This window comes from Prunus avium, chromosome 8 (genome assembly GCF_965620075.1).
Source record: "Prunus avium chromosome 8, drPruAviu1.hap1.1, whole genome shotgun sequence".
Classification (NCBI taxonomy): domain Eukaryota; kingdom Viridiplantae; phylum Streptophyta; class Magnoliopsida; order Rosales; family Rosaceae; genus Prunus; species Prunus avium.
Window position 1 is genome coordinate 27,629,006 of NC_142291.1, and position 72,089 is coordinate 27,701,094.

General features: G+C 37.2%; 2 protein-coding genes, 1 long non-coding RNA gene and 2 pseudogenes across 5 annotated transcripts in view; 1 reads left to right on the plus strand and 4 right to left on the minus strand.

Moving 5' to 3' along the window:
* Window positions 1–14,735: 14,735 nt before the first annotated feature.
* On the minus strand, window positions 14,736–16,469 carry LOC110773163 (S-adenosyl-methionine 4-1-methyl-2-pyrrolidinyl-3-oxobutanic acid methyltransferase-like; annotated as a pseudogene). The gene is made up of 4 exons (XR_015826446.1): window positions 16,305–16,469; window positions 15,708–16,112; window positions 15,302–15,562; window positions 14,736–15,214 (listed from the first exon to the last, which is right to left on the minus strand). The product of XR_015826446.1 is annotated as an S-adenosyl-methionine 4-1-methyl-2-pyrrolidinyl-3-oxobutanic acid methyltransferase-like (transcript).
* A 3,057-nt stretch (window positions 16,470–19,526) lies between these two features.
* On the minus strand, window positions 19,527–21,268 carry LOC110746402 (S-adenosyl-methionine 4-1-methyl-2-pyrrolidinyl-3-oxobutanic acid methyltransferase-like). The gene is made up of 4 exons (XM_088245202.1): window positions 21,161–21,268; window positions 20,501–20,905; window positions 20,096–20,341; window positions 19,527–20,006 (listed from the first exon to the last, which is right to left on the minus strand). Exons 1-4 carry the CDS (start codon window positions 21,233–21,235, stop codon window positions 19,647–19,649), a joined length of 1,086 nt encoding a protein of 361 aa, XP_088101328.1. The 5' UTR covers window positions 21,236–21,268; the 3' UTR covers window positions 19,527–19,646.
* Window positions 21,269–23,000: 1,732 nt separating this feature from the next.
* LOC110746403 (putative methyltransferase TCM_000168) lies at window positions 23,001–24,479 on the minus strand (annotated as a pseudogene). The gene is made up of 3 exons (XR_015826510.1): window positions 24,026–24,479; window positions 23,452–23,712; window positions 23,001–23,364 (listed from the first exon to the last, which is right to left on the minus strand). The product of XR_015826510.1 is annotated as a putative methyltransferase TCM_000168 (transcript).
* A 44,824-nt stretch (window positions 24,480–69,303) lies between these two features.
* On the minus strand, window positions 69,304–71,033 carry LOC148292448 (S-adenosyl-methionine 4-1-methyl-2-pyrrolidinyl-3-oxobutanic acid methyltransferase-like). The gene is made up of 4 exons (XM_088245171.1): window positions 70,872–71,033; window positions 70,277–70,681; window positions 69,870–70,130; window positions 69,304–69,782 (listed from the first exon to the last, which is right to left on the minus strand). Exons 1-4 carry the CDS (start codon window positions 70,944–70,946, stop codon window positions 69,423–69,425), a joined length of 1,101 nt encoding a protein of 366 aa, XP_088101297.1. The 5' UTR covers window positions 70,947–71,033; the 3' UTR covers window positions 69,304–69,422.
* An 836-nt stretch (window positions 71,034–71,869) lies between these two features.
* Window positions 71,870–72,089, plus strand: part of LOC110763931 (uncharacterized) — a 1,483-nt gene continuing 1,263 nt past the window's right edge. Inside the window, exon 1 of the long non-coding RNA XR_015826509.1 lies at window positions 71,870–72,089. This exon is cut by the window's right edge and continues 120 nt beyond it. This is a non-coding gene — a long non-coding RNA (uncharacterized LOC110763931).

Consider the following 72,089-nt stretch of genomic DNA (forward strand, 5'->3'; position numbering starts at 1 on the left):
AGTCTGTTACCTAGCAAACACAGAGCCATGCTCAGGATGGATTTTATCAGCGCGCAAAATGAGTTAGCAATTTGTTTTGGCCTTAACTTCCTCCTCCGACCTTGGATTGGCCCAAATGATATATGGCTGGAAAGAAGACATTCTTAACTTCAAGTTTGAGTGCTTAAAGTCTTAATTTGCTTAAGGGAAGCCCAATTCGTAAGCCCTTGAAGTTGCTGGTCATGCTGACCTCAGGATGAGCTATTATTTCTGGTTGGAAGCTTGGTCATGGTGACATGAAGATGAGCTAGGGCTGCTGGTGGGATTTATTAGTGAAGTGCATCAACCATTTCAGATTTTATAATGGAAGTGTTGTATGCATTAGTAAAGTGCATCAACCATTTCAGATTTTATAAAACAAGTGTTGTATGCATTAGCCATACTTAATTCAGATTTTCAGCTTCCTTAGGCCTATATATAGTGAGGTTTCCCAAGCTTGTAAACACACCCGAAGGGGGGGAGCTCTCAAACACTTCTCTAGAGCTCCCTTCCCTTCTCTCCCTCAAATTCTCTTAGTTTCTCTTTCTAGTTTTCAATTGTTATAATGAGATCTTTGTGCTTAAATTCTCCTTAAGTTTTTCCAAGTTCTACTTAATTTTCATTGTTATGTAAATTCTTTTCTTTAGTTTCAAGTTTGATTAGTTTCCAAGTTTCAATTATGGTTTTTGTTCTTATTCATTATGCTTATAAGTTAATATGCTAGTTTGAATGATTGATCACCATTTAGGCTTGCATGTTAGTTATCTTGGTTTGAATTAAGAGTAGACACCATGCTTTAATTCGAATTGAACTATGAATAGGAAGAGTATGTATGGACATTCGACAACAGGGATTAGATACATACTTGGTTGTTTAAAATGTTCTTCTATGCTTAATGGGTTCCTAATGCTTAATTTTAGGTTAGACAACAAATGATCAAATTAGGGAATTAGGAACACAAGGTTATGACCACACACCATGGCTTAATCATACTTTAGCTAGAATCAATCCATTAATCTAATTGAACTTGGGAACTTATCTGCTTGAGTTAGTTATTTCTTTCTTCCTTGTTTTATTTATTTCCTTTCTTTTTCATTTCTGTTTTGTATAGGAAAAATGAATTGGATCATTCAATCACCAATCCTCGTGGGATCGACCTCGCACTTACATATGCTATACTACCAAACGGCTCGTGCACTTGCGAGTATCACAAGTTGAGGATGCAACTGAATCCATTTTGGTGCAGCTGTATCTACACAACAGATACCAACTTGGGAGACCAACTTGGGATACCAACTCTCTAATAGAGGTGGAGCCCACCAATGCAATGGGTCCCACGCTCTATTAGAGAGTTGGTATCCCAAGTTGGTCTCCCAAGTTGGTCTCCCTAGCATTTTCCTTTTGATAATATGATGAGGGTGTAAAAATATATTCTTCATTTCTTTTGGGTGGATGACATTGAAATTTGGACCTGAGAAGACTTATAGTACTGCTGTATATATTAATTAAGTTGTAAATCCTAATGGGAGTTTCTGGTGGGTGGATGTAGTGTCTCAATTTCTAAATGGAAAAAACAATGCCTAAATTGAGAAAACAAATATCAAATCTGATTGCTACGTTATTATTCAGCTGCTCTAGGCATTAATTAATATATTGCTTATTAAACATGTATTGTAGAGTGAATTCAAACAAGTGATGAGCGCCATATTAACCCGTTTCAGAGTGCTTCTTTAAGGGCCAAAAATGTTTCTGACAGTGTTTGGTAGAAAAGTCTAGGCAACCCATGTCTGCTTGTTTAGCTCGAACACATAGGAGTGAGACTTGGCACTTGTCAATCTAGACATCCCATGTCTGCTTGTTTTTCCTTTGCTTCCTTATCGCATTTTCAGACAAACTTTGGTTCACGTGGCCATGAAAAAGCTTGAGGCTGAGGATTCGAAGTAGAAAAACAACCGAACCTTGATTTTGACCTGTAATCTCAAATAGCTAAATGACAGTTGCCTTTTTTTGGGGGGTTCAGAAATGGCAGTGCATATAGGGGTTGAAGTTTGGTCAGTGTGCCCAAATTATATTCCGGGAATTCAATAAGTTAATTAGCACACCTTCGACTTGCATTGTGATTTAATCTACAGTTTCATGGGACATAATGAAAGTTTGCTGCAAAACCATGGCTGTGGCTCTGCTTTTCTATTTTTTTTTCTTTTTTTTTCATTTTTTTTTGTTGGTCAAAAGTGGCTCTTCTTCTGACCATAAAAACTTAGTTGAAATCAACTTCTTATGCTGCATTTAAATTACTCTAATGGGTGTGATTCTAATCAACAAAAAATATTTAATTAACAATTTCGAACATGAACTTCTTTTTCAAGGGTCTTAAATTTGAGTTTGGATAGCTAGTTAGGGTTTTGGGTTTTCTACGAATCGAATACTGAAACTAAAGTGAAAATTTTCTGAAGAACTTTCACTTACATTTTCCTTTAACGCATTTTAAATCAAAGTATGATTGACACAATGTGATAATGTGAAGGTGAAAAATGTTCCACATTGGAAAGTTAAGAAATCTAGCAATGGCTTATAAGGAGTTTGGCTACTCCCTCTATTGCCAATTGGTTTTGGGGTGGAACCTCAAGTTCTATCTGACCAAATGTAAACAAATTTATTCTTCACAATAAACTGTAGTCCAAGACCTGAAAGGTACAAAGATAAACAAAGCAAATGGAACACACATCTTGTTGCCCCATTTCTTGCATATTCATCTCAACGCTTCTTTGTCAACGAGATAACCAAGTTAATGAACTGGCAGTTCTCCCTTTCCATGTGATCAAGAACATATGCTTCAACCCCACGAAACAAATCATCCATCGCTTCTTCTCCGAATTGGCTCGCCAGAATCGGCTCTGCCGTAGCCCTTATGTCAGTGGCAAATTTTGCAGCCCTTGTGTCTGCCGCGCAAATCTCACGGCCTAGAGTTCTGGGCCGAGGGGATATGCGTTGACACGCGGTTTCCTGCTTTTGGGTGCGGTGCGGTTGTGCGCGGGCGTGCCAGCACGGTCTACCGTGCGTCGAGATGTTGATGAGTGTATGATGGATAAGTGGTGCGCTTGTTTGAACTCGTCTTCTAATCAAACGATTGTAGCCGAGAGAGGAACTAGTCTCGGCTGTTAGGTTCACGGCCTGAACTACAAGGCCGTTGAGTGATGGTGTTGGTGGTGGGTTTTGGGCGGTGCTTCGGTGCGTTGCTCAGGGAGCGACGGTCGTATGATATATGAGGTGAGTGAACGAACAACAGGGATGGTGCTCCGGCGCCTTGAAAATCAAGGGTCGTATGATATATTGATGAATGAATTTTCCTTATAGTTCTAACACTACTCCTAGGAAAGCAAGTAAAGATATTGAAAGTGCATTACATGAAAAAATAATCGAGGCTTGTATTTATAGGAAGAGTTCTTGGAGGAGTAATCGAGGCTTAAAATCTGCATGGTGGAGCCTGATTAGAGCAAGTGGGTAGTCCAATCAACATTTGGGATCGTGAAGCATGGTGTTGTGACCCCATAAATCCCGGTGAATCTCGGCCGCCGCTCTTGATCGTGGGTTCTGAGCTCTGGCCGTGGAGACGCATTTATGGCCTTGATAGCTGGTGACCAATTCTCTCAAGCTGCAAGGATTCTTGTGAGAATGTCTACGTCTAATCACTCTGTCTTCTGTCGCCAAAACCTGACTTCAGTCACTTCCCACATTCCCTCATGTATTAAATGCTTATTCGTGGTCAGCGGGTTTGTTGCAATAAACAGAGGCATTACTTCATTAAATGAAGCCTGGGACCCCGTTGTCACGTGATGATTCGCCTTTAATGCCTTTGGCCGTGATTTTGCTCGGCCTCGGCCTCGGCCTGCACTCGAGGCCGAGATGATCATGCCTTAGCATTTTTCTTTTGTTTTCAGGAAGGCAAAGCACCCTGTTGAAACGCTGCGTTTCAGTTTTACGAGTAAGTGTCAGGGCCGAGAAAAGGGGCTCCTTCGGCCAGCTCATGGCCGTGATTTATTAGGCACAAGCACCTTGTCTTCTTATCAAGGCCACTATTAGCTTACTTTAATCCACTGTGGGCTTGTCTTTGATATACATATGTTCCCCTTGTTCAATCCTTCTCTTGCTCTTTTGGAACCTACACAAGTTAATTTTTCTTAATCATATAATAAATAAGTATGATCTGATTAAATAATCAGACACAACTTTAAAATTTGCACATGTCCATTTCTTAATGTCGTAGAAGACTGGTTGATAAAGCTAAATAAATAAAGTTATAGACGACTGGTTGATTAGTCAATACGTGGCCGGTGAATTGCGCCTTGATTAAAACATACTAGTAGTTTGACATATACTTTTTTTTTCTTCAAACGATGGATAGATTTTATTTTAAAGGATTAACGTTTACATCTTTTGCTAAAATATTGAAGAACTATTCTAGTTGCAGTTCACGTTCTCAAAATCTATTCTAAGGCTTTGGCTTTTTCATGGTAAACAACTTTATCATAATGTCTTCTAGCACATATCATAACATGAAAGCATGTGTGGCTGTAAGGCATAACACGTAAATAAACTATATTTTTATACCATGATTGAATTAATTAGAAAATCCAACAAACAAATTCAGTGACCAATGATTCGACTTAAAAAACTAATTGGAAAAATAAGGTGTGTATTACATATATCATAAGCTAAAAAAATATGATATAATTATCCAGGTGCACAAACAACCTAAGTTTGACGGATTAAGATTGCTCTGACTAAAGCATCTTTGGCATCATTAGTTCTCGTGTACGTTATGTACTAATTCATCAATGGATAACATAAGAGACAAGGGGCGGTCTATAAATATTTAAATATTTAAAATGCCTTGGAATGAAATAGTGTTACAACAAAAAAAGTCCTTTATTTCATTCTTAAGAAAAAGAGACATTACAAGGCCCGGGAACGAATTCACCGCCATATGACTGACCGGCAATTACTAGCAATTCCAACTCTGAAGATTATTAATATAACGATATGCAAATTATCAAAATCGGCCTTGAAAAGGAGGCATGAAAAATAGTTATATATATTTTATAAAAAAACACTTGGAGAGGATAATCTTTTCACGGTTCCTTGAGCGTCGGTGCATAAACCATGCAATATTGCAGGAATGGGGGCTTATACCCAAATTATCTAGGAAGGTCACCATCATATATTAGCACCCTTCTCTCACATATTAGGGTTTAGGGTATCACTGTCAATTGGCTTAGTTTGATTAATAATTGGTGAATGATTATAGCTTAAAACTTCTCGCCCAAATAAATTTAGAGTGGTGCTATTACAACCCCGTTTTCCTATTTTAAGAAGCCGTTGATGCATCTAGGCAAAGAGCAAAGTCTTACTCTACACTCCTTATGCAAGCCTATGTAGGGTAGGGTTTTAATGTGTGCAAAAGTCTTACTCAACACTCCTTATGCAAGCCTATGTATGTAGGGTAGGGTTTTTGTGCTTGTAATGTGTGTATAAGAGAGGAGAACGAAGCCTTATATGTATAGGTGACAGTATTAGGGTCCATATGACCCTTTTGACCCAATATGGTTTCCACTTACATTTTAGGCTTTTGTTTGCTTATTTTTTCCACCTTGGTTCAACCGAATAAAGTCAAGTCTGAACGCGCCAAGGTGGATCTTGAGGAGAGCTTAACAAAATGTGAATCACCTTCAACAATTATATTAGAAAAACTAAAACGTTTAGCAGTAAGTAAACCAAATTTTAATCCAACGGCTTCAACTTCTAAAACAGAACAAAAAGAGATCATCGCACTGCATCAACTACTGTTTTCCCTAATATAAGCTTGAGTGCTTCTTCACCATGTTCATCAATTCGTATCTACCAAAACAACAAAAGGGGGCTTGAGAAACACTCAAAAAAAATCTTATTTTCCCAATAAGCAAACAGAAAACAACAAAATTAAAGGCATGAGTACCTGGAGGGGGTTCCTTCTCCATCTCCGAGCAAATTTCGATTTGATTTGTGACTTTTTGTTTCTCTCTATTTCCAACCAATAATTTGCATACGAGAATATGAAAATATTTTGCACTTTTAAAAGTCTCGTATTTGTTTTCTCATACTAGCAATATTACGGTAAGGGGAATAAAACTACATCAAGTGTAAGGATAAACACGCTTAATCACTTAAGCTACAAATCTTTTATTTATAAATAATATTTTTTTTTAAACCTTGTTGGCTTTTTTTTTTAATTTTACGTATAGGTGTTTTGTTGATGTATGAAGGAAGTTGAGGTTCCACCACAAAACCAATTGGCAATGGAGGGAGTAGCCCAACTCCTTATAAGCCATTGCTAGGTTTCTCAACTTTCCAATGTGGGACTCTTTACCTCACATTCTCACACGGCCCCGCACGTGTGGGGAATTTTCAAGCCTAACACGTGGACAACACATATTGGGTGACGTGAAGCACGTGTGGCCGTTGGGCTTTCACACGTGGGCTAACCCGCTCTGATACCATGAAGGAAGTTGAGGTTTCACCCCAAAACCAATTGGCAATGGAGGGAGTAGCCCAACCCCTTATAAGCCCTTGCTATGTTTCTCAACTTTCCAATGTGGGACTCTTTACCTTCACATTCTCACAATGTATAGTGTGGATGCAGATTTCGTCAAAAAAACAGTAGTAATTAGCTTGTGTATCCACTCTTTGTAATTAGCTTTCCCACTTAGTCTCTATCCTATATTGCTTGGGTTGGAAAATTGGAGATACCTATAGTTAATACACGGTTCCCTATTTAGTCACTTTAGTAGCATGACAATCTTATAATAATTATAGAAGTCAGCTAAGTTTGTTCCTTTGGTTTATTCAGTTTGTGTTTATGGCGTTTCTTTTGTGGTGAGATAGTAATCTGTTTGCAATTGATTAGAATCAATGAATTATATTTTGATAAGATTTGTGTTTGTGGACGTTGATGTTAATTTTCACTACTACAAAAAGGGCAAAAGATGACCAGAAAAAGACGACGGTAGAACAAAAAACCGTCATGGATAAGTGACTTAAACAACTAAGAAATGGAGATACTGTTGAGAATTTTTTTATAACGACGCACACAAATAAAAAAGCGTCGTCTTATTAAAAAGCTTTTCTTCAGAGTTAAAATTTGACCAAAAAACAACGACAGCAGGTATGACAAGCGTCGTCTTTTAAAAATCAAGTGTCCTTTTTTTGGTAAAGACATGGTTGTTTTGAAAGAACTGTCGTCTATTATATGTAAAGATGACGGTTTTTTTATAAAAAAGGTCGTCTATTATTAAGTAAAGACGACGGTTTTTTTATAAAAAGGGTCGTCTATTATGAAGTAAAGACGACCCTTTTTATATGAAAATGGTCGTCTATTAAGAAGTAAAGACGACCCTTTTAATATAAAAAGGGTCGTCTATTATATGCAAAGACGACGGTTTTTTTATAAAAAGGGTCGTCTATTATGAAGTAAAGACGACCCTTTTTATATGAAAAGGGTCGTCTATTATATGTAAAAACGACAATTTTTAAAAAAAGAGGGTCGTCTATTATGAAGTAAAGACGACGGTTTTTTTATGAAAAGGGTCGTCTATTATATATAAAGACGACCCTTTTTATATGAAAAAGGTCGTCTATTATGAAGTAAAGACGACCCTTTTTATATGAAAAGGGTCGTCTATTATGAATTAAAGACGACCCTTTTCATATAAAAAGGGTCGTCTATTATATGTAAAGATGACGGTTTATATGTAAAAACGACGGTTTTTTTATAAAAAGGGTCGTCTATTATGAAGTAAAGACGACCCTTTTTATATGAAAATGGTCGTCTATTAAGAAGTAAAGACGACCCTTTTAATATAAAAAGGGTCGTCTATTATATGCAAAGACGACGGTTTTTTTTATAAAAAGGGTCGTCTATTATGAAGTAAAGACGACCCTTTTTATATGAAAAGGGTCGTCTATTATATGTAAAGACAACGATTTTTTAAAAAAGAGGGTCGTCTATTATGAAGTAAAGACGACGGTTTTTTTATAAAAAGGGTCGTCTATTATATATAAAGACAACCCTTTTTATATGAAAAAGGTCGTCTATTATGAAGTAAAGACGACCCTTTTTATATGAAAAAGGTCGTCTATTATGAATTAAAGACGACCCTTTTCATATAAAAAGGGTCGTCTATTATATGTAAAGATGACGGTTTATATGTAAAAACGACGGTTTTTTTATAAAAATGGTCGTCTATTATGAAGTAAAGACGACCATTTTTATATGAAAAGGGTCGTCTATTATATGTAAAGACGACGGTGTTTTAAAAAACAGGGTCGTCTATTATGAAGTAAAGACGACGGTTTTTTTATAAAAAGGGTCGTCTATTATATATAAAGACGACCCTTTTTATATGAAAAGGGTCGTCTATTATATATAAAGACGACCCTTTTTATATGAAAATGGTCGTCTATTATGAAGTAAAGACAACCCTTTTTATATGAAAATGGTCGTCTATTATGAAGTAAAGACGACCCTTTTTATATGAAAAGGGTCGTCTATTATGAATTAAAGACGACCCTTTTCATATAAAAATGGTCGTCTATTATATGTAAAGATGACGGTTTTTTTTTTAAAAAAGGGTTGTCTATTATGAAGTAAAGATGACGGTTTTTTTTTAAAAAGGGTCGTCTATTATGAAGTAAAGATGACGGTTTTTTTTTAAAAAAGGTCGTCTATTATATGTAAAGATGACGGTTTGTTTTTAAAAAAGGTCGTCTATTGTGAAGTAAACATGACGTTTTTTTAAAAACAAGATTTAACGGTTATTTCAACTCTGATTTTGATGATTTTTTACAGCTACACTCCTTGACACTATATGAATACAATGATTGCATTCGATCGTCAATTTAAAATATTTACACTAGTGGATACCACAAAATCTTATGTTATATTTAATGAAAGTATAAATAAACTCTTAATTGTTAGTGAATATATTGTTTTGATGGCATATACATTCTACGAAACTAGTTTCAACGATCCAACCGTCAAACTTGTTTGTTTACACATCGAGATCATATACGCCAAAAATCGGAAAAAAAAAAAATAATCAGAGATCAAGTAACGGGACAAAATATTTCGACGGTTATAAACGAAAAATCAAGATTTAATGGTTATTTCAACTCTAATTTTGATGATTTTTTACAGCTACACTCCTTGACCCTATATGAATACAATGAACCAATTCGATCGTCAATTTAAAATATTTACACTAGTGGATACCACAAAATCTTATGTTATATTTAATGAAAGTATAAATAAACTCTTAATTGTTAGTGAATATATTGTTTTGATGGCATACGCATTCTACGAAACTAGTTTCAACGATCCAACCGTCAAAGTTGTTTGTTTACACATCGTGATTATATACGCCAAAAATCGGAAAAATAAATAAATCAGAGATTAAGTAACGGGACAAAATATTTCGACGGTTATAAACGAAAAATCAAGATTTAATGGTTATTTCAACTCTGATTTTGATGATTTTTAACAGCTACACTCCTTGACCCTATATGAATACAATGACTGCATTCGATCGTCAATTTAAAATATTTACACTAGTGGATACCACAAAATCTTATGTTATATTTAATGAAAGTATAAATAAACTCTTAATTGTTAGTGAATATATTGTTTTGATGGCATATACATTCTACGAAACTAGTTTCAACGATCCAACCGTCAAACTTGTTTGTTTACACATCGAGATCATATACGCCAAAAATCGGAAAAAAAAAAAAAATTCAGAGATCAAGTAACGGGACAAAATATTTCGACGGTTATAAACGAAAAATCAAGATTTAATGGTTATTTCAACTCTAATTTTGATGATTTTTTACAGCTACACTCCTTGACCCTATATGAATACAATGAACCAATTGGATCGTCAATTTAAAATATTTACACTAGTGGATACCACAAAATCTTATGTTATATTTAATGAAAGTATAAATAACCTCTTAATTGTTAGTGAATATATTGTTTTGATGGAATACGCATTCTACAGAACTAGTTTCAACGATCCAACCGTCAAATTTGTTTGTTTACACTTCGAGATCATATACACCAAAAATCGGAAAAAATAAACATTCAGAGATTAAGTAATAGGACAAAACTTTTCGACGGTTATAAACGAAAAATCACGATTTAGTGGTTATTTCAACTCTGATTTTGATGATTTTTTACAGCTACACTCCTTGACCCTATATGAATACAATGAACCAATTCGATCGTCAATTTAAAATATTTACACTAGTGGATACCACAAAATCTTATGTTATATTTAATAAAAGTATAAATAAACTCTTAATTGTTAGTGAATATATTGTTTTGATGGCATACGCATTCTACGAAACTAATTTCAACAATCCAACCGTCAAAGTTGTTTGTTTACACATCGAGATCATATACGCCAAAAATCGGAAAAAAAAAAAAAATCAGAGATCAAGTAACGGGACAAAATATTTCGACCGTTATAAACGAAAAATCAAGATTTAACGGTCATTTTAACTCCGATTTTGATGATTTTTTACAGCTACACTCCTTGACCCTATATGAATACAATGACTCAATTTGATCTTCAATTTAAAATATTTACACTAGTGGATACCACAAAATCTTATGTTGTATTTAATGAAATTATAAATAAAAAAGAGTCGTCTATTGTGAAGTAAAGATGACAATTTTTTTTAAAAAAGGGTCGTCTATTATGAAGTAAAGACGACTGTTTTTTTATAAAAAGGGTCGTCTATTATATGTAAAGACGACGGTTTTTTTATAAAAAGGGTCGTCTATTATAAAGTAAAGACGACCCTTTTTATATGAAAATGGTCATCTATTATGAAGTAAAGACGACCCTTTTCATATAAAAAGGGTCGTCTATTATATGTAAAGACGACGGTTTTTTTTTATAAAAGGGTCGTCTATTATGAAGTAAAGACGACCATTTTTATATGAAAAGGGTCGTCTATTATGAATAGACGAATCTTTTCATATAAAAAGGGTCGTCTATTATATGTTAAGATGACGTTGTTTTTTAAAAAGCGTCGTCTTTTAAAACACGCTAAAAAATGGCCGCTTAAGTGAATTCGCGCTCGACAAATTTTCAAATTTTCACCCGTCTTTGAAAACCTTATCTGTCATTAACAAGCGTCGTCTTTTAAAACACGCTAAAAAAAGGCTACTTAAGTGAATTCACGCTCGACAAATTTTCAGATTTTCCCCCGTCTCTGAAAACCTTATCTCTCCCTCCTTGAAACCCTCCTGGACTCTCTAAAACACCCTCATGAAACTCTCTACAAAATCATCAAAAAATCGATATCAATGAAGGAGTTGAGAGATTGAGGTCTTCGCAGATCCATAAGATGTAGAGGGAGGTTCTGCATTTGAGAATCAAAGCTGGTTGAAAGGTTTGATTTGAAAGATCTCGACCTTCACTTTCTTCAAAGAAGATCTCGCTCTTAGGCACTCAACTCGCTCGTCAAACTCAATGACTCGATCTAGAAAGACTTATGGAAATCGGTCTATATATATATATATATATATATATATATATATATATATATATATATATATATATATATATATATGTTTGTTCATGTATTGTGCTAATTTCGTGGGATTTAAGTGAGTTTCTCATTTGGGTTTTTTATAAATATGCACAGCCGTCCCACAAGGCCTTTGTAATCAAGAAGAAGCTGACGAAGAAGATGAGGCAAAACATACCCATCCCTCACTAGATCCGTTTGTTTTTGGACCGACAACATCATCAAGTCCAAAATACTTTTTCTTTTTGTTGTTTACTTTAATTATTTTGGAATTTCATTGTTAATTTTCTGAATCTCTGATTTTTCATTTGTTATGGTGCCACCACAAGAACAGGTTATGGTGCCACCACAAGAACAGGTACTTTGCCAATTATGCCAATTGTGTTCTGCTGTCATTCTAGAGCTGCATAGATCTTTTTGCTATGGTTAGGTTACTGCTAAACAAGTTTATGTTTAAGAGTATTGGGGTCTCTTTCGTGCAGGTCTTTCCGTTTCCGACACCAACAACTTGGAAAATGTGCAAGAAGGCAGAGCTAAGTCAACCCAAGAACAAATTGATGAAGTTAAAATCAAATTAGTAGAATTTGTGAGCTCCGTTATTTCTAATTATAGGTAGGAAGTATGTATGTAATAGAATAAAGATTGGTTGACTATGTAATAACTATTGACTCTTCAAAAAACTAAAGATAATAAAACGATGGTTTTATTGGAAAAACCGTCATCTGTATATATTATCAATGACCTCTTTTAACACCATAACGTCTTTTTATATACAATCAACGACGGTTTTACTAAAAAATCGTTGTCTTAGAGTTAATAGACGACAATATTTCAAGAAATCGTCGTCTTCACATTTAATAGATGATGGCTTTTTAACAAAACCAACGTCTTTGGATATAATAAAACATAGTTCTTTACTTAATAATAGATGACCCTTTTTATAAAAAAACTGTCGTCTTTACATATAATAGACGACCCTTTTTATATGAAAAGGGTCGTCTTTACTTCATAATAGACGACCATTTTCATATAAAAAGGGTCGTCTTTACTTCATAATAGACGACCCTTTTTATAAAAAAACCGTCGTCTTTACATATAATAGACGACCCTTTTTATATGAAAAGGGTCGTCTTTACTTCATAATAGACGACCATTTTCATATAAAAAGGGTCGTCTTTACTTCATAATAGACGACATTTTTTTATAAAAAAAACCGTCGTCTTTACATATAATAGACGACCCTTTTTATATGAAATTGGTCGTCTTTACACATAATAGACGACCATTTTCATATAAAAAGGGTCGTCTTTACTTCATAATAGACGACCCTTTTTATAAAAAAAAACGTCGTCTTTACTTAATAATAGACGACGGTTTTGAGTAAAAGCGTCGTCTTTACAAATAATAGACGACGGGGATTTACCGTCGTGGTTTTATGCGTCAAAAGATGTCGCTCGATTTCACGACGGTTGAAAAACCGAATACACGACGGTGGATTACCGTCGTCTATTTCAATTTTTGTAGTAGTGTTTGTAAGTCTTGTAGAAGGACCCGTTGCTGCTGATATTGTTACAGGGGAGGGGAATACAACAACTTGGAAAATGTGCAAGAAGGCAGAGTTAAGTCAACCCAAGAACAAATTGATGAAGTTCATATCAAATTAGTAGAATTTGTGAACTCCTTTATTTCTAATTATTGGTAGAAAGTATCTATGTAATAAAATAAAGTTTGGTTGACTATGTAATAACTATTGAATCTTCAAGTTTTATGAAAGAAATAATTTTTGATTGTATATATTCGTTAATAAAGCATTATAATTGGTTTTCTAGTTAAAAACGTTGTATAGAACTATAGGAAACAAAAAACTACAATGTAACAGCTTGGGTACTTATTAGACGACAAATTTAAAGATGATAAAACGATGGTTTTATTGAAAATACCATCGTCTGTATATATAATCAATGACCATTTTTAACACAATACCGTTGTCTTTATATACAATCAACGACGGTTTTTAAAAAAAAATACCGACGTCTTTATATACAATCAACGATGGTTTTTAACCAAATACTGACGTCTTTACCCATAAATGAAGATGGTTTCTAAAAAATGCCATCGTCTTTACCCATAAAAGACGACGGTACAGTTTTTAAAAATACCGTCGTCTTTACCCATAAATGACGGCGGTTTTTATAAACCATCGTCTTTACCCCATAAATAACGACTTTTTAAACAAAAACTATTGTCTTTACATCAAAACAACGACGGTTTTACTAAAAACCCTCGTCTTTACAGATAAACAACAACGGTATGTATATTATATTAGGGTTTAGGGTATAACTGTCAACTAGCTGAGCTTGATTAATAACTGGGGAATGATTTTGTTCGAACCCCATGACATCTCCCATCACCAACCCTCTATTTTATATGTATATTAAAGAGAAGTAGTTGCATCTCGGCAAGAGCAAAAGTTTTAGTGTACACTCCTTATGCAAGCCTATATGGGAGAGGGGACCTAAGCTGATAACGAAACAATAATATTTATCCTTAGAAAAGAAAAAAAAACAAACCCTTATTGTGGATGCAGATGGAGCCGTATCAATCACACCTTCCATAATGGAAAAACGTTAAGCCGTATCAACCAAGTGAATGGATCATAAACGCGAAAATATATTATGGGGTATGAGAAACAAAAATCCAATTACATGAAAATATCAATGACCAACAAGCTTAAATCATAAAAGTTCACATTCAATTTCGCATACAATAACTAGATTGGAGTTTTGGGTTCAAGTATCAATTGTGTGGTGGATTTTTTTTATTTTTCTTTAAAAAAATATCTTTTTAAACTTGAACTGGAGTTTCTAAAATCTTCTTTGTGTGATTCTAATCAACAAAAAAACATCTAATTAACAATCTTGAACATGAACTTCTTTTTTTCAAGGGTCTTAAATTTGAGTTTGGATAGCTAGTTAGGGTTTTTGGTTTTCTACGAATCAAAAACTGAAACTAAATCGATAATTTTCCGAAGAAATTTCACTTCCATTTCCTTTAATGTGTATTAAATCGAAGTATGAATGGCATAAAGATGACCAAATGTAAACAACTTTATTCTTAACAATAAACTGAAGTCCAAGAGACCTCAAAGGTACAAACGTTACATAAACAAAGCATATGGAACATAAGACCCATTTCTTGAATATTCATCTCAATACTTCTTTGTCAACGAGATAACCAGGTTAATGAACTGGCAGTTCTCCCTTTTCATGTGATCGTGAACATCTGCTTCAAACCTGTGAAACAAATCATCCATCGCTTCTTCTCCGAATTGGCTCACCAGAATTGGCTCTGCCACAGCCCTTATGTCAGTGGCAAATATTGCAGCCCTTGTCTTCTTATCAAGGCCACTGTTAGCTTGCTTTATATAAGAGTCCCAATCATTTTTGAAAACTTAAAGGTTTTGCAAAGTAAATGATCCTTCAGCCTGGATCACCTCTTCTATCTCCTTCGTTGTAGGTGTATAGAATGGCATATTGAATGCGTCCAATTTTTCCTCACCAATCAAACCCTGATAATTCATCAAAATATACATTTCTAAATAGCTAAAAAGGAAATATATTGCAGCCCTACTTGCTAGAATCTAATATTGAATTACCTCTAAAACCATGTCATTGAGTTTCAGTCCTACAAATTCCCAAATGCAGAGGGGATCTTGACTCTTTATGCTGCCAGTGGTTGTGAGTACCATACTGCCTCCTGGGACAAGCTCTTCTGCACGTGACCTCAAAAAGACTGTGAAGTCCCTTTTGAATTGCTCCAAGTATTGCTTAAACACAACTGGTGGGCTTGTCTTTGCTATATATATGTTCCCCTTGTTAAGTCCCTCTTCTTCTTCAGTCACCAAGCCTTTTGGAACCTACGTACCCACACACACACACACGTTGTTGCATTATAAATTATCAGACACGATTTAAGCAGTAAACAGTATAATAAGGACACAAGGATTGATTAAAAAAGGAAAAAAGACTGGAGGGAAAGAAAAAAAGAAAAAAAATTTAAACCTCAGAGATCCAGTGGAGAGCATAAGAAGAGTGAACAAAGTGCAGAGAATTGTTGGGGAAGAGCCTGCCATAGAAAGAGCCAGGCATTCCTGCAATGAAACATAGCCCAAGCTTCTTTTCAGGTTCTTCATCAAGTTTCTTATAGAAGCCTGGCAATGACCTGAACACCGTGTTGAAATCGTTTCGGGGAAGATCATTCAAGAAGGCTTGGAGTGATGGAGGTGGGAGGTTGAGTTTTTGGAAAGTGTTGCGGATGTTGTCTATAATATCTGATACCACCAAAAGGGTGTTGGGTCCTGAAGAGCATCCCAAGTCCGCTATTTTCAAACACTCTGGGAAGAGAGTGCAACACAGCTCCTCTATGCTTGCATCAACTATAGGCTTCACCGTTGAAATTACTGCTCTCTGAAAGAAAGAAAAAAGTTTAAGAAAGCATGAATTTTGCGTATTTCTGGTTCGCAAAATAGTTTGAGAAAGAGCCGTGCTCTGTAAGTGGTGAATATACAAATTATTTACTTTTCCTCTTATAAGTACTTCATATAAAATCAACTAGAGAGAGAGAGAGAGAGAGAGAGAGAGAGAGAGAGAGAGAGTAACTTGAAGTAGGGAATTGTTTGCATAGCTTGTCTTCCCAACTCCTCCATTCATGTGTAGGACTTGCTCTACCTCCATTTTTATGTTCTCAAATAATTCTCCTCTCTCTCTCTCTCTCTCTCTCTCTCTCTCTCTCTCTCTCTCTCTCTCGGTATCTATTCTGCTGGAAGACTCCCTCATATTTATAGCAAGACGCTTACCCAACACAACTAACTTATTACTTTTTTACTTCGAAAGTATCAAAAATTCCAATTCACAACTACTAACTTGCACCAATAAATTTTAACGTTTTGAGGTGAAGGTGGAGAGGTGGGGGGATGAGTTGAAGCGGGTCGGGTTTCGGCAAGATGCTTACCCAACACAACATAACACAGCTTACGTGGGATATGATTTGATTGACCAAGTGTACAAACAACCTAAGTACGTCATAACACAGCTTATTACGTAGGGCCCCATAAGTCACAAGCGTCATAACACATCTTTGGCACCATTAGGTGTACACTACAATTTTGAGAGAGAGGGCCACCTATTGGAGCTTAATGACGTGGTCAATCCATGACAAATGAATCATCCAGCTGAGCCGAAGGGGCCAATAACGTGAGATTTAATGGTCTTGTTCAAAAGGAATTTCCTTTCCATGGGGATGCCAGGTATAGAAACGTGTCAAGTATTGAGAAGGAGAAAAACTTTCTTGGTATCCCCATCCAACGATCTCTTGACAGCTGTCACCCATTAAAATTGAAAAAGAAAAAAAATTGACACATGTCCATTTGGTTTTCTGATTTTGAAGGTGATGTGATATAATAGAATGAAACTTTGCTGTTTTGTGGAATGGGAATACTTGATTGGGACAGTTTTTCTTTTTCTTCTTTCCCTTCTCAATATTTGGAAATTGGAATGACAGTTTTTGTTCCATGCCAGCTAAAGGCTTTCCTTATACAAGAACGCTTGCAGCAGATCTGTCATTCTTTGATACAATGACAGCTTAACTATAACTATGCATATCACTGTCAAGTGTGTCATTTTGATAATATGATGAGGGTGTATGGATGACATTGAAATTTGGACCTGAGAAGACTAATAGTACTACTGTATATATTAATTAAGTTGTATATCCTAATGGGAGTTTCTGCTGGGTAGATGTACAGTGTCACAATTTCTAAATGGAAAAAACAATGCCTAAATTGAGAAAACAAATATCAAATCTGATTGCTATGTTATTATTCAGCTGCTCTAGGCATCAAAATAGAATAAGCCCAACAATAATAAACTCAAGAAAATCTTTTATTTGAATAAAGGTGGTTTATTAATTAATATATTGCTTATTAAACATGTATTTGTGGAGTGAAGTCAAACAAGTGATGAGTGGCGTACTAACCCGTTTAGGAGAGCTTCTGGAAGGGCTAAAAACGCTTATGACAGTGTTTGGTAGAAAAGTCTAGAAGTACTTCTGGGTTATAGAATGCTTTTCAAGGCAGCACTTTGATTATTTTTGAAAATTTTAACTTCTTTATTTTGACTTGTAATTGAAAGAATTGCAACGTATGGGGTAAAGCCTCAATTATCATGAGGGCATATTGTATTGATTTATACAGTATTACAGATAGAGTCCTATATCAAGTATGATAAGAATATAATGTAATCAGATAAGCAAGAGGAATCCCACATGGGATAAACGTAAATACAAGATAGATAGTCCTAAGGACAATAGTCATCTAATACACCCCCGCAAGCTAACAGGGGAGGAACGCACTAGAAGCTTGGAGGTCAGCAGCTGGAAACGTGGAATAGACAACCCCTTCGTAAGAATGTCGGCAATTTGGTCATGATGGTAGCAAGATAACGAACATCAAGCTCCTGCCGCACAACTTTTTCACAAACATAATGATAATCGACTTCAACATGACGAGTATGCGCATGAAAGACAGGATTGGAGGCCAAGGAGATGGCGCTAATGCTGTCAATCTAGACATCCCATGTCTGCTTCCTTATCGCATTTTCAGACAAACTTTGGTTCACGTGGCCATGAAAAAGCTTGAGGCTGAGGATTCAAAGTACAAAAACAACCGAACCTTGATTTTGACTTGTAATCTCAAGTAGCTAAATGACAGTTGCCTTTTTTTGGGGGGTTCAGAAATGGCAGTGCATATTGGGGTTGAAGTTTGGTCAGTGTGCCCAAATTATATTCCAGGACATAAGTTAATTAGCACACCTTCGACTTGCATTGTGATTTAATCTACAGTTTCATGGGACAAAATGAAAGTTTGCTGCAAAACCACGGGTGTGGCTCTGCTTTTTTATTTTTTTATGTTTTTCGTGGTCAAAAGTGGCTCTGCTTCTGACCATAAAAACTTAGTTGAAATCAACTTCCTATGCTGAAATGAACTTAGTTGGAATTGTGGCGTTGAACTTGATTTGTTAACTACTGCAAGTAGAGAAAAACTTAGTTGAAATGAAATTGTTATACTGCATTTAAATTACTCTAATGGGTGTGATCCTAATCAACAAAAAAAATTTAATTAACAATCTCGAACATGAACTTCTTTTTCAAGGGTCTTAAATTTGAGTTTGGATACTTAATTAGGGTTTTGGGTTTTCTACGAATCAAATACTAAAACTAAAATAAAAATTTTTCGAAGAACTTTCACTTCCATTTTCCTTGCCTTCAGAGATAAAAATAATAATAAATCGAGAAAAACTTGGTTTAATGTGGCTCTGCAATTTTTTTTTTGTTGGTCAAAAGTGGCTCTGCTTCTGATCATAAAAAATTAGTTGAAATGAACTTGGTTGGAATTGTGGCATTGGACTTGATTTGTTAACTACTGCAAGTGGAGAAAAACTTAGTTGAAATGAACTTCTTATGCTGCATTTTAAATTACTCTAATGTGTGTGATTCCAATCAACAAAAAAATTTAATTAACAATCTCGAACATGAACTTTTTTTTAGGGTTCTTAAATTTGAGTTTGGATAGCTAGTTAGGGTTTTGGGTCTTCTACGAACCGAATACTGAAACTAAAAAAGAAAATTTTCCGAAGAACTTGACATCCGTTTTCCTTTAACACGTTTTAAATCGAAGTATGAATGGCACAATGTGAGAATGTGAAGGTGAATAATGTTTCACATTGGAAAGTTAAGAAATCTAGCAAGGGTTTATAAGGAGTTTGACTACTCCCCCCATTGCCAATTGGTTTTGGAGTGGAACATCAACTTCTATCACACAAAGATGACCAAATGTAAACAAATTTATTCTTAACAATAAACTGAAGTCCAAGACCTGAAAGGTACAAAGATAAACAAAGCAAATGGAACACACATCTTGTTGCCCCATTTCTTGCATATTCATCTCAACGCTTTTTTGTTAACGAGATAACCAGGTTAATGAACTGGTAGTTCTCCCTTTCCATGTGATCAAGAACATCTGCTTCAAACCTACGAAACAAATCGTCCATGGGTGCTTCTCCGAATTGGCTCGCCAAAATCGGCTCTCCCACAGCCCTTATGTCAGTGGCAAATATTGCAGCCCTTGTCTTCTTATCAAGGCCACTGTTAGCTTGGTTTATATAAGAGTCCCAATCATTTTTGAAAACTTCAAGGTTTTGCAAAATCAAAGATCCTTCAGCCTCGATCACCTCTTCGATCTCCTTGGTTGTAGGTGCATAGTATGGCATATTGAATGTGTCCAATTTTTCCTCTTCAATCAAACCCTGAAAATTCATCAAAGTACATTTCAAATTAGCAATAATTATTATGTCCCAAATCTATTAGAAATAAATATGATCTAATATTTAATTACCTCTAAAACCATGTCATTGAGTTTCATTCCTACAAATTCCCAAATGCAGAGGGGATCGTCACTCTTTATGCTGCCCATGGTTGTGAGGACCATACTGCCCCCAGGGACGAGCTCTTCGGCACGTGACCTCAAAAAGACTGTGAAGTCCCTTTTGAATTGCTCCAAGTACTGCTTAAACACAGCTGGAGGGCTTGTCTTTGCTATATATATGTTCCCCTTGTTAAGTCCCTCTTCTTCTTCGGTCACCTACGTTGTTGCATTATAAACTATCAGACACGATTTAATAAATATTATTCTCTTAGATCCAGGGATTGATTAAGAGTAAACAGTATAATAAGGACACAAGTTGATTAAAAAAGGAAAAAAGACAGGAGGGAAAGAAAAAAAGAAGAAAAAAATTTAAACCTCAGAGATCCAGTGGAGAGCATAAGAAGAGTGAACAAAGTGCAGAGAATTGTTGGGGAAGAGCCTGCCATAGAAAGAACCAGGCATTCCTGCAATAAAACATGACCCAAACTTCTTCTCATGTTCTTCATCAAGTTTCTTATAGAAGCCTGGCAATGACCTGAACACCGTGTTGAAATCGTTTCCAGGAAGATCATTCAAGAAGGCTTGGAGTGATGGAGGTGGGCGGTTGAGTTTGTGGTAAGTTGTGCGGATGCTGTCTATGATATCTGACACCACCAAAAGTGTGTTGGGTCCTGAAGAGCATCCCAAGTCCGCTACTTTCAAACACTCTGGGAAGAGAGTGCAACACAGCTCCTCTATGCTTGCACCAACTATGGGCTTCACCATTGAAATCATTGCTCTCTGAAGAAAAAAATAAACGAGATTGAAGGAAGCATGAATATTGCATAATTCCTCCTCTCTACCAGAATTTTTTTTTGGTACATAATTTTGGTTATAACTTCTAACTATCAAAATAATTTTAGAAAGAACCATGTTCTTTAAGTGGTGGATATTATGTCCATATATATATATATATTATATAATATATATATATATATATATACACACAGAGAGAGAGAGAGAGAGAGAGAGAGAGAGAGAGAGAGGGTGACTAACTTGAAGTAGGGAATTATTTGCATAGCTTGTCTTCCCAACTCCTCCATTCATGTGTAGGACTTGCTCTACCTTCATTTTTGTGTTCTCCCTCTTGGTACCAATTCTGCTAGAAGACTCCCGCATATTTATAGCAAAATGCCTACCGAACACAACTAACTTGTCACATTTTTACCCCAGACTTTTATAAAAATTCCTACATTTTAGAAGATATTCCTACGTAACACATCTTTGGCATCATTTGACAAAAAGAAAAAAAAACAGTGTGTGCGCTAATTAATAGTAGATCGCATACAATTAAGATTCCTTGTTTAATTGTATCTCGATTTATTATTAATTTTATCTCTGAAGGCAAGGAAAATGGAAGTGAAAGTTCTTCGGAAATTTTTTATTTTAGTTTTAGTATTTGATTCGTAGAAAACCCAAAACCCTAATTAAGTATCCAAACTCAAATTTAAGACCCTTGAAAAAGAAGTTCATGTTCGAGATTGTTAATTAATTTTTTTTTGTTGATTAGGATCACACCCATTAGAGTAATTTAAATGCAGTATAACAAGTTCATTTCAACTAAGTTTTTCTCTACTTGCAGTAGTTAACAAATCAAGTTCAATGCCACAATTCCAACTAAGTTTTTATGGTCAGAAGCAGAGCCACTTTTGACCCCCAAAAAAGAAAAAGAAAAGCAGAGCCACAGCCGTGGTTTTGCAGCAAACTTTCATTATGTCCCATGAAACTGTAGAGTAAATCACAATGCAAGTCGAAGGTGTGCTAATTAACTTATTTCCTGGAATATAATTTGGGCACACTGACCAAACTTCAACCCCCATATGCACTGCCATTTCTGAACCCCCCAAAAAAAGGCAACTGTCATTTAGCTATTTGAGATTACAAGTCAAAATCAAGGTTCGGTTGTTTTTGTACTTTGAATCCTCAGCCTCAAGCTTTTTCATGGCCACGTGAACCAAAGTTTGTCTGAAAATGCGATAAGGAAGCAGACATGGGATGTCTAGATTGACAATTGATAATTCATTGTTGTTTGTGATTCTGATGGTTAGTCTGTTCACAATGTTACAAAGGTACTTGACTAGTTAATTATATTCGCCACATTCTGTGTTCAAGGAATACTTGGTGCAAATCAAAAGGGACTTCGTGGTCTTTTTGAGGCAACATGCACAAGAGCTGGTGCCTTGGGGTAGAATGGTCCTCACAACCATCGCCAGCATAAAGAGCCATGATCCCCTCTACATTATGGAATTGGTTGGATTGAAACTCTCGATGACATGGTTTTAGAGGTAATGTGTAATATGGATGATTAGATACTAGCTAGATGGATAATAGTAAGTAGCTAGTAACATTAAACCGCATGTATGGCTGTTATTTTGGATGATATGTCGGAAATATGTTTACTACAATTAGTGGCTTTTAAGTGCTAACCAGTTAATCTTAATACGGCGCTAATCACTTATCTGGATTCACTCCAGAATACTTTCCATTATCCGAATAGTTCATTTTCTTAAGTTATCACAGGAAGATCATCGCTCGAAAAAAAAAATCCACTCAAATAAAAAAGTATTCAATATCTAATTGAGACTACAAAAGAAAGACACAATATTTTGCGTAAACCATAGAATGGTAACAACAATAACCAAATGGCTACATGGTTTCAATTTGGGTGGATTTTTATAAGGATGATCTTTGAGCATGAATTCAAACATGAACAATTCGAATTATGAGATTAAATTGTATAGTGGGACAAAACAAGTGGTTAGAGACATTAACTTACTATACTATACTATAATAATCACTTCAGATAAATGCAAAAAAGTGCTTTGTACCACTTTTTTAACAACATTAATGTAGAATATAATAAATTTTTCAACGAGATAACCAGGTTAATGAACTGGCAGTTCTCCCTTTCCATGTGATCAAGAACATCTGCTTCAAACCTACGAAACAAATTATCCATCACTTCTTCTCCGAATTGGCTCTCCAACAGCCCTTATGTCAGTGGCAAATTTTGCAGCCCTCGTCTTCTTATCAAGGCCACTGTTAGCTTGCTTTATATAAGAGTCCCAATCATTTTTGAAAACTTGAAGGCTTTGCAAAGTAAATGATCCTTCAGCCTGGATCACCTCTTCTATCTCCTTCGTTGTAGGTGTATAGAATGGCATATTGAATGCGTCCAATTTTTCCTCACCAATCAAACCCTGATAATTCATCAAAATATACATTTCTAAATAGCTAAAAAGGAAATATATTGCAGCCCTACTTGCTAGAATCTAATATTTAATTACCTCTAAAACCATGTCATCGAGTTTCAGTCCTACAAATTCCCAAATGCAGAGGGGATCATGACTCTTTATGCTGCCAGTGGTTGTGAGTACCATACTGCCCCCTGGGACAAGCTCTTCTGCTCGTGACCTCAAAAAGACTGTGAAGTCCCTTTTGAATTGCTCCAAGTATTGCTTAAACACAACTGGAGGGCTTGTCTTTGCTATATATATGTTCCCCTTGTTAAGTCCCTCTCCTTCTTTGGTCACCAAGCCTTTTGGAACCTACGTACACACGTTTATGCTCATGACTTATCAGATTAAATTATCAGACATGATTTTAGAATTATTATTAGTTTACCAATTGAATAAAGTAATAAAAAATAAAAAAAATTCATAGAAGACTGGTTGATAAAGCTAAAAAATTAGACAAACTTGCAAGATATATAATTTTTTTTTTTTAAATCCCTAGTTGATTGAGAAAGTCTTCTCATGGAAACATTTTTATGTTTGACTAAAAATGAGTTATATATAACTGGGTGTATGAAGAGTTTATGCCTAATAACGACTCAATGATTGATTAAAAAAAGAAATCAACCTCAGAGATCCAGTGAAGAGCATAAGAAGAGTGAACAAAGTGCAGAGAATTGTTGGGGAAGAGCCTGCCATAGAAAGAACCAGGCATTCGTTCCTGCAATAAAACATGACCCGAACTTCTCATATTCTTCTTCAAGTTTCTTATAGAAGCCTGGCAATGACCTGAACAACGTGTTGAAATCGTTTCCAGGAAGATCATTCAAGAAGGCTTGGAGTGATGGAGGTGACCGGTTGAGTTTTTGGTAAGTTGTGTGGATGCTGTCTATGATTTCTGATACCACCAAAAGGGTGTTGGGTCCTGAAGAGCATCCCAAGTCCGCTACTTTCAAACACTCTGGGAAGAGAGTGCAACACAACTCCTCTATGCTTGCACCAACTATGGGCTTCACCATTGAAATCACTGCTCTCTGAAGAAAAAAATAAACGAGGTTGAAGGAAGCATGAATATTGCATAATTCCTCCTCTCTACCAGATTTTTTTTTGGGTGCATAATTTTGGTTATAACTTATAACTATCAAAATAATTTTAGAAAGAACCGTACGTTCTTTAAGTGGTGGATATTTTATATATATTGTTTGTAGCATATCTGACCCTCCACTCATACAGCGACGTGTGGATTGGTAAAACTCCCCAATTGCCCAAGGCAGCGAACAATCGGTATCACCTACCGATTCTATCGAACAAACCTCAAAAACTCCGTCCAAAATATTCAAAGACTCGTGTCAACCTCACAGGGCCCTCCCACGAGTCCCACATCGAAATTAAGTACTAAGAGCATACCAAATGCCCTCTATAAATAGGCCCCTTCACTACAATACAGGGGCAAGACTTTTTTGGCTTGACTTTTATGCTAAATACATTGTCAGTAACAAAAGCTCTTAGAAACAAACTTACTTTGGCATTGGAGGGTCTTAGGCTGGTTCCACATCGGTTCCATAAACCTCACGAGCCTCGGCCTCCCTCTATTCAGGATCAGCATCTAAGGACGGGAAGAATCTGCGTCACGCGCTCAATCGATCTCTACATCGTCCACATCACTTGTAAGTTGCACTCATCTCTATCTGTTCAGTTTTAGTGCCAACAGATTGGAGCCGTCTGTGGGAAATTGGTCACCGATCGACCCATATCTCAAAACTCTGAGACTAAAAAATGAATCCATCTTCGTCCCTCCCTGCCGATGGCCCCATCCTCGGCATCACTGGTGAGCCAAGCGCTGCTCCCCTGCCTCACGCACAGCGGACGGAGACGCCTGTTTGGCCAAATACTTTGGAAACTCGTGTGGAAACTCTACAACGGGAAATGGCTAGAATGCAGGAGCACAACAATATCCTCTCCTCCAAACTTGATGACACCCAGAGACAACTGCATGATCAGTAAACGCACTCAACCCAGCTGCAGGACGGCCTGGAACGGACCATCCAGCTTCGGTAGGAGAAATCGTTTAAAAGTGTGCGGAAGCCCAGCGCTCAGGATAAAGGGAAACAGCATGCCGCTGGCAAGCCATCTGCCTCCCGAAGGCTATTCGTACCCTCCCTAAGGGAGTGTCACCAAGAGTACCAAGTTCACTCCGACTGTCGCGATAGGATCAACGATCGACGCAAAGAGCGACAGCCTTCGCCCATCCCAATCCAAGCCAAACCGATCGACGTCTGGGGGCACTCGGACCAAAATTCCCCCATACGCCGAAGGTACGACACGATTGGCCTGGAAGAGACGGACGAATCAGACTATGTCCCAACTTCACCAGGAACCACAATCTCCCACCGATCAGCAGGACCTTCGAAAGAGCACCACAGCCACCGATCAAATAAAGAGAACGATCGGCATGGGGGAGGCTACGAGAGAAACTCCAGCCGAACGGCAGATCAAGAAATACAGGGATACAAGGCCGACCGACGGGTAGATAACCAGGCGGTAGAACCCTTCGGTGACAATCTCCCCTGCACCGATCCCACCATCCGTCTTCTCCTCCAAAATATGAACCGCATTGAGGAAGAACAAAACCAAGCTCGGACACCAACGTGGGGAAAGGTACAACCGGGACCATTCACCAATCGCATCTGAACGTACAGACACGAAAAAGAGGTCCAAGCACTCCTAATATCGTTCTACTCAGGAGTGGAAGATCCTGTAACTCACATCCACACTTTTCAATCAGCCTTGGGTTGCAAGGGGCTCACTGAAGAAAGCCAATGCTTATTGTTCCCCTCCACCTTGGCCGGAGCTGCCTTAAATTAGTTTTACCGATTAGAACCAGGTACGGTGGATTCTTTCGATCAATTGAAACAAACCTTCCTCAACCATTTTATGATTCAGACCGATCGCTTGTACTCTATCGATGACCTTTATACCGTTCGGCAACAAGACGAAGAGCCCTTGAGAGAACATGCGGCTAGGTTCAGCCACGAATATTCCCGATGTCCTGAAACCGACGACCGGGCGGCCTTCGGCCCTTTCAAAAGTGGTCTCTGATCATCTCAATTTCGCTATCTAGTCCACAGCAGCAACTGGACCACCTACGCCGAGCTGATGAAACAGGCAGCTATCCATGCCAAGGCCGAACATTTCAACTCCAGAGGACCAGCTTCGACACCACCAAGCAAAACAACACCAGCCGATCGACCTTCGACACAAAACTATGACCGATTCCCAATGCATTGGACGACCAATGAGGCCCCCTACCGAAAGGCACCACCTGCCCCGCTCCTTACGAAGCAAGAAACAAGCGGAAGGACAACTTCCAGGATCGGCAGGACGGTAACAAAAGGGGCAAGGCCTCTGGTAGGCGAAGCAACTTCGGAGATTCCAAGAAAAACCGGCCGGAAGAAGCCGTCCTCATGACAGAGAATCAGATGATACCGAAGCCAAACAACCGCAAGCTCCCTCGGCAGAACGAGAAGGACACAGGAGTCTTCTGCCGATACCACCAGTACAACGGCCACGATATAGAATTGTGCATCGCGCTTCATAAAATTGTCGAACGCCTAATCAACGAAGGAAAGCTGGATTAGTACCTAAGCACAAAAAGGGCATCGGACCAACCATCGAATCGGCATATCAACATGATCAGCGGAGGGGCGCCCATAGCCGAAGCCAGCAAGCGTTCCTTAAAAAACTATGTACGTGCCATTCGGCACCCCCAGATCATCAGCGTAGCGGGAGGACGCAACGACAAGTTCCGGCGAATCGGTTGGGAACCTATCACTTTTTCTGAAGAAGAAGAAAGAGGCATCATCTTCCTCCACTCCGATCCCATGATCATACGAGCGGACATCTCCGACTTCGATGTGGGGCGAATCCTCATAGACACAGGCAGTTCGGTCAACGTGCTATTTGCCGATGCTTTCAATTCCCTCGGCTTCGATCCTCAGCACCTAAACAAAGATATCACCCCCCTCCTAAGCTTCTTTGGTGACGTGATTGAACCAATCGGCAGTGTTCAACTCCCGTTCGCCATCGGCACTATCCCCAGACGAACGGTCATCTACACTCACTTTCTGATCGTCGATTGCCCAACGGCATACAACGCCATCATCGGCAGAATGACGCTCACAAAACTGAAAGCCATGCTGTCACCACACATGCTCTTCCTCAAGTTCCCCACACACGTTGGCGTCTGCTAGGTGCTGGGGGATCAGTTGAGCGCACAGACATGTTACGTTTCGGCAACAAGGGAATCGGTAAGAGCTACGCTTCGCAAAGCATATTCAGTTTCTACCAAAATGGCCGTACCGAAAGACAAGGGGGCGGACAAACCAGATGATCCCAGGGATGAGGCTGTCACCCCACCGGCACGACCTATTGAGGATTTAGAATCGGTGACCCTCTTCGAGGCGCAGCCCAACCGACATGTCCGAATTGGTACCACCTTGAGTTCGGCGCTACGAGACGATTTCATTGCCTTTTTGCGCGCCAACACAGAAGTCTTCGCCTGGTCATACAACGACATGCCCGGCATCGCCCAAAATATCATCAGTCACAAGCTCTGCATTTGTCCCACCTTCAAGCCCATCCGACAGAAACGGCGAGCCTACGATGCCGAACGGTACGAGGCAATGCGGCTCGAAGTGGATAAACTGAAGACAATCGGCTTCATCCAGGAGGTAACTTACTCAATTTGGTTGGCAAACTCGGTCTTGATCAAAAAATCTAACGGCGCCTGGAGAAAGTGTCAGGGCTATACCGATTTAAACAAGGCTTGCCCAAAAGACAGTTTTCCTTTGCCAAGGATCGATCAGCTGGTAGACGCCACGGCAGGCCATGAACTTCTCAGCTTTATGGATGCATACTCAGGCTACAACCAGATATTCAAGAGCCCTGCCGACCGCGAACATACGGTATTCATCACCGACAAGGGACTTTACTGCTACAATGTAATGCCGTTCGGCTTGAAAAACGCCGGAGCCACATACCAAAGGTTGGTCAACAAAATTTCTCTGAGCTCATCGGCACCTCAACGGAGGTTTATGTGGACGACATGCTGGTCAAAAGAAAAATGGCCGATTGTCACCTCCACAACCTCTCACTCATGTTCAATGTCTTGAAGAAATACAACATGTGCCTCATCCCAAAAAATGCGCCTTCGGCTTTTCCTCCGGCAAATTTCTTGGCTTCATGATCAGCCAATGAGGCATTGAGGCCAACCCTGAGAAAATCAAGGCATTGCTTGACATGCAGATACCAAGGACACAGAAAAATATCCAGAGCCTCATTGGGTGTGTCGCCGCTCTGGCCCGATTCATATCAAAAGCCACCGATCGATGTGCCCCATTCTTTAAAGCCCTCAAAGGAAGCAAACGGAAGATTGTCTGGACTGCTGAATGCGATCGAGCCTTCCAAGACCTTAAAGCCTACATGAGCAGAGCGCCCCTATTATCCACGCCTCTTCCCGGTGAAAAACTTATTCTCTACCTCTCAGTTTCGACAACGGCACTCAGTTCCGTGCTCATCCGCAAGCCGAATGGCATAGAACTCCCAATTTTCTATACCAGCCATGCCCTGCAGAACGTCGAGTTTCGGTACCCCGAGCTGGAAAAACTCGCCTACGCTGTCGTCCTCTCAGCACGCAAGCTTCGGCCATATTTTCAAGCTCACACTATTGCCGTTCTCACCAATCAGCCTCTACGCCAAATACTACAGCGGCCAGAGACATCAAGAAGGCTAGTAAAATGGGCCATTGAGCTCAATAAATTCGACTCACCCTCAGCCTGCCGAGAAGGGACAAGCCGTGGCTGATTTCATCTCTGAGATGACCACGTCCCAAGAAGCAGATCCGGGCGATCTCACCCCCGAACCGGCTTCAGCAGCACCCGTCGCCCATCCGACTGAAGGAACATTTAATCCATCAATTCCCCTATGGACTCTCTATGTGGACGGTTCGTCCAACCGACAAGGTAGCGGGGCCAGCTTAGTACTAAAAGCCCCTGACCAAACGACCATCGAATATGTCATCCGTTTCCAATTCTAGGCTTCCAACAACGAAGCCGAATACGAAGCCCTTTTAGCAGGCCTTCGGCTCGCTAAAGAGATGGGAGTTAAACAACTCAAGATATGCAGCGACTCACAACTTGTCGTTAATCAAGTACTTACTGAATTCGAAGCCAAGGATACTTCGATGGCTGCTTACTTGACACACACCCGCCGATTGCTCCACCACTTTACCGCGTATCAAGTTCAGCAGATCCCCAGATCCGAGAACAGCCACGCCGATGCCCTGTCACGCCTTGCATCGGCAATCGACGATAACGTAGGCCGCCACGTGCCGATCGAAGTCCTCGCTCAGCGTAGCACCATTGACACCGAGGTACATGCCGTTGTTCGGTTCCTTTTTTCACATGATTTTTCATGTTATTCACCCACTATTTTGAGTTAGTTCTTGACATTTTATAGCTTTTTACTTCCTTTTTGTGTTTTCTTAGATTTTGCCTTGGTTGGGATGAAAATGAGCTAAAAGTGCATTATTAGTTATAAATTCTGTTTTTGTTCATTTTCGTAGGTCAACTTCTTGGCCTGGGATCAACATGCTCTGTTGCTCGGATGAGGTCATGATCTTCATGAGACTTGTTCCAATGGATGTTAACTACAACATATCCAAATTTGAGCTTCATTGGACAAGTATTGCCTATCCAACCAATCCATCATGTTACCACAGTTCTGGAAATCCGGATTTGGCCAGCTTTTACCTCCCTTGTGTCATCTTAACTTCTTGTTACCATAACTCTTGGTAACAAGGAATTACATTTGTAAAATAGATATTTTCTGAGCTTTTGGCATCTTTGTGAAGTCAAAGCTTCATCATGGCAAGGGGACAATGGGCTAAGGCTTTATCAAAGGTGGTAGTTTTATATTAAAAGGTAAAAGCTGGAAAGGAGGAGAGAGGGAGGAGAAGTCAAAATTGCAATCTGATATTGGGAGCCTTTTGATCGTGGGAAATCAGGCTATTCCACATTCTACACAACTTGAGAGCAGCTTTTGGGGAGCTAAGAGCAAGGAAGGAGAAGGAGGTGCAGCCAAGGAAGAAAGGAGAAGACTTCCACCATTGAAGACTTCAAGCTTTCATCATTTCCAAATCTGTAAACTCCTTCTAGTTATATTTCGAGTTTGTATTTGGAATAAGTATGAGCAACTAAACTCCATAGCTAGGGCTTAGGTTGAAGCCCTAAACATGATTACCTTATTGTTTTGATGCTTGAGTGTATGAATTTCTAGATGTTGTTGATGAACCCCATTCACTAATTGAATTTTATGATATGTGTTTGCTTCCTTTGCTTAATCACCTTAGGTTGTATGCATGTAGCTAAAGTTGAGAAGTTGTGTAAGATAACCAAGAACACAATTTCTAATTAGCAACAAATGATTGAACTTGTTTAAGTGAGCATCATGTGAATTGGTTTCTTGACAACAATTGATGAATTCCAATTCACCAAATTAATCTATCCTTGATGTGTGTTTTCCTTGATTGATTACCTTTGAAAGCATGCTTCTTGAGGTTGTTGGGATTATGTGTATCTTCATGTTTTCCTAAGCAATAGATGGATGGAGTAAGAACCATCCATGTGAATTGGTTTCTTGAATACCTAATGTAAACACCATGCTATTAGGGTTCTTGTGATGTTCACATTCTCTTTGAACTTAATGGGTTTTCCTTGCAATCGAATCGAAGTACGAACCATACCTAGGTTCGGTTATGAGGAGGGCACAAGTATTGTAGCACGAACCATGCACTTTACGTATATTAGAGAGAATCAATGCGTCTTGAGCCACGACTGTTGCGTAGATACAGCTGCACCAAAATGGATTCAGTTGCATCCTCAACTTGTGATACTCGCAAGTGCACGAGCCGTTCGGTAGTATAGCGTATGTAAGTGCGAGGTCGATCCCACGAGGATTGGTGATTGAATGATTCAATTCATTTTCCCTACACAAAACAAAAATGAAAAAGAAAGGAAATAAATACAACAAGAAAAAAGGAAATAACTCAAGCAAATAAGTTCCCAAGTTCAATTAGATTAATGGATTGATTCTAGCTAAAGTATGATTAAGCCATGGTGTGTGGTCATAACCTTGTGTTCCTAATTCCCTAATTTGATCATTTGTTGTCTAACCTAAAATTAAGCATTAGGAACCCATTAAGCATAGAAGAACAATTTAAACAACCAAGCATGTATCTAATCCCTGTTGTCGAATGTCCATACATACTCTTCCTATTCATAGTTCAATTCGAATTAAAGCATGGTGTATACTCTTAATTCAAACCAAGATAGCTAACATGCAAGCCTAAATGGTGATCAATCATTCAAACTAGCATATTAACTTATAAGCATAATGAATAAGAACAAAAACCATAATTGAAACTTGGAAACTAATTCAACTTGAAAACTTAAGAAAAGAATTTACATTACAAAGAAAAATAAATTACAACTAAGAAGCAAAAGGAAAGCTAGAATTGAGAACTAGAAAGCAAAATTAAGAGAATTTGAGGGAGAGAAGGGAAGGGAGCTCTAGAGAAGTGTTTGAGAGCTCCCCCCCTTGGGGTGTTGAGAACTTTGAGAGGGAGAAGAAAGTATTGAGAACTTGGAGGATTTTGGAAGAACATGTGTTTGAGAGCTTTGAGAGGGAGAAGAAAGTATTGAGAACTTGGAGGATTTTGGAAGAACATGTGTTTGAGAGCTTTGAGGATTTTGGAAAGGTTGAGACATGTGTTTGAGAGATTTGGAGACTTTTGGAAGAGAGGAGAGATGTGTTTGAGAAAGAGAAGGGAGGAGTGTTTGGGAACATTGAGAATTTGATGAAGGAATGGGAGAAGTGTTTGGAGAGTGTTTGAGAATATGTAGGCTTTTTGGAGAAGAAAGGAAAGTGGTGTTTGGGAACTTTGTGGATTTTGGAAACTTGGAAAATTTGAGAACGTAGAGACGGGAGGAGAAAGTGTTTGAGAAGTTTGGAGAATGTTTATGAACTTGGAGAATTTGAGAACTTAGGGAAGGGAGAGAAGGGTGTTTGAGAAGTTTAGAGAATTTGATGAAGGAATGGGAGAAGTGTTTGAGAACATGGGGAATTTGGAAGAGAATGGGAATTGTGTTTGGGAACTTTGTGGATTTTGGAAGAGAGAGTGTTTGGAAAATTGGAGAACTTTGAGAACTTTGGAAGGGAAGACACATGTGTTTGAGGAATTGGAGAATGCTTGGAAGAGAATAGAGAAGTGTTTGGGAAGTGTTTGAAGATTTAGTAAAAGGAACATATTACAACAATTGAGAACTACAAAGGGAAATTAAGAGAATTTGAGGGAGATAAGGGAAGGGAGCTCTAGAGAAGTGCTTGAGAGCTCCCCCCCTTGGGGTGTTGTTACAAGCTTAGAGAACTTCCCTATTTATAGGCCTAGGGGAAGTGAAAATCAGAATTCAATAAGACTAATGCATACAACACTTGAATTATAAAATCTGAAATGGTTGATGCACTTGTATTAGAAAATCTGAAATGGGTGATGCACTTGTATTAGAAAATCTTGAATTGGTTGATGCACTTCACCACTAAATCCCACCAGCAGCCCTAGCTCATCTTCATGTCACCATGACCAAGCTTCCAACCAGAAATGATAGCTCATACCTAGCTCACCATGACCAAGCATCCAACCAGCACATGCTGAGGTCAGCATGACCAGCAACTTCAAGGGCTTACAACTTGGGCTTCTCTTAATCAAATTAGGACTTTAAGCACTCTAAATTGAAGTTCAGAATGTCTTCTTTCCAGCCATATGTTATTTGGGCCAATCCAAGGTCGGAGGAAGAAGTTAAGGCCGAAACAAATTGCTAACTCATTTTCCGCGCTGATAAGATCCATCCTGAGCATGGTTCTGTGTTTGCTAGGTAACGGACTCCAGATTTATCCAATGGGGCTGAATTTTGGATATGTTATAGTAAACACCAATTGGAACAACTTTCATGAAGAATGTGGCCTCATTCGAGCTATGTAGGTTGTTGAAACAATGCTTGCAATATGACCTACGGAACTGGACTGGCAGGGGGCTGTAGCCAAAATGAGTTTGTCTTTAAGCTCTTCATCCATTCATCCAAATTAGGCCTTAACATGCTTGAATTGCATGAATTATGCTCTCTAAAGCCATCATTATTACCTAAAGCTCAATGAACTGAAAGATAAACACAAAAAGGATTAAAAGCACAAGTTTAACTCAAAAACATAACCAAATCATAAGTTAAAAGGGTACAAAATGATATGTAATTTATGCACCGATCAAATACCCCCAAACCTAGATTTTGCTAGTCCTCGAGCAAAACAAAAGGAAAACAAAGATAAAAACAAACAAGAAGTTAATTAAACCACTTTCGTAGGTAACTCGATTGCATTTAGCATATGCAACAAGCCTTTAAACCTCTAGGCATCCCTAATAGGAGGAGTTGTGTCTCCTGAGGGTTTAACAGATACGATACCCACAAACGTTTTTCTAACTCTACAAAACAAAATGGTTAGAAAACTTATTAGATTTGTTAGTCCTTAAGCAAAATAAAAATAAAAATAATTATACAAACAAAAATAAAACCAAAAACCAAAAAAATAAATAAAATAAATAAATAAATAAAAACAAAAGAAAAGTAAGACTCAAAACAATCTTCCCGAACATTTTCTGAAGAGAAATGACTCATGCACATGACTCAAAAGTTTTTAACAATAAAAACTCAATTTTAGACATTATTCACAAAGCGGCAAAGTTCAAAACATAATATGCTCAAAGTGTAGTAGTGTGATAGCCAAATGCAACAAATTCCCCAATCTTAGTTTTCACACAATTTCAAAAATCATACAAAGCACAAGTTCAACTTCAAATCTCACCAAAGTTGTCCTCTCACAAATGAATCACTCAGAAGAGGGCTATAATGCAACACTCAGTTATAAACATGAGATTAGAGTTAAACCATAAAGACTTAACTCAAAATAGAAAGATGAAGAACTTGCATTAATATGATCTCAAGAAGGATGCCAAACACTTAAAAGCAGAAAATGAATGCAATTCAACCACATGACATTTAAGATCAATTTAGGTCTTTAGTAAAGGTTGTAATTGGGCCAAGGGAGTAAGGTGAGTAAGAAATGAAAGGTATGGATAATACAAAGTCCAAGGAACTCGCAATGTAAGAGCATAAAATAATTGTTTACAAGACTTCGAATCATCACGATTAGATTTTTTCTTTTACATGATCAAAACTCCTTATACCTTCATTTACATTGATTGATACTCCTTTCCTTTAATTGAACAAACACCAATTTATTTTGAAGGCCCAAAAATGAAATTTCAATCAACCACCACTTAAATTTTCTCTTTTCTTTCACCAATTGTGTGATTTTTTTTTCTTCGAAATGTAACACCCATTCCCAAACTTAGTATGAAAAACACATCCCAATTAAAGCTCATGAGTTCCTTAGAAAGGTAAATATTTGTTTTTCGGGCTAAGGCGAGGAAATAAAATTGGTAAATGAAAGAAAAGGTTTACATGTAGGCTCAAAATGGTTAACAATGGAAAATCATGCTTAAGCATGCATAAGGTTAGCTTGAAAGGCACAAACGATCCAAAGAGGGCCTTAATATCACTTCTTAAATGTCATGAAATCAAATTGCATAAGAATGAATGACTTTTAAGTGTTCAACCAAATCAATGAATAATGAGATCAAACAACAACTTTGATGACAAGAAAATAAGAGTATGTATATAACACTCATGAATTGAAGTACAAGGCTCAAAAGCTCACTTTATATGGTTGGTTATATAAGTCTAATTTATGCTTCATACAATTCTTTAGATCATGCAAATCCTTTAATTGGAAAATTATGAAACAAATGGCAAGTTTAAAGAAGGTTTCAAGCATATCATGTTAGAACAATGCTAAATTAATTTTTTTTTTTTAATTTTTTAATTTTTTAATAAAGAAAAAAAAACACTAAAATAAAATGAAATCCAATTTTCATTTAAGTCATGCAAACATTTATCACAATCTCATCAAATGTGTTCGGAAAGTGAATAAAATCAAAATAAAAATAAAAGCAAGACTCAAACAAAATAAAATAAAAATAAAAACAAGCAAAAAAAATTAAATTAAATTAAGGAAAAAAAATCAAATTTACATGCTAAACTCCAATACCCCCAAACCTAGAAATGAACATTGTCCTCAATGTTTAAAAATTAGGAACAAGCAATGTCATAGCAAGAAATGAAAGGTACTAAAGTAAATATAAATCACAAAACACACAAGAATTAAAATACACAAATAAAATAATTACAAAAATAAAAATTACAAAACAAACAAACAAACAAACAAAAAATGAAACAGTAAACCCTAATCACACAATTCTGAAACCCAAAAAAAATTTGAAGCCCAAAGCCCACAATTTCGAAACACAAACCACGGTGAATTTAACCCACTTTGAAACCCAAACTAAAGTGAAACCCGACCCACAATTTGTTTTCATTTATGGCTTTTTATTATTATTTAGTTTTGTAAAAACAAACTATCGAACCGTGATTAGCAACACAAAGAGCGGGATTTTAACATGGGTCATGATGTCTCGGTTCAGTGTAAGGGACCAACAGACAGGGCGAGACACGTGTCGACGCATAGAGGCGCCGCAGACTCCACAAGCAGAAATTACGGGGCCATACAAAGTCATGATGACTTTACTGAACGCGTCCGTTCAGAAAGGTCACGTCGAGATAAATGTGTTGGGTACGGTTGGAAAGCGAGAAGGTTGTGGGACTCGATGAATGCTGGAGATTCAGAAATGCTTAGACGCTGCAATGGCTAGGGTTTGTCAAAGACTATATCTATAAGAAGGAAAAAGAAGGGGATAAAAACAAAACCACAAACTCAGAAACACAAAAGAGAAAAGAAGAAAAAAGTGAGAAATCAAATGGCCTCTTCCTACCCATTTTCGTTGGATCTCAACCTAGCTCCACCGACTCAAACACGGGGCCAAGCAGCAGCACCAGTATGGATGCCCTACTTTGGCTCCTTACGGGGGCCTGTGTCTGTCAATGACTCAATACTCCTAGACAACGATGTTGCTATTGGAGTTGGCAGAAATTTAGTGACTCCCAAAGATATACATGTGTTCGGGACAAGGGATGACAACCGAGTCACGAGTGATGCCCTGGCACTGAGCGTGCAGAGTACAGCATGTGTCGCAAGTTTGGGTCATCGCCTACTTGCGAAGTCCCATGAGGTAGAGGTGCTTAAAGCTCAGTTGGCGGCGGAGCGAAGTTTGGTTGAAGACTGTCAGAGTGCTATAAAAAGCTTGAAAAGGGAGAGGTCAAGGATTGTGGAGGTGAATCGACACCAGCTAGAAGTATTGCGAGACGAGAATAAAAATCTATCAAAGATGGTAGAGTTGTACTCTCGCGACATGAGAAAGCAACTGGAGGACCTAGACCGACCGGGTAAACGCAAGCAAGCGGATCGCGAGAGTAGTTACGCTCAAGCTAAGATTGCGATCTTTGGGAGCTCAAGTGATGAGCCCCAAGAGGCTGTGCGTGAAGCCCCGGAAGAGGACAGCCAGAGGGCCAAACTCAAAGCTCCTATGGTCGAGACACCGAGCGCCAAGAAGAAATGATTTCAGTTTTTATTTATTATTTAATTTTAAAGTGTATGTGTGTTTTTTTTTTCTTTAATTGGGAAATAAAAACGTTAGCTATCTCAAAGAAACGATTGACCCTAAATGTAAAGAACGACAATCAAACAAAAACACGAAGACCCAAACAAGATTTTTTTTTTTTTTTTTTTAATTTTTTTTTTTTAGTTAAGTAAATACACAAATAACTGATTCTTCTTTTAAGAGAAAAACTTAAGGATGACCAGTTAAGGGCCTCAGAAAACACAGCCAGGGGTTCCGGGAAGGTTGGAGGGGTCACAATGGTCCCGCTTAAAACCCTAACTTCTTAGACACCGAAGGTGTCGCCTTAAAGAACTCCTAGACACTGTATAGACTGCGGTTGCTCACTGGAGTTACCAAAAATTTAGCTCCTTCAAAGAATATCCTATGAGTTTTAAATTATACTACCTAATTAAATAAAAAACAAAATAAATAAATAAATAAATAAACTGAAATAAACACGCAATTCAAACAATAATTTAAAAGAAGAGTTGGGATTCTTGCACCAGGTGTCCAAGACGCATCTTTAATTTTGTCTCTTCTTCCAACTACATTATTAAGAAACCAGTCAAACAAGAAGAAAATAATTGAAAATAAAATAAAATAAAATAAAATAAAATAAAAACTGAAAAAGCAAAAACACAAACATCAGAAAACAGGGAGGCAAAAGTAAGTGAAAGTGTAGACATGCTCCCTTTTAAAAAAAAAAAAACGTGCTCGCAATTTGCGCCAGAAATGAAGGGATTCGAGAGAAAAGAGCACAGGATAGCACCCTCGAGATCTGAAGTGCTTTCGGCTCCCTCATCTGCATAAGTCTATTTAAACTCATCTCGGTGAAGTAGAAGAGTACCCCGCATTTTTTCCTGCAAATTCAGAGAAAAACATCAAAAAATCCAAAAACAAAACAATGGCATCCTCATGCACTCACCTTGATGATCTCAACCTTGAATTGTCCCTTGCGCCACCGAATGCGCAGATAAGGGCTCCTCAAAACCATGTCTTCCCAAACTCCACATATCATCATGGTACGGCCTCAAACTTTGCTGAGGTAATACCGAACTTTTCTGAGGCAGTGCCGAACAGAGCAGCACTGCTGGAAGGCATGATTGGCAGCAAGCTCACATCGACAGATCATCTGCATGTGGCAAAGAGGTCTGACAAGGCAGCAGTGGAGGAGTCCCACAATTTAACTGTGCTCCACGCGGTCTCGGCTACCAATTTGGGCATGCGTTTACTGGCGAGAACACGGGAGTGTGCCGCGATGAGCGAGGAAATAGTTTCCTTGAAGGCTATGGTGGCGGACTTGCAGAAGCGGCTCTACTGTGCCAATCAGCACGTGGAATCACTGCAAAGAAAAAATGAGGACCATGTGGAGCTGCTGCAGATTCTGCAAGTAAGAGATAATAGAGGCATGCCATGAAGATGAAGATGAAGACGAAGAAGAAGAAGAAGAAGAAGAAGTTGTTTTTATTTTTAATTTATTTGAATGTTCTTCTTTTTTTTTTTTTTTTTTTTTTGTTTTGTTTTGTTTTGTTTTTAAATTTTTTTACTTTTTTTTTTGTTTGTAATGCAGTGTTTGAGTGAAATAAAAATAATATGTTTTTAACACTCAGAAATAAACTAACTAACCACACCACGTAAATAAATACATAAACTAACTTAACAAAACAAAAAAAAAAGAAAACAAAGAAGTTCCAAATTGATTTTTTTTTTAAATTTATTATTATTTACAACTAACTGACCACACAAAGAAAAATAAATAAATAAATAAAAAGAAGTTCCAAATTGCAATTTACAAGGATAAAAAAAAAAACTCAAATTTCAATTTTTTTAATTTTTTTTTTTTTTTGTTTTTGTTTTTTTATAAAACACACAAATATACAAGCAACTCATGGATGACCAGTTAAGGGCCTCAGAAAACACAGCCAGGGGATCCGGGAAGGTTGGAGGGGTCACAAAGGTCCCACTTAAAACCCAAACTTCTTAGACACCGAAGGTGTCGCCTAAAGAACTCCTAGACACTGTATTGACGGAGACGCTCACTGGAGTTACCACGAGTCAGCTAATATAAAAAATCTTTTTTAATTTTTTTTTAATAAAAGAAATAGAAAATTAAAATTACTGAAGTAATAACAAAACAACTAAAGAGAAAGGATTGGAATACTCCCCCTTGAAGCGATTAGGTCGAGCATGATGCATTTGGAGGTCGCGACTTCTCCCACTGCTCCACACTCCCCATTCTTATGATTGAGGTTGCCATCTCTCTCCATTTTTATTAAGCTATCATAAATTGCTAAAACGAACACAAAAAACTTGAAACAGAATTAAAGGATTACGAAATATAAAAAAAAAACTAAAAATGAAAAGGAAAAATCAACACATGTCCAATTCCATGCTTCAAAGCAACAAGCACCAATGGGTTGTGTAAGCTGGGACTTAAACCCAGTTCTCTTGCTTGTTGGGCAATTGTCCTTTTCTGTTGGACTACAAACACAACTTGTCCATTAATGTCATTAACTTTAAAACTTGAAATTGTCCAGTTAAGAAAAAAAAAATAAAGTAGGAAAGCCAAATAGAATCAAACAATGTTACCGATCCCCGGCAACGGCGCCAAAAACTTGTTGCGTAGATACAGCTGCACCAAAATGGATTCAGTTGCATCCTCAACTTGTGATACTCGCAAGTGCACGAGCCGTTCGGTAGTATAGCGTATGTAAGTGCGAGGTCGATCCCACGAGGATTGGTGATTGAATGATTCAATTCATTTTCCCTACACAAAACAAAAATGAAAAAGAAAGGAAATAAATACAACAAGAAAAAAGGAAATAACTCAAGCAAATAAGTTCCCAAGTTCAATTAGATTAATGGATTGATTCTAGCTAAAGTATGATTAAGCCATGGTGTGTGGTCATAACCTTGTGTTCCTAATTCCCTAATTTGATCATTTGTTGTCTAACCTAAAATTAAGCATTAGGAACCCATTAAGCATAGAAGAACAATTTAAACAACCAAGCATGTATCTAATCCCTGTTGTCGAATGTCCATACATACTCTTCCTATTCATAGTTCAATTCGAATTAAAGCATGGTGTATACTCTTAATTCAAACCAAGATAGCTAACATGCAAGCCTAAATGGTGATCAATCATTCAAACTAGCATATTAACTTATAAGCATAATGAATAAGAACAAAAACCATAATTGAAACTTGGAAACTAATTCAACTTGAAAACTTAAGAAAAGAATTTACATTACAAAGAAAAATAAATTACAACTAAGAAGCAAAAGGAAAGCTAGAATTGAGAACTAGAAAGCAAAATTAAGAGAATTTGAGGGAGAGAAGGGAAGGGAGCTCTAGAGAAGTGTTTGAGAGCTCCCCCCCTTGGGGTGTTGAGAACTTTGAGAGGGAGAAGAAAGTATTGAGAACTTGGAGGATTTTGGAAGAACATGTGTTTGAGAGCTTTGAGAGGGAGAAGAAAGTATTGAGAACTTGGAGGATTTTGGAAGAACATGTGTTTGAGAGCTTTGAGGATTTTGGAAAGGTTGAGACATGTGTTTGAGAGATTTGGAGACTTTTGGAAGAGAGGAGAGATGTGTTTGAGAAAGAGAAGGGAGGAGTGTTTGGGAACATTGAGAATTTGATGAAGGAATGGGAGAAGTGTTTGGAGAGTGTTTGAGAATATGTAGGCTTTTTGGAGAAGAAAGGAAAGTGGTGTTTGGGAACTTTGTGGATTTTGGAAACTTGGAAAATTTGAGAACGTAGAGACGGGAGGAGAAAGTGTTTGAGAAGTTTGGAGAATGTTTATGAACTTGGAGAATTTGAGAACTTAGGGAAGGGAGAGAAGGGTGTTTGAGAAGTTTAGAGAATTTGATGAAGGAATGGGAGAAGTGTTTGAGAACATGGGGAATTTGGAAGAGAATGGGAATTGTGTTTGGGAACTTTGTGGATTTTGGAAGAGAGAGTGTTTGGAAAATTGGAGAACTTTGAGAACTTTGGAAGGGAAGACACATGTGTTTGAGGAATTGGAGAATGCTTGGAAGAGAATAGAGAAGTGTTTGGGAAGTGTTTGAAGATTTAGTAAAAGGAACATATTACAACAATTGAGAACTACAAAGGGAAATTAAGAGAATTTGAGGGAGATAAGGGAAGGGAGCTCTAGAGAAGTGCTTGAGAGCTCCCCCCCTTGGGGTGTTGTTACAAGCTTAGAGAACTTCCCTATTTATAGGCCTAGGGGAAGTGAAAATCAGAATTCAATAAGACTAATGCATACAACACTTGAATTATAAAATCTGAAATGGTTGATGCACTTGTATTAGAAAATCTGAAATGGGTGATGCACTTGTATTAGAAAATCTTGAATTGGTTGATGCACTTCACCACTAAATCCCACCAGCAGCCCTAGCTCATCTTCATGTCACCATGACCAAGCTTCCAACCAGAAATGATAGCTCATACCTAGCTCACCATGACCAAGCATCCAACCAGCACATGCTGAGGTCAGCATGACCAGCAACTTCAAGGGCTTACAACTTGGGCTTCTCTTAATCAAATTAGGACTTTAAGCACTCTAAATTGAAGTTCAGAATGTCTTCTTTCCAGCCATATGTTATTTGGGCCAATCCAAGGTCGGAGGAAGAAGTTAAGGCCGAAACAAATTGCTAACTCATTTTCCGCGCTGATAAGATCCATCCTGAGCATGGTTCTGTGTTTGCTAGGTAACGGACTCCAGATTTATCCAATGGGGCTGAATTTTGGATATGTTATAGTAAACACCAATTGGAACAACTTTCATGAAGAATGTGGCCTCATTCGAGCTATGTAGGTTGTTGAAACAATGCTTGCAATATGACCTACGGAACTGGACTGGCAGGGGGCTGTAGCCAAAATGAGTTTGTCTTTAAGCTCTTCATCCATTCATCCAAATTAGGCCTTAACATGCTTGAATTGCATGAATTATGCTCTCTAAAGCCATCATTATTACCTAAAGCTCAATGAACTGAAAGATAAACACAAAAAGGATTAAAAGCACAAGTTTAACTCAAAAACATAACCAAATCATAAGTTAAAAGGGTACAAAATGATATGTAATTTATGCACCGATCAACGACCCATGGTCTTGATTGCGAACATCTTCATCAATACATTTAGAGTTCATCACTTGAGTATCCATGAACATGGGTAGAATTGTTTAGGGTGGATTCCGAAACCCTAGTGTTTGTTACATTTTAATTTCACATTTTGATAATTCATCTCTGCCATTCACATTTAAATTCAAAGTCCATTTACTTTCATGCAATAGAAATAGGTCACTTGAACCAAATCAAAAAACCCCCCCAATGTGTGTGTGAGTTGCGTGTTTGACACGTTTTGTGTCTTTGTCACTGAATTTTGTTTGTTTCCGTAATTGTTTTGGACTTTTGGTCCGCGTTGTGTTCTTGCATTTTCTGTGCTGATTCCAACCGTATAAAGAACGTGAATTTTGGATAAACGGTTGGAAAGTTATAGGTCAAAAACTGGACAGAGGTCGAAACTGAAAAACAGAGAAACGAATCTGTCCAAATGGTGATAAACGGGTGATAGAAAGTGCTGTTTGTGTTTTTCTTTGTTTTCTTGTGTTGTTTCATTTCTTTTATCTTCCTTACTTCATTTTTAGTTTCCAATTTGTATTGTGTTTGTGTGTTGTGTAAAATTAGTGTTCTTTACGTACTCAAATTAGAACTTATAGGAAACCGACAAGTTCTTCGTGGGATCGACCCCGTACTTACATAATCTATACTTCATTAGATTCGTGCACTTGCGGGTATTTTTAATTGGTTGTTTGCACATTAATTTGTGTCCTTTTAGGAATGCAACAGCCGTTCGGCAGGATCCAAGTTGGATGGATCCAATCCACGCATACCTCGCAAGCGGCACGTTACCGGATGACAAGGCCGAGGCCAAAACTCTCCGCCGCCGATCGGCACGATACCTCCTTTTGAATCAGATTTTCTATCGGCGTGGTCACTCATTACCGTTGCTTCGGTGCATGACCCCATAGCAAGGCAACTACGTCTTGCGAGAGATTCCCGAGGGAGCCTGTGGTGACCATTCTAGCGCTCGATCCTTAGCCTTCAAGACCATTCGGCAAGGGTATTATTAGCCAACTCTCCATGCCGATGCCACTATACTCGTCCAAAAGTGTGACAATGGCCTGCGTTTTGGCTCCATCCCAAAACTGCATGCCGAACCGCTCACTCTGATTGTCAGCCCCTCGCCCTTCGCTCAATGGGGTTTGGATCTCATTAGCCCCATGCCCCAAGGAAAGGGACAGCTTAAATTTGCCATTGTCGCCGTTGATTACTTTACGAAATGGACCGAGGCCGAAGCATTAGCAACCATTACCGCAGCCAAGGTCGAACATTTCGTATGGAAGAACATAATTTGCCGTTTCAGCCTCCCGAACGCAATCATCACCGACAGCGGTAAACAATTCGATTCCTCTTAGTTCCGGCACCTATGCCACCGATTCAACATCAACTTGTTCTTCGCATCTCCAGCACACCCGCAATCAAACGGCCAGGTAGAAGCCATCAACAAGATCATCAAAACGACACTGAAGAAGAAGCTTAGGGCCGCTAAAGGAACATGGCCCGATCTACTCCTAGAGGCATTATGGGCCATCAACACTTCCTACCAACGGTCGACTGGCGAAACACCATTTTCTCTTGCTTTCGGTACTGAAGCCGTTGTCCCAGTCGAAATCAATGCACCCACGTGCCAAATGGCATCTTACACGCCCGAGCAAAACGACACGCTACTTACCCTGAACCTTGATCTCATCGAGGAACACCGCTCACAAGCTCAGCTTCGGAACGCCGCCTACAAACAAAGGACTTCCCGATACTACGATTCACGCATCAAACGCTGATCGTTCAAACCAGGGGACTGGGTTTTACGCAAGGTTTCTCTCGCTACCAAGGACTCCAAAGAAGGCACCCTTGGCCCTTCATAGGAAGGTCCTTATGAAGTCGTCACCATCTGTCGACCGGGTACTTACCGATTACGCGATACCGATGGCCAGACCCTCGATCACCCTTGGAATATAAAACATCTCAAATATTACTACAAGTGAATGCACCCTTGGTCATCACCTTTGTACAAGTGATTGCACCTTCGGTCATCAACTTTGTAATTGGCACTCAATTTTCCGTTCCTATTCTATACATATGGCATTGCCATAAACAGCAAACACAGTATCCTGATTTACTAACATACGGCATGCAAACATAACGAACGTTAAAAATTAAACCGAATCAAAATAAACTTTGATAAAAATGCCACAAAGGGCTGTGTCTTAGCAAAATTGCCATTCGGCATGTTCCAAATATTTATACATATCAAAAATATAAAAATAAAGATAAACAAGGCTAAGAAGCGGAGGGCTCGGCATTAGCATCTGTAGGCTCGGCATCGGCAGCCGCAGGCTCAGCACTGGTCGAAGCTTCCACGTTAGGCACGCTGGCTGCGGTCGGTGCAGGATGGCTCTCCTCCTCCTCGCTGCTAGAGTCGGTGTCCTCGGCTTCTTCAGCTTCAGCATCCTCGCCCTTGTAAGCCTCCACCATCTCTTCGGTGACACCCTCTGGCAACGGCGGCGGATCCCGGAGGAAGTTCAGGTTCAGCCTTTTGTCGGCGTTGTACCGCTTGAAACGGTAGACAAGATCGTCACATTGTTCCATGACCTCCTTGTCCACCAACAGCGTGAACTCCTCCGTCCTTCGGTACTCAGCCACGGCCTTCGCTTTGGCCTCTTCCAACTCCTTGGCACGAGACCGTTCAGCCGCGTCCATTGCCACCTGCACAGCCGCCTTAGCTTCATGGGCCGCCACCACCTCCAGTTCGGTCGCTGCAAGCTTCGACGCGAGCTCAGCTATCTTGGCAGCGTTTTCCTCGGCACACCGATCGGCTTCCTGAAGGAGCTTCCCAGCTTCGGCAATTTTGCCTCGGCCATCCTCGAATCTTTTCTGGTACCGTTCGACAGCATTTATGGCTCACTTCACGCAGAGCCACATCTCCATATCAGCCTGCAACAACAAGTAGTTAGTACGCGCCGAATACGCCAACACTTGAAACACAAGAAGACGACACTTACCGCAACCTGAAGCCGGAAAGCTCGTCCGGTCTGCTCACGCATCTTCTTCATCGACAGCTGCTCTATCTCCGACAGCTCCATTTGGGCCCCATCGATCATGGAGTTGATGAACGGCACCGCCTTCCGAGGGCATGCGATGTTCACCGTCCCCTCCTCCCCCTCTTCGTCGTCGGGGATCAGAACGGATGTCCCCTCGTTCGGCCCCTTAGGCCTTTTCGGCAATGGCGTCACATCGAGGGGACCCTCGATCTTTTGTACAAATCACAGACTTTACAGCCGCATACCCTTTAAAAGATGACAAATGAGTCTTAAACTCACTCTGTTTGGAAACTCGAGACTCAATCCTAAGGATATGACACCTAGGTCGAATGTGTCCTTTCACACCACAATGGTGGCAAGTAGGCACAAATTTGGATTGTGGATGAGACAACTTTCCCTTAGAAACAATATTCATGGAATCGAAACACAAGTTGAGACCATGAACAAATTTTGGAGCTTCTTGAGTTGACACATCTTTGACAAAGATTGTCTCAAATGATGATGTAGAAGACTCATCTATATATCCTAAACCTCTTTTATCACAAAAAAAATTTCCCAAATTGAGCATTTTATCAATTTTTCCAGCACCAATGGTTAAACCTTGAATCTTTTCTTTTTTCCAACTCAAGTTCATGTTCCAATCTTATATTTTCAAATTGTAAAGCATCAAAAGATTCAGATTTTTTAACCATATTGTTTTCAAGTGATTTTACCATCTCAAACAAGTTTTTCAACTCAATGTCTTTCTCAAATAACATGCGTTGCAAAATAGATTTTTCAACCACAAAATTATCATGCACGACTACATTTTCATGCTCAACTAATGACTTGTCAAACTCAAACAAAGTTAGTCTATAAAGAAACAAGGATTTGTCATTTTCAAGCATATTCAACTTCTCAATCAAAACAGAATTTTCTTTTTCAAGAGTGCTAACTTTATGATACAATTCATACATGTCAACTTCATTCTCATACATGATATCACTCAACTTCTTTTTGTCCATTTTGAGAGTTTCATTCAAATCATCAAGTTCTTTGATCTTTTGTTCTAGCATGTGATTATGTTTTTTGAAATTACAGGTTTCATTGAAAAGCATATCATATTTTCCACAAGGTTCCCTATATGACTGGTCATCCTGCCTATCATCTCTAGACACAGATTCATTTCCTGAATCATATTTTCCTTCATTAACTACATGAACTCTAACAAGGCTAGAGTTATGAACAGAAGCAACAAGGGCAAAATTATTTGCCTCTTCATAAGATGAAGTGATATACTTTGCAGAAACATCATTATCATTATCACTCCATCATGCATTAATTGACTCTTGTCTCACTTTAGACTCTTTTATGTGGTTATTTGCACATTCCACATCAATGTGTCCAACACCACCACATGTATAACACTTTACAATACCCTTCAAACTTCTGTCCTCCCTAAGGCCATAAGAATCCAAAAAATTCCTCTCCTCAAGAAAATTGTCTTGAGACACAAATGCAGACAAACTAGGAGGATTTTGACAATTCCTAGAGACTTCAGTTTTATCTTTGACAACCCTTTTATATTTCTTAACAAACAAAGCAAGCTCATCATGAATGCAAGGAGAAATTTGATCCATTTTTAGGTTTACACACCTAATACCAATTAGCACCCAAAGGATCTCTCTATTTATGTTAAGAGATGGTGCTCTGATACCAATTGAAATTGGGACTTAGGTGATGATGGGTAAATTAAATGACACTCAAACAAAAACACAACAAACTTCACGCACTTTAGACCTTGACCAATACTCTTATGACTAGTCAACTGTCAGACATGAATAATCACAACTAAGAACATACACAGAGCATATCAATATGTACCTGCAAGCCTAGAGAATTACTAGTGACAACCTAGGCACTCAGAAGGACCCGTCAATCTAGGCATCCCCTGTGCTAGAAACAACTATGGTGAAAGTGTGTGAAAGCATCATAATCAAGTAAGCATCAGACAACAGAAAAAGATGACTAGTCAACTGCAAGAACACAAACCCAGAAAATTCAGATTTGCAAACCAGAAATTTGTTCACCCAGAAACCCACCATTGGGAAAAACTAGGGGTCATCAACCGACCAGGCAGTCCACTAAGTAGAAAAAGATTCTTACAAAGGAACACAAGCAAGGTCAAGAAAAACCTAGATCTATTTAGGAAGATGAGCTATACCTCCTTTGTGCAATCTTCTTCTCCAACTTACCAAAGCTTCAAGCTCAGTTCTTCATGGCAATGGCAGCTCCTTCTCCAGCTCTTTCATCCCATGGCACTAGCTTGCAAGCTCCAACTCAGACTGAAACCAAAATTTGGATTCAAAGGAGAATGACCAATTTCTTCAAGAAACCATACTCTTGAAGAAATCAGTCTTGAATCTGACCTAGATATAAATGAGAGAGTGTTTTAATCTAGCAAGATGAGGTTTTCATATTTCAAATGCAGTTTTCAAAAAGGGAACAATTTGGAAAACTCAAAGATGAAGAATATGAAGGTTACTCATGAGGAAGAAGCGAAAGTTTGCAAAGAAACTTTCCAAAACTTGCCTACATAAGTGACGGCTCCAAAATGAGGAATTGGTTTGCTTTTACTCCAAAATTCCTAGGTTAGAATCGTACAATGGCAGCTAAGAATTTTGCAGAATAAGACAAAAACATATGGGTAGGATCCAGCTGGAACAGTGAGCTGGAATTCCTACTAAGGCAGAGGTTGACTAGTCATACGAACGAAGGATGACTAGTCATAATCTTCAAAAGTTAGAAAATGCAATGCACAATTTACCTTTGTCAATTTGCTTGAACCTCCATAGGATAGAAGTTAGTTAAGAACACCTAGAGATGCTATTCTTAATCTAAACTTGAGCTTGATAAATACAATAAAAATCCTATTACAAAATTGTCAAGGGAAGCCAAAAGAAATACTCAAAAAGTATACATTAACAAGGAGGTGAGGGCAAAGGTCTGTGGGGTGGGGGATTGGTTTGGGAGTGGAGGGTGGTGATCATGGGGGAATGGGAGGAGAAGAAAAACAAGGAGGGAGAAGGGGGGTGGGCTGGGTTTGGGGGATGAAAATAAAGAAGGGGGAGGGGGGGAAGGGTCTAGGGGGTGTGGGATTGGTCTAGGAGTAAAGGATGGTGGTCATGGGGGAATGGGAGGAGGAAGGGAGGAGATGGAAGGGGTTGTCATTAGGTTTACTCTTTTTCTTCAATTCTTTCCAAAAAAATAATTTTTAAAAATGATTTAACTGAAAATTGGATGAAATGTTGAGAATTTAGACAATAGGGGGGAAATTGGCAACAAAAAAAAGGATAGGGGGTCAATTGAAAGTTAGGTACAAATTCAGGGGGCAAATCACTAGTATACCCTTTCCAATAATAATAAATAAATAAATAAAGTCATAGAAGGCTGGTTGATAAAGCTAAAAAAATACGAATTTGATTACTCCCTTGGTGATATTGGGAGTCTATTTTAAAACATACTAGTAATTTGACATATACTTTTTTTTTTTTCAAACGATGGAGCACACATTCTCAAAGCCTATTCTAAGGCTTTGACTTTTTCATGGTAAACAACTTTTTCATAATGTCTTCTAGCACATATCATAATGTGAGATACGTCTTCTTACATGTATCATAATGTAAAAGCATGTGTGGCCGTAAGGCGTAACACGTGAATAAACTATATTCTTATGTAATTAAATCCAAGTGCACATGATTGAATTAATTAGAAAATCCAACAAACACGATCTAGCAACCAATGATTCGACTCATAAAAAAACTAATTTATGTAATTAAATCCAAGTGCACAAACAACCTAAGTTCGACGGATTAAGATATTGATGCTCCTGGCGCAATTCTGAAGATTATTAATATAAGTAAGCTTTCAAATCAACCTTATAATAAGCAAATTTCATCCTATGTACCAACAAAATCAAATAAGTGCAAAGTTGAGAATAAATAAATAAGTATGATATACTTAAATAATCAGACACAACCTTAAAATTTGCACATGTCCCTTTCTTAATGTATTTCCAATAAGAATAAATAAATAAATAATGTCGTAGAAGACTGGTTGATAAAGCTATAAAAATACAAAGTTTATTACTCCCTCAGTGATATTGAGAGTCTATTTTAAAACATAGTAGTAATTTGACATATATATACTGTTTTTTTTTTTTTAAACGATGGAGAGATTTTATTTTAAAGGATTAACGTTTACGTCTTTTGCTAAAATATTGAAGAACTATTCTGGTTGCTATTCACAAATTCTCAAAATTTATTCTAAGGCTTTGACTTTTCCATGGTAAACAACTTTATCATAATGTCTTCTAGCACATATCATAATGTATTTGGCACAAACTTTATATATCGATCCTAGGCTCCATACTTCACAAACTAAGATTCCTACGGAACTAACACGTATTTGGCATCATTTGACAAAAAGGACAAAAAAACCAATGTGCACTGATTAAGTAGATAGATGGCATACAATAAGATTACTTGTTTAACTATGAATTCTCTTGAATTAAAAAATTGATGGAAGTGCAGGTTAGGTTTGGTCAGTTGCCAAAGATATTGAGCCCCCTTATGCCTAAGTTCGAAGTCCTCTCCTTCTAGCTTGATCGATACAATAGGTTCAGGATCCTCTATTTTCGTATGACTGACTAATCAAGCCATAATTGATAGAGAGAGATAAATTCGAACTTGGATATAAGAGCGATTCAATATCTTAGACAACTCACCTGGCCTAACCTAACCTGCATCTGCCTTATTATTGTTGTATTGTACTTAGTTGGAAATGGACATTTAAAACGATATGCATGAAAGTTTAGTTTTGTTTTTTGTTTCTGGCGGTCCATTTCGTGAAACTCGTTTGGGTGTGGAGAGGGCCATTTTTGGAGCTTATAATGACGTGCCCAATCATGCAGCAGAGCCTAGTGTCGCCTGGTGTAGGGTAAGAATGTGAGTTTAATGGTACAAGTTTCATCTTGTGTACCACCAACAATAATGTGGTGCAAAGTCAAAAACAAGCAAACTTGGATTTTAATCTGTGATCTACGATTAGGGATGCCAATTTTCCCCGCGGATAAGGATTTTCGCTGGGATTCGATCTTAATGGATCAGGTATGAAGGATAACAAATGGACATGAGAACGGGTACCGGGAATTTTTTGAGTATGATGTTTGGAGAGGGACAAAGATCGTATTTTAATCCCCAACCCGAACCCTCCCGTTTAGTTTTTCAGTTTCAAAGTTCTCTTAGAAATACTATTCTGAAGAACACTTGTAAAATTATGAGTGCTACTACCTATCAATAAAATCTTTCAAGATTTTCAGTAAGTCTGCAACTTCATTATTTTCAATTATCAGTTAATGCTAATTTTATTTTTATCAGTCTTTACTTACGCATTACTTTCAATATTTCATTATTAGAAGTTATTTTATTATCTCTTCTTCATTACTGCACTTTCTTCTGGTCTCTAGATTAGGGATGGCACAAATCCCCGCGGGGACGGGTCCCCGTCGGGTCCCCGACCCTAATGGGGGGAGATTTCGGGGCCAAACGGGTATCGGGTACGGGGATCCCCGAACTTGAAAAATCTTCGACGGGTATGGGGAGGGGATGGTATTGGCGTCCCCATCCCCGAACCCGACCCGAAAATATATATGTTTATATTTAAATAAATAAATATATAATTACAATATTTATGTTTAACCCTAAGTTAACCTCCCTCTCCTAATTCTTCCTAATCTTCTTTGGATTTTCATATTGATGTGATTTTGAATAGTTGAGTTGAACTTTATAGTTAATTTGAATGTGTTGAATGATAATTTAATATGAAACTTAATGTTAAAATGTATGATAAACGAGAGGTTTGTTTGTTTCAACTCTGATTGTGATGGTGCTTTAATAACATAATTGCTATAAATAAGTAGCTGTAAATGGACACTTAAATCTTGTTTGTTTTTCTTTATACAAACGATATTAGGAGTGGAAAAATTTGACGGTTTAGATTAATTTTATTTACATCATACTTAATGAAATTATATCTAATCAAAATTTTTTAAATTTTTAGGTCAATTTGTTTAGAAAAAATAATTAAACCTAACACCCACAAAATCAACACAAAAAAATTAACCAAAAAAAAAAATTTAACCAAAAAAAAATGTTAAAACAAGAAAATTGAATTTATATCTTTGAATTTGCATCCAACTCATTAGAGCAAAAATGACATTTGCATCTCTCGGAAGTGTAAAAGGAGATGTAAAAGTGGCTTTACACCCAATAGAATCAATTGGTGAAACGGAGGGCTAAGAGTGGCCTCATTAAAACCTTGCCATATAAAACCCCCAAAGGAGGAAATTCCGGTCAAAGAAAAAGAGTACCACATCACCTCTAAATAAACAACAGAGGAAAACAAAAAAGCACTGTTAAGTTTGCATCCTATCGCTCTATAGCACCTGCTCCAGCCAAGGGGGACCAGTATCTTCCCAACAACCGCAGACCTTTCTTCAATACAAACTGGGCCAGTGCATGTGCAGCCCCATTGCCATCGCGAGGTTGAAACACCACATCAACCACCCCACGAACCGCCATTAATCATCTAATATCCTCCACCACATTACCCAAATTACTCCGCCACTCCAAAGCTCCCTTGAGCATCGCCACTGCTTCTTTGGAGTCAGTTGCACGCACAAACTGAGTATAGCCTTTAAACCCCATCATCAATAACCCTTCTCTCAATGCCACCAACTCAGTGCCTAATACATTCAGCCCAAGTGGACCGAAAGTAGCAAACCCACATATGAATCTCCCTGCATTATCTTTACAACAGCCCCCCAAACCTCTCCTTTCTTCTTCACGGTCCAAAGCACCATCACAATTAAGAATAATTGTATGCAGAGGCGGTCAATCCCATTTGATTTGTCGAGACACCCCAGACAGCTGGGGCCGCACCAAACATGATTTGATACTTGTAACTGAATGATTCGTGGGAATGTGATATGTTGGAATGTGCGTTCAAGTGTAGCTACAAAGTCAATAACCCTAGCAATAATTGCATCATAGCAGGACTGTTTATGAGATTTAAAATTTGATATCCTCATAACAATCTTTCATAAAAACAGTAAGGTTTTTCTTTTACCATCTTTGAAGCTAGAATCAGGGGCGGCCCTGGGGTGGCGCAAGTGGCGCCACCGCACAGGGCCCCCGATTCTTGAGGGCCCCAAAAAAAAAATTCTTTATATTATATATATATATATATATTAATTTTATAAGAATTGTATATATACTATAGCATGCTAAATGTTTGCAAAAAAAGCATATGTGATCGAGTTGGCTTTCTAGCGGGCATCTACTTAACAGAGCTGCCAGAGTTCGATTCTTTTGAAGTCAATCAATTGCCTTTTTATATATTTTTTTTTGGCATTATAACAAGCTTTACATAATTATAAAATAAATAAAAAAATAGAAACACCTTTTAAAAAATGGAAACATCGAAGGTAACCACCAGAAGGAGTATATATATATCCCCCAAAGACTTTCTACTCCTCCCCTATCGTCCTTAGAAAGAAAAAAAAAAAGTTTTCTCCTCTAAGAAAAGTACTTTCTTCATTCAAAACAAAACAAAAAAAGCTTCATGACTTCTTCTTTTTCTTAAACTATGATTTTCTATTAAGTAATCATCATCATTCATCAATCTCTCTTGGTTCTTTTTTCAATCCTTTGAAATTTTTTGTTATTATTTCAATTTCAGGAATTTCAACACCAAAAAGAGAAAACCCTAATTCCTAAATTCATAAAGACCACTAAAAATCAAATAGTCATATTCAAATCTCAATTCAAATTCAGGTATATATCTAAATTTCAATCTATATATTACATGACATATTTTATTAAATTATTATCATGTTGATGATTGGTTATATGAGAATATAGTTTTTAGAAATATTTATCTATTTCTTGTTGGGGTTTTCTTCCAGGTTATAGGGTTTTGGAATTTTTCTTTGTAATCTACACATGCCACCTACTTGAAAATACGTTTCCGGATATACAAAACGACTTAGTTAGTCATTACATGTTTATTGATGGTGACTTTTAGTTATAAAAAAAATTGTTTATGACATTAAGTTATGGCAAATTTTTATTTATAGTATTTTTCATATTAGATTATGTGAGGCCCCAATTTAAGTTTCGCACAGGACCCTCAAAATCTCAGGGACGACCCTGGCTAGAATTTTTATAACTAATAAAACCCATCAGCTAACAAAGTCATAATCACTACTAAAAAAAACCCCTTGCGCGACCAAACAAAATTCGTCGCGCAAAGTCACTTTGCGCGACAAATATTACTCATCGTCGCTCAAAGTCTTACGCGACTCAATTTTGCACAACGAAAAATAAATCGTCGCACAAAGTCACTTTGCGCGACAAAACTTTGCGCGACGACAAAGCATCGTAGCGAAAAGTAGCTTTGCGCGACGAATACTAGAGTTCGGTGCACAGAGTTTTTCGCGACGAATAGTGATTAGTCTCGCAAAGTATTTACAAAAATAAATAAATAAAAAATTATTTTTAAAAAATTTTGGATGCGTTTGCGCGACGCAATAATAATCTTCGTCTCGCAAAGTCTTCACTAAAATTTGAAAAAAAAATTAAAAAAATTCTGGATGACTTTGCGCGACGAAATAATAATCTTCGTCTCGCAAAGTCTATACAAAAATAAATAAAATAAAAAATTTATTCTGCTAGAAAAATATATTATTGTAGTTCGGATTGGGTTTTTGTTAGAAAATATATATTTTAAATTGACGATCGAATTGTTTCATTGTATTCATATAGGGTCAAGGAATGTAGCTGTAAAAAATCATCAAAATCGAAATTGCAATAACCGTTAAATCGTGATTTTTCGTTTATAACCGTCGAAAAGTTTTGTCCTATTACTTGATCTCTGAATGTTTATTTTTTCCGATTTTTGGCGTATATGATCTCGAAGTATAAACAAACAAGTTTGACGGTTGGATCGTTAAAACTAGTTTCGTAGAATGCGTATGCCATCAAAACAATATATTCACTAACAATTAAGAGTTTATAAACTTTCATTAAATACAATATAAGATTTTGTGGTATCCACTAGTGTAAATATTTTCAATTGAAGATCAAATTGAGTCATTGTATTCATATAGGGTCAAGGAGTGCAGCTGTAAAAAATCATCAAAATCGGAGTTAAAATAACCGTTTAATCGTGATTTTTGTTTATAACCATCGAAAAGTTTTGTCCTATTACTGAATCTCTGAATGTTTATTTTTTCCGATTTTTGGCGTATATGATCTCGAAGTGTAAACAAACAAATTTGACGGTTGGATCGTTGAAACTAGTTTTGTAGAATGCGTATGCCATGAAAACAATATATTCACTAACAAATAAGAGTTTATTTATACTTTTATTAAATATAACATAAGATTTTGTGGTATCTACTAGTGTAAATATTTTAAATTGACGATCGAATGCAATCATTGTATTCATATAGGGTCAAGGGGTGTAGCTGTAAAAAATCATCAAAATCAGGGTTGAAATAACCGTTAAATCATGATTTTTTGTTTACGACCGTCGAAAAGTTTTGTCCTATTACTTAATCTCTAAATGTTTATTTTTTCCAATTTTTGGCGTATATGATCTCAAAGTGTAAACAAACAAATTTGACGGTTGGATCGTTGAAACTAGTTTTGTAGAATGCGTATGCCATGAAAACAATATATTCACTAACAAATAAGAGTTTATTTATACTTGTATTAAATATAACATAAGATTTTGTGGTATCTACTAGTGTAAATATTTTAAATTGACGATCAAATGCAGTCATTGTATTCATATAGGGTCAAGGAGTGTAGCTGTAAAAAATCATCAAAATCAGGGTTGAAATAACCGTTAAATCATGATTTTTCGTTTATAACCGTCGAAATATTTTGTCCCATTAATTGATCTCTTAATTTTTATTTTTTCTGAATTTTGGTGTATATGATCTCGAAGTATAAACAAACAAGTTTGACGGTTGGATCGTTGAGTAGCTTTAAATTTATTTATTTTGTACGTATAACACTTAAGAAATTGAATAGTATATGTATTTATTAGTAGCTTTAAATATTTTTTAAGACTTTGCGCTACCAATTAGTATTTCTTCGTGCAAAGTATACTCTCAAAATTTGGGCATGTGCCAAAAATGGGAATTTTTTTAAAAAAAAATTTTGACTTTGCGCGACCAATATATAAATATTCGTCGTGCAAAGTATACTCTAAAAATTTGGCGTGCGCCAAAAATGGGATGTTTTTTATAAAAAAAAAAATTCGACTTTGCGCGACCAATATATAAATATTCGTCGCGCAAAGCATACTCTAAAAATTTTGGCGGCACCAAAAATGGGATTTTTTTTATAAAAATTTCGACTTTGCGCGACCAATATATAAATATTCGTCGCGCAAAGTATACTCTAAAAATTTGGCGGGCACCAAAAATGGGATTTTAAAAAATAAAATAAAATTTCGACTTTGCGCGACCAATATATAAATATTCGTCGCGCAAAGTATACTCTAAAAATTTGGGGGGCACCAAAAATGGGATTTTAAATAAAATAAAATAAAATTTCGACTTTGCGCGACCAATATATAAATATTCGTCGCGCAAAGTATACTCTAAAAATTTGGCGGGCACCAAAAATGGGATTTTAAAAATAAAATAAAATTTCGACTTTGCGCGACCAATATATAATTATTCGTCGCGCAAAGTATATATTCTAAAAATTTGGCGGGCACAAAAAATGGGATTTTTAAAAAAAAGTTTCGACTTTGCGTGACCAATACATAAATATTCGTCGTGCAAAGTATTCTCTAAAAAATGGCGAGCACCAAAAATGGTATGCGGGAATATTTTGGTCGCGCAAAAGTTTGGGCGACTAAAAATTCGTCGCCCAAAACTGAAAAAATTTGGCGGGCACTGAAAATGGGAATTTTTTTTTAAAAAATTTTTTAAACACTTTGCGCGACCAATATATTGTTTCGTCGCGCAAAGTGATACGTTCTTTAAAAGCAAAATAATTCCTCCACCATTTTCTCAATGTCTTCTAAATCCTACCATTTCTCTCTCTTTCCCACTCCCCAAATCCTACCAGTTCTCTCACACTCACTCCTCTCACTTAATCTCTCATCTCTCTCTTCACTATCTCTCTCTCTCTCTCACTCACTCTCTCATATCTCTTTTCATCATCTCTCACTCTCACTCACTCTCTCATCTCTCTCTCACTATCTTCTCTAATTCTCTCACACTCACTTCTCTGTAAAAAAAAAAAAAATTTCATTAATATGTGTTTTTGGAGTTAGTTTTGAGTTTATGCCAATTATTTGTCATTATTTTATGCTATTGTTTTGTTATCTGACAATATTTGTTTTTTTTTTGGTAGGGAATTGTTGAGGCTAAAGTTGAGGATTTGATATAAGATGCTTGTAGATTTTATTATTGTACTTTGTTAATTTAAGTGTACATTTTGAATATTATGTATATTGGATAATTTGACCACTATTTTTCTTATGTAATTTTATTTTGAATATGTCAATTTAAATTAAAGTAATTAAGAAAAATAAAATCATACAATTAAATTAAATTTAAAAAATTAATATAATGAAATTGATATAAGAGTAATAATAAAAAAAATTGTCAAAAACCTTGCGCGACAAAATATTTCGTCACGCAAACTATTAAATTAGTTTATTTTAGTTTAAAATTTTCAAAAAATAAAAAAAAAATGAATATTTCGTCGCGCAAACCTTTGAGCAACGTTAACATTCGTCGCGCAAAGTACATTTGGGCAACCTTAGCTTTCGTCGCGCAAAGTAGATAATATTCGTCGCACAAAATAGATAATATTCGTCGCATAAAGTAATTAATATTCGTCGCGCAAAGTTGTTATTGTCCGTCGCGCAAAGTTGTTATTTTCGTCGCGCAAAGTCGTCATGATTCGTCGCGCAAAGTGGCTTTGTGCGACGAAGAATTTTCGCCGTCGCGCAAACCCTTTCTTTACGAGTTTTGCGCGACAGAACTTGCGCGACCAAAATTTCATCGCGCAAAGTTTGCGCGACGAAATTTTCCTTTGCGCAACCAAAAATCATTCGTCGCGCAAAGTGTTTTTTGTAGTAGTGAATCAATTTAGAAGTGATAATTAAATAACAAGTAATAAAGGGAGGTACGAATCATCAAACAAGTTGCATTGGACTTAACCTTAAGCAACCAAATCAAGGAAAAACTTAACAAAACTTTTCTACTGACATAAATTTAACCACCACATTTTGTTTTACACATGTGAGATTTAAGCAGTTTCATCGTGTGTACCAATAATATTGAATAAATGGTGCAAAGTCGAAAATAAAATATAAGCTTTTTATCTAAGGTGTATCCTCATCACCATTCTTAATACTTTACACCTATTCAGAGGCATAACCATGGTTAACATTTTACTTTGTATTTATGGAACTATGGTCACTACTACAAAAAGGGCAAAAGACGACCAGAAAAAGACGACGGTAGAACAAAAAACCGTCGTTGTTTTTAAAAAGACGACGGTAACAAAAAACCGTCGTGGATAAGTGACTTAAACAACTAAAAAGTGGAGATACTGTTGAGAATTTTTTTATAACGACGCACACAAATAAAAAAGCGTCGTCTTATTAAAAAGCTTTTCTTCAGAGTTAAAATCTGACCAAAAAACAACGACAGCAGGTATGATAAGCGTCGTCTTTTAAAAATCAAGTGTCCTTTTTTTGGTAAAGACATGGTTCTTTTGAAAGAACTGTCGTCTATTATAAGTAAAGACGACGGTTTTTTTATAAAAAGGATCGTCTATTATTAAGTAAAGACGACCCTTTTATATGAAAATGGTCGTCTATTATGAAGTAAAGACGACCCTTTTTATATGAAAATGGTCGTCTATTATTAAGTAAAGACGACCCTTTTTTTTATAAAAAGGGTCGTCTATTATATGTAAAGACGATGGTTTTTTTATAAAAGGGTTGTCTATTATTAAGTAAAGACGACAGTTTTTTTATAAAAAGGGTCGTCTATTATATGTAAAGACGACGGTTTTTTTATAAAAAGGGTCGTCTATTATTAAGTAAAGACGACGGTTTTTTTTATAAAAAGGGTCGTGTATTATGAAGTAAAGACGACCCTTTTTATATAAAAAGGGTCGTCTATTATGAAGTAAAGATGACGGTTTTTTTTAAAAAAGGGTCGTCTATTCTGAAGTAAAGATGATGGTTTTTTTTTAAAAGGGTCGTCTATTATATGAAAAGATGACGGTTTGTTTTTAAAAAGGGTCGTCTATTGTGAAGTAAAGATGACGGTTTTTTAAAAACAAGATTTAACGGTTATTTCAACTCTGATTTTGATGATTTTTTACAGCTACACTCCTTGACCCTATATGAATACAATGACTGCATTCGATCGCCAATTTAAAATATTTACACTAGTGGATACCACAAAATCTTATGTTATATTTAATGAAAGTATAAATAAACTCTTAATTGTTAGTGAATATATTATTTTGATGGCATACGCATTCTAGGAAACTAGTTTTAACGATCCAACCGTCAAATTTGTTTGTTTACACTTCAAGATCATATACGCCAAAAATCGGAAAAAAAATAAATAAATCAGAGATCAAGTAACAGGACAAAACATTTCGACGGTTATAAACGAAAAATCAAGATTTAACGGTTATTTTAACTCTGATTTTGATGATTTTTTATAGCTACACTCCTTGACCCTATATGAATACAATGACTACATTCGATCGTCAATTTAAAATATTTACACTAGTGGATACCACCAAATCTTATGTTATATTTAATAAAAGTATAAATAAACTCTTAATTGTTAGTGAATATATTGTTTTGATGGCATACGCATTCTACGAAACTAATTTCAACGATCCAACCGTCAAACTTATTTGTTTACACATCGAGATCATATACGCCAAAAATCGGAAAAAAAAAATAAATCAGAGATCAAGTAACGGGACAAAACATTTCGATGGTTATAAATGAAAAATCAAGATTTAATGGTCATTTTAACTCCGATTTTGATGATTTTTTACAGCTACACTCCTTGACCCTATATGAATACAATGACTCAATTTGATCTTCAATTTAAAATATTTACACTAGTGGATAACACAAAATCTTATGTTGTATTTAATGAAAGTATAAATAAAAAAGGGTCGTCTATTGTGAAGTAAAGATGACGGTTTTTTTTTAAAAAGGGTCGTCTATTATGAAGTAAAGATGACGCTTTTTAAAAAAAAGGGTCGTCTATTGTGAAGTAAAGATGACGGTTTTTAAAAAAAATGGTCGTCTATTATGAAGTAAAGACGACCCTTTTTATATAAAAAGGGTCGTCTATTATATGTAAAGACGACTCTTTTTATATGAAAATGGTCGTCTATTATGAAGTAAAGACGACCCTTTTTATATAAAAAGGGTCGTTTATTATGAAGTAAAAACGACCCTTTTTATATGAAAATGGTCGTTTATTATGAAGGAAAGACGACCCTTTTTATATAAAAAGGGTCGTCTATTATATGTTAAGATGACGGTTTTTTTTTTTAAAGCGTCGTCTTTTAAAACACGCTAAAAAATGGCCGCTTAAGTGAATTCGCGCTCGACAAATTTTCAAATTTTCACCCGTCTTTGAAAACCTTATCTCTCATTAACAAGCGTCGTCTTTTAAAACACGCTAAAAAAAGGCTACTTAAGTGAATTCGTGCTCGACAAATTTTCAGATTTTCCCCCGTCTTTGAAAACCTTATCTCTCCCTCCTTGAAACCCTCCTGCACTCTCTAAAACACCCTCATGAAACTCTCTACAAAATCATCAAAAAATCGATATCAATGAAGGAGTTGAGAGATTGAGGTCTTCGCAGATCCATAAGATGTAGAGGGAGGTTCTGTATTTGAGAATCAAAGCTGGTTGAAAGGTTTGATTTGAAAGATCTCGACCTTCACTTTCTTCAAAGAAAATCTCGCTCTCAGGCACTCAACTCGCTCATCAAACTCAGCGACTCGATCTAGAAAGACTTATGGAAATCGGTATATATATGTTTGTTCATGTATTGTGCTAATTTCGTGGGATTTAAGTGAGTTTCTCATTTGGGTTTTTTTATAAATATGCACAGCCGTCCCACAAGGCCTTCGTAATCAAGAAGAAGCTGACGAAGAAGATGAGGCAAAACATACCCATCCCTCACTAGATCCGTTTGTTTTTGGACCGACAACATCATCAGGTCCAAAATACTTTTTGTTTTTGTTGTTTACTTTAATTATTTTGGAATTTCATTGTTAATTTTCTGAATCTCTGATTTTTCATTTGTTATGGTGCCACCACAAGAACAGGTACTTTGCCAATTATGCCAATTGTGTTCTGCTGTCATTCTAGAGTTGCATAGATCTTTTTGCTAAGGTTAGGTTACTGCTAAACAAGTTTATGTTTAAGAGTATTGGGGTCTCTTTCGTGCAGGTCTTTCCTTTTCCGACACCAACAACTTGGAAAATGTGCAAGAAGGCAGAGCTAAGTCAACCCAAGAACAAATTGATGAAGTTAAAATCAAATTAGTAGAATTTGTGAGCTCCGTTATTTCTAATTATAGGTAGGAAGTATGTATGTAATAGAATAAAGATTGGTTGACTATGTAATAACTATTGACTCTTCAAAAAACTAAAGATAATAAAACGATGGTTTTATTGGAAAAACCGTCATCTGTATATATTATCAATGACCTCTTTTAACACCATAACGTCTTTTTATATACAATCAACGACGGTTTTACTACAAAATCGTTGTCTTAGAGTTAATAGACGACAATATTTCAAGAAATCGTCGTCTTCACATTTAATAGATGATGGCTTTTTAACAAAACCGACGTCTTTTGATATAATAAAACATAGTTCTTTACTTAATAATAGACGACTCCTTTTATAAAAAAAACCGTCGTCTTTACATATAATAGACGACCCTTTTTATATGAAAAGGGTCGTCTTTACTTCATAATAGACGACCATTTTCATATAAAAAGGGCCGTCTTTACTTCATAATAGACGACCCTTTTTATAAAAAAAAACCGTCGTCTTTACATATAATAGACGAACCTTTTTATAAAAAAACCGTCGTCTTTACTTAATAATAGACGACCCTTTTTATAAAAAAACCGTCGTCTTTATATATAATAGACGACCCTTTTTATAAAAAAACCGTCGTCTTTACATATAATAGACGACCCTTTTATATAAAAAGGGTCGTCTTTACTTATAATAGACGACCCTTTTTATAAAAAAAAACCGTCGTCTTTACATATAATAGACGACCATTTTCATATAAAAAGGGTCGTCTTTACTTCATAATAGACGACGGTTTTGAGTAAAAGCGTCGTCTTTACAAATAATAGACGACGGGGATTTACCGTCGTGGTTTTATGCATCAAAAGATGTCGCTCGATTTCACGACGGTTGAAAAACCGAATACACGACGGTGGATTACCGTCGTCTATTTCGATTTTTGTAGTAGTGGGTTATGCATATGGAAACGTGTCAAGTGTTGAGAAGGAGAAAAACTTCCTTGGCATGGGGATGCCAGGGTAAGCAATCCAGCTAAGTATCCCCAACCCAATATTTAGAAATTGGAATGACAGTTTTTGTTCCATGCCAGCTAAAGGCTTCCTTAACAAGAACGCTTGCAGCAGATTTGTCATTCTCTGATACAATGACAGCTTAACTGTAACTATGCATATCACTGTCAAGTGTGCCATTTTGATAATATGATGAGGGTGTAAAAATATATTCTTCATTTCTTTTGGGTGGATGACATTGAAATTTGGACCTGAGAAGACTTATAGTACTGCTGTATATATTAATTAAGTTGTAAATCCTAATGGGAGTTTCTGGTGGGTGGATGTAGTGTCTCAATTTCTAAATGGAAAAAACAATGCCTAAATTGAGAAAACAAATATCAAATCTGATTGCTACGTTATTATTCAGCTGCTCTAGGCATTAATTAATATATTGCTTATTAAACATGTATTGTGGAGTGAATTCAAACAAGTGATGAGCGCCATATTAACCCGTTTGGGAGTGCTTCTGAAAGGGCCAAAAATGTTTCTGACAGTGTTTGGTAGAAAATTCTAGGCATCCCATGTCTGCTTGTTTAGCTCGAACACATAGGAGTGAGACTTGGCACTTGTCAATCTAGACATCCCATGTCTGCTTGTTTTTCCTTTGCTTCCTTATCGCATTTTCAGACAAACTTTAGTTCACGTGGCCATGAAAAAGCTTGAGGCTGAGGATTCGAAGTAGAAAAACAACCGAACCTTGATTTTGACTTGTAATCTCAAATAGCTAAATGACAGTTGCCTTTTTTTGGGGGGTTCAGAAATGGCAGTGCATATTGTTGTAAAATGGCTCACATTTACAATGCAAGTGTCGCAGAAAGCGACCGGTCGCAAGGGAATAGCGACCGGTCGCAAGGGAATAGCGACCGGTCGTTTAGAAGCAGATTCGAAGTCTTTAGAAAAATCAACGAGCGACCGGTCGCAAGGAGCTGGCGACCGGTCGCAGGAAGAAAATCTGAAATGCTGAAGACTCTGTGTAAAAGCGACCGGTCGCCCAGTGCTTGCGACCGGTCGCCCAGAGGTGCTGTTTCTGTTTGTTCCTCGAGTTTCCAACTCTATTTTCAATGGCTATCGCCTCCCACCGATTTCCAAGGACCCTAGGGGTCACTTCTGAGTTAAATGAAGGTTGGCAATCAGTTGGGAGGTTTGAGGGAGCATTGAAGGATGTTTGTTGACTTGCTTCAAGGAGTACCTACCCTATGGCTCTAGATAGGGTGGCTGAAGTTGCAGCTGTCAATGCCTAGCCTTTGTTCTGCCCAAGTTGTGGTCCAAGTCTGGAAACCAAGGGGAGAACGTGGGAGGAAAAGATGGAGCCTCCTCCTAAGTCCAAAGGCTTGTGTATTAAAGGGAAGAGGAAGCAAGACAGCAAGAGTGGTTTTACTTCTCAAGGAGTGGACAAGTAGCTGGGAGCTAGTGTGTCCAAGAGTGGTTTAACTTACCAAGGGAGGAAGAGAGAAAGGGCAATCAGTTCAAGAGAGAGCTGAGTTGAGTCTTGAGTAGTCTAGACACCAAAGGGGGGAAACACCAAGAGTTGTGAGAGTGTTCACAAGTGTATCAAAGTGTTGAGCAAGGGGTGAGAGAGAAAAGAGAGCTTGGGAGAGAATAGAGTTCTAAGGGGGTTTCTTTGTAAACCAAAGTTGTAACTTATTCTTTCATTAGTGAATTTCTCAAGAGGATCACCAAGAGGATGTAGGCAATTACTGAACCTCTAAAATACTTGTGTCACTTTGTGCTTGGTTGGTTTCTCAAGTGTGTGTGTGTGATTCATCCATTATTTTGTTTGTCACAAAGTCCATCAACAACAAGATCATTAGGGGAGTGAGTGAAAGTGTTTGTCCATTTTCACAACACATATGGGGGTTGAAGTTTGGTCAGTGTGCCCAAATTATATTCCGGGAAATAAGTTAATTAGCACACCTTCGACTTGCATTGTGATTTAATCTACAGTTTCATGGGACATGCTTCTGACCATAAAAACTTAGTTGAAATCAACTTCTTATGCTGAAATGAACTTAGTTGGAATTGTGGCATTGAACTTGATTTGTTAACTGCTGCAAGTAGAGAAAAACTTAGCTGAAATCAACTTCTTATGCTGCATTTAAATTACTCTAATGTGTGTGATTCTAATCAACAAAAAATATTTAATTAACAATTTCGAACATGAACTTCTTTTTCAAGGGTCTTAAATTTGAGTTTGGATAGCTAGTTAGGGTTTTGGGTTTTCTACGAATCGAATACTGAAACTAAAGTGAAAATTTTCTGAAGAACTTTCACTTCCATTTTCCTTTAACGCATTTTAAATCGAAGTATGATTGACACAATGTGAGAATGTGAAGGTTAAAGATGTTCCACATTGGAAAGTTAAGAAATCTAGCAATGGCTTATAAGGAGTTTGGCTACTCCCTCTATTACCAATTGGTTTTGGGGTGGAACCTCAAGTTCTATCTGACCAAATGTAAACAAATTTATTCTTCACAATAAACTGTAGTCCAAGACCTGAAAGGTACAAAGATAAACAAAGCAAATGGAACACACATCTTGTTGCCCCATTTCTTGCATATTCATCTCAACGCTTTTTTGTCAACGAGATAACCAGGTTAATGAACTGGCAGTTCTCCCTTTCCATGTGATCAAGAACATATGCTTCAACCCCACGAAACAAATCATCCATCGCTTCTTCTCCAAATTGGCTCTGCCACAGCCCTTATGTCAGTGGCAAATTTTGCAGCCCTTGTCTTCTTATGAAGGCCACTGTTAGCTTACTTTAATCCACTGTGGGCTTGTCTTTGATCATATGTTCCCCTTGTTCAATCCTTCTCTTGCTCTTTCGGAACCTACACAAGTTAATTTTTCTTAATCATATAATAAATAAGTATGATCTGATTAAATAATCAGACACAACTTTAAAATTTGCACATGTCCATTTCTTAATGTCATAGAAGACTGGTTGATAAAGCTAAATAAATAAAGTTATAGACGACTGGTTGATTAGTCAATACGTGGCCGGTGAATTGCGCATTGATTAAAACATACTAGTAGTTTGACATATACTTTTTTTTTTTTTCAAACGATGGATAGATTTTATTTTAAAGGATTAACGTTTACATCTTTTGCTAAAATATTAAAGAACTTTATTCTAAGGCTTTGACTTTTTCATGGTAAACAACTTTATCATAATGTCTTCTAGCACATATCATAACGTGCGATACGTCTTCTTACATGTATCATAATGTGAAAGCATGTGTGGCTATAAGGCATAACACGTAAATAAACTTTATTCTTATACCATGATTGAATTAATTAGAAAATCCAACAAACAAATCCAGTAACCAATGATTCGACTTAAAAAACTAATTGGAAAAATAAGGTGTGTATTACATATATCATAAGCTAAAAAAATATGATATAATTATCCAAGTGCACAAACAACCTAAGTTTGACGGATTAAGATTGCTCTAACTAAAGCATCTTTGGCATCATTAGTTGTCGTGTACATTATGTACTAATTCATTAATGGATAACATAAGAGACAAGGGGCGGTCTATAAATATTTAAATATTTAAAATGCCTCGGAATGAAATAGTTCTTGTGTTACAACAAAAAAAGTCCTTTATTTCATTCTTAAGAAAAAGAGACATTACAAGGCCCGGGAACGAATTCACCGCCGTATGGCTGACCGGCAATTACTAGCGATTCCAACTCTGAAGATTATTAATATAACGATATGCAAATTATCAAAATCGGCCTTGAAAAGGAGGCATGAAAAATAGTTATATATATTTTATAAAAAAAACACTTGGAGAGGATAATCTTTTCACTGTTCCATGAGCGTCGGTGCATAAACCATGCAATATTGCAGGAATGGGGGCTTATCCAAATTATCTAGGAAGGTCACCATCATATATTAGCACCCTTCTCTCACATATTAGGGATTAGGGTATCACTGTCAACTGGCTTAGTTTGATTAATAATTGGTGAATGATTATAGCTTAAAACTTCTCGCCCAAATAAATTTAGAGTGGTGCTATTACAACCCCGTTTTCCTATTTTAAGAAGCCGTCGATGCATCTAGGCAAAGAGCAAAGTCTTACTCTACACTCCTTATGCAAGCCTATGTAGGGTAGGGTTTTTGTGCTTGTAATGTGTGTATAAGAGTGGAGACCGAAGCCTTATATGTATAGGTGACAGTATTAGGGTCCATATGACCCTTTTGACCCAATATGGTTTCTACTTGCATTTTAGGCTTTTGTTTGCTTATTTTTTCCACCTTGGGCCAACCGAATAAAGTCAAGTCTGAACACGCCAAGGTGGATCTTGAGGAGAGCTTAACAAAATGTGACTCACCTTCAACAATTATATTAGAAAAACTAAAACGTTTAGCAGTACGTAAACCAAATTTTAATCCAACGGCTTCAACTTCTAAAACAGAACAAAAAGAGATCATCGCACTGCATCAACTACTGTTTTCCCTAATATAAGCTTGAGTGCTTCTTCACCATGCTCATCAATTCGTATCTACCAAAACAACAAAAGGGGGCTTGAGAAACACTCAAAAAAATCTTATTTTCCCAATAAGCAAACAGAAAACAACAAAATTAAAGGCATGAGTACCTGGAGGGGGTTCCTTCTCCCTCTCCGAGCAAATTTCGATTTGATTTGTGACTTTTTGTTTCTCTCTATTTCCAACCAATAATTTGCATACGAGAATATGAAAATATTTTGCACTTTTAAAAGTCTCGTATTTGTTTTCTCATACTAGGAATATTACGGTAAGGGGAATAAAACTACATCAAGTGTAAGGATAAACACACTTAATCACTTAAGCTACAAATCTTTTATTTACAAATAATATTTTTTTTTAAACCTTGTTGGCTTTTTTTTTTTTTTTAAGTGTAGGTGTTTTGTTGATGTATGAAGGAAGTTGAGGTTCCAACCCAAACCAATTGGCAATGGAGGGAGTAGCCCAACTCCTTATAAGCCCTTGCTAGGTTTCTCAACTTTCCAATGTGGGACTCTTTACCTTCACATCCTCACACACCCCCGCACGTGTGGGGAATTTTCAAGCCTAACACGTGGACAACACATATTGGGTGACGTTAAGCACGTGTGGCCGTTGGGCTTTCACACATGGGCTAACCCACTCTGATACCATGAAGGAAGTTGAGGTTTCACCTCAAAACCAATTGGCAATGGAGGGAGTAGCCCAACTCCTTATAAGCCCTTGCTAGGTTTCTCAACTTTCCAATGTTGGACTCTTTACCTTCACATTCTCACAATGTATAGTGTGGATGCAGATTTCGTCCAAAAAACAATAGTAATTAGCTTGTGTATCCACTCTTTGCAATTAGCTTTCCCACTTAGTCTCTATCCTATATTGCTTGGGTTGGAAAATTGGAGATACCTATAGTTAATACACGGTTCCCTGTTTAGTCACTTTAGTAGCATGACAATCTTATAATAATTATAGAAGTCAGCTAAGTTTGTTCCTTTGGTTTATTCAGTTTGTGTTTATGGCGTTTCCTTTGTGGTGAGATAGTAATCTGTTTGCAAGTGATTAGAATCAATGAATTATATTTGGATAAGATTTGTGTTTGTGGACTTTGATGTTAATTTTGTAAGTCTTGTAGAAGGACCCGTTGCTGCTGATATTGTTACAGGGGAGGGGAATACAACAACTTGGAAAATGTGCAAGAAGGCAGAGTTAAGTCAACCCAAGAACAAATTGATGAAGTTCATATCAAATTAGTAGAATTTGTGAACTCCTTTATTTCTAATTATAGGTAGGAAGTATGTATGTAATAAAATAAAGTTTGGTCGACTATGTAATAACTATTGAATCTTCAAGTTTTATGAAAGAAATAATTTTTGATTGTATATATTTGTTAATAAAGCATTATAATTGGTTTTCTAGTTAAAAACGTTGTATAGAACCATAGGAAACAAAAAACTACAATGTAACAGCTTGGGTACTTATTAGATGACAAATTTAAAGATAATAAAACGATGGTTTTATTGAAAATACTGTCGTCTGTATATATAATCAATGACCCTTTTTAACACAATACCGTTGTCGTTATATACAATCAACGACGGTTTTAAAAAAAATACCGAGGTCTTTATATACAATCAACGACGGTTTTTAACCAAATACTGACGTCTTTACCCATAAATGAAGATGGTTTCTAAAAAATGCCATCGTCTTTACCCATAAATGACGATGGTTTTTAAAAATACCGTCGTCTTTACCCATAAATGACGACGGTTTTTATAAACCATCGTCTTTACCCCATAAATAACGACTTTTTTTAACAAAAATTGTCGTCTTTACATCAAAACAACGATGGTTTTACTAAAAACCCTCGTCTTTACAGATAAACAACGACGGTATGTATATTAGGGTTTAGGGTATAACTGTCAACTAGCTGAGCTTGATTAATAATTGGTGAATGATTTTGTTCGAACCACATGACATCTCCCATCTTTAATTATGTGTGTGAATTTAGACTATCGCTTGTACTAAAAAAAATTCTTAATCTCCTTTTTCAACTCACCAACCCTATTGTATATGTATATATTAAAGATAAGTAGTTGCATCTCGGCAAGAGCAAAAGTTTTAGTGTACACTCCTTATGCAAGCCTATATGGGAGAGGGGACCTAAGCCGATAACGAAACAATAATATTTATCCTTAGAAAAGAAAAAAAAAAAAACAAACCCTTATTGTGGATGCAGATGGAGCCGTATCAATCACACCTTCCATAATGGAAAAACGTTAAGCCGTATCAACCAAGTGAATAGATCATAAACGCGAAAATATATTATGGGGTATGAGAAACAAAAATCCAATTACATGAAAATATCAATGACCAACAAGCTTAAATCATAAAAATTCACATTCAATTTCGCATACAATAACTAGATTGGAGTTTTGGGTTCAAGTATCAATTGCGTGGTGGATTTTTTTTATTTTTCTTTTAAAAAATATCTTTTTAAACTTGAACTGGAGTTTCTAAAATCTTCTTTGTGTGATTCTAATCAACAAAAAAACATCTAATTAACAATCTTGAACATGAACTTCTTTTTTTCAAGGGTCTTAAATTTGAGTTTGGATAGCTAGTTAGGGTTTTTGGTTTTCTACGAATCGAAAACTGAAGCTAAATCGATAATTTTCCGAAGAAATTTCACTTCCATTTCCTTTAATGTGTATTAAATCGAAGTATGAATGGCATAAAGATGACCAAATGTAAACAATTTTATTCTTAGCAATAAACTGAAGTCCAAGAGACCTCAAAGGTACAAACGTTACATAAACAAAGCATATGGAACATAAGACCCATTTCTTGAATATTCATCTCAACACTTCTTTGTCAACGAGATAACCAGGTTAATGAACTGGCAGTTCTCCCTTTTCATGTGATCAAGAACATCTTCTTCAAACCTGTGAAACAAATCATTCATCGCTTCTTCTCCGAATTGGCTCACCAGAATCGGCTCTGCCACAGCCCTTATGTCAGTGGCAAATATTGCAGCCCTTGTCTTCTTATCAAGGCCACTGTTAGCTTGCTTTATATAAGAGTCCCAATCATTTTTGAAAACTTGAAGGTTTTGCAAAGTAAATGATCCTTCAGCCTCGATCACCTCTTCTATCTCCTTCGTTGTAGGTGTATAGAATGGCATATTGAATGCGTCCAATTTTTCCTCACCAATCAAACCCTGATAATTCATCAAAATATACATTTCGAAATAGCTAAAAAGGAAATAAATTGCAGCCCTACTTGCTAGAATCTAATATTTAATTACCTCTAAAACCATGTCATTGAGTTTCACTCCTACAAATTCCCAAATGCAGAGGGGATCATGACTCTTTATGCTGCCAGTGGTTGTGAGTACCATACTGCCTCCTGGGACAAGCTCTTCTGCACGTGACCTCAAAAAGACTGTGAAGTCCCTTTTGAATTGCTCCAAGTATTGCTTAAACACAACTGGTGGGCTTGTCTTTGCTATATATATGTTCCCCTTGTTAAGTCCCTCTTCTTCTTCAGTCACCAAGCCTTTTGGAACCTACGTACCCACACACACACACACGTTGTTGCATTATAAATTATCAGACACGATTTAAGCAGTAAACAGTATAATAAGGACACAAGGATTGATTAAAAAAGGAAAAAAGACTGGAGGGAAAGAAAAAAAGAAAAAAAAATTTAAACCTCAGAGATCCAGTGGAGAGCATAAGAAGAGTGAACAAAGTGCAGAGAATTGTTGGGGAAGAGCCTGCCATAGAAAGAGCCAGGCATTCCTGCAATGAAACATAGCCCAAGCTTCTTTTCAGGTTCTTCATCAAGTTTCTTATAGAAGCCTGGCAATGACCTGAACACCGTGTTGAAATCGTTTCGGGGAAGATCATTCAAGAAGGCTTGGAGTGATGGAGGTGGGCGGTTGAGTTTTTGGAAAGTGTTGCGGATGTTGTCTATGATATCTGATACCACCAAAAGGGTGTTGGGTCCTGAAGAGCATCCCAAGTCCGCTATTTTCAAACACTCTGGGAAGAGAGTGCAACACAGCTCCTCTATGCTTGCATCAACTATAGGCTTCACCGTTGAAATCACTGCTCTCTGAAGGAAAGAAAAAAGTTTAAGAAAGCATGAATTTTGCGTAGTTCTGGTTAGCAAAATAGTTTGAGAAAGAGCCATGCTCTTTAAGTGGTGAATATACAAATTATTTACTTTTCCTCTTATAAGTACTTCATATAAAATCAACTAGGGAGAGAGAGAGAGAGAGAGAGAGAGAGAGAGAGAGACTAACTTGAAGTAGGGAATTGTTTGCATAGCTTGTCTTCCCAACTCCTCCATTCATGTGTAGGACTTGCTTTACCTCCATTTTTATGTTCTCAAATAATTCTCCTCTCTCTCTCTCTCTCTCTCTCTCTCTCTCTCTCTCTCTCTCTCTCTCTCTCTCTCTCTCTCTCTCTCTCTCTCTCTCTCTCGGTATCTATTCTGCTGGAAGACTCCCTCATATTTATAGCAAGACGCTTACCCAGCACAACTAACTTATTACTTTTTTACTTCGAAAGTATCAAAAATTCCAATTCACAACTACTAACTTGCACCAATAACTTTTAACGTTTTGAGGTGAAGGTGGAGAGGTGGGGGGATGAGTTGAAGCGGGTCGGGTTTCGGCAAGATGCTTACCCAACACAACATAACACAGCTTACGTGGGAAATGATTTGATTGACCAAGTGTACAAACAACCTAAGTACGTCATAACACAGCTTATTACGTGGGGCCCCATCAGTCACAAGCGTCAATTATATCCTAGGTGTCCTAAAAGTATTAAGATTCCTATGTAACTAACACATCTTTGGCACCATTAGGTGTACACCACAATTTTGAGATGTAATTGCAAATGGACAATTAAATCTTGCTTCTTTTTTTATACCAACGATATTAAGGGAGTGGAGATTTGAAAACGAAATCATGGGACCATGAAAATAATTGTTTTTTGATGATGTATTGTACACTACATGTCCATTATGTGAAACTCGTGTGGAGAGAGAGGGCCACCTATTTAAGCAGTTTCATCGTGTGTACTAGGGGTGGGCATCAAAACCGAAATACCGAAGTCATCCCGAAACCGTGTCAAACCGTGTCAATTTCGTGCCATCCCATTTGGTGTTGATGTGTAAACGGGATGATACCGTGTCATCCCGTTACTGTTTGACACGACATCGGTTTCACATTTGTGATCCCGGTTGATGTCATACCGTACCGAATAGTAAATTATTTTATTAATTCCTATTTTCATTTCAGTTCTAACCCTAAGTCCATAGAGATGTTTTTGTCGACTGCCTCTTTGTTTCTCTGCGTTTTTTCCTCCTTTCTCCTTTCCTCTGTCTGATTTTTCTCTTCTCTTCTCCTTTCTCAATCAAATTGAATCTGTTCCCAACTCCACAACATCAATCGATCTCATCTTCTTCTCCTCCTCATCCTCCTTTGTCTCTGTCTCTCTGTCTCTCTGTCTCT

Bases quoted from the DNA above. Each gene is read 5' to 3' on its own strand.
- LOC110746402 (XM_088245202.1), bottom strand. From the start codon at position 21,235: ATGAAGGTAGAGCAAGTCCTACACATGAATGGAGGAGTTGGGAAGACA. The intron at 20,906-21,160 runs GTTAGTCACCCT...TTTTTTCTTCAG, and splicing joins CAAATAATTCCCTACTTCAA to AGAGCAATGATTTCAATGGT. The intron at 20,342-20,500 runs GTTTAAATTTTT...GCAACAACGTAG, and splicing joins CTCTCCACTGGATCTCTGAG to GTGACCGAAGAAGAAGAGGG.
- LOC148292448 (XM_088245171.1), bottom strand. From the start codon at position 70,946: ATGGAGGTAAAGCAAGTCCTACACATGAATGGAGGAGTTGGGAAGACA. The intron at 70,682-70,871 runs GTTAGTCTCTCT...TCTTTCCTTCAG, and splicing joins CAAACAATTCCCTACTTCAA to AGAGCAGTGATTTCAACGGT. The intron at 70,131-70,276 runs GTTTAAATTTTT...GTGGGTACGTAG, and splicing joins CTCTCCACTGGATCTCTGAG to GTTCCAAAAGGCTTGGTGAC.